At 46.8% G+C, this 72,089-nt stretch overlaps 3 protein-coding genes across 4 annotated transcripts; 1 reads left to right on the top strand and 2 right to left on the bottom strand.

The window, feature by feature from the left end:
- The first annotated feature begins 15,637 nt into the window (after positions 1–15,637).
- LOC123116134 (F-box/kelch-repeat protein At3g06240-like) lies at positions 15,638–17,172 on the top strand. The gene has a single exon (XM_044537136.1). The coding sequence runs from the start codon at positions 15,738–15,740 to the stop codon at positions 16,995–16,997; it is 1,260 nt and encodes a 419-aa protein (XP_044393071.1). The 5' UTR covers positions 15,638–15,737; the 3' UTR covers positions 16,998–17,172.
- Positions 17,173–18,229: 1,057 nt separating this feature from the next.
- On the bottom strand, positions 18,230–21,707 carry LOC123116135 (ankyrin repeat-containing protein At2g01680-like). 2 transcript variants are annotated; one of them, XR_006456956.1, is made up of 3 exons: positions 21,017–21,707; positions 20,064–20,683; positions 18,230–19,963 (listed from the first exon to the last, which is right to left on the bottom strand). XR_006456956.1 is itself a non-coding variant. In XM_044537137.1 (3 exons), the coding sequence occupies exons 1-3, from the start codon at positions 21,693–21,695 to the stop codon at positions 19,694–19,696; spliced, it is 1,245 nt and encodes a 414-aa protein (XP_044393072.1). In that variant the 5' UTR covers positions 21,696–21,707; the 3' UTR covers positions 18,230–19,693. The 2 variants fall into 2 exon arrangements, 1 of the variants encoding a protein (XP_044393072.1); XM_044537137.1 differs by having other exon boundaries at positions 20,064–20,359.
- Positions 21,708–34,686: 12,979 nt separating this feature from the next.
- On the bottom strand, positions 34,687–37,012 carry LOC123116137 (zinc finger BED domain-containing protein RICESLEEPER 3-like). Its single transcript, XM_044537138.1, has 2 exons — positions 36,853–37,012; positions 34,687–36,269 (listed from the first exon to the last, which is right to left on the bottom strand). The coding sequence occupies exon 2, from the start codon at positions 36,265–36,267 to the stop codon at positions 34,822–34,824; it is 1,446 nt and encodes a 481-aa protein (XP_044393073.1). The 5' UTR covers positions 36,268–36,269; positions 36,853–37,012; the 3' UTR covers positions 34,687–34,821.
- Positions 37,013–72,089: the final 35,077 nt, after the last annotated feature.

The following is a 72,089-nucleotide window of genomic DNA, read 5'->3' on the forward strand; positions in this document are numbered from 1 at the left end:
AGACAGATGGTCGTCGTCGCGCGTCGAGGCACGCCCCCGTGATATATAAATTGATCTTGTCTGACCTATTCTCTTTTCCAAATCGCGTCGCAGGTCATGTGTATATCCCCGAGCTGTTGTATTTCTGTTTGTTCGGCGAGGTAGTGCGGGCTGGTATTCGGCTTGAGGTGCCGCTTTGTCCTGGCCACGTGGTGGTCAGTCAGCCATATTGTACCTTGGTAGACGGGCTCCAGCACCTCGTCATCAAACTATGGTAACAGTGTAGATTTTGGTTGGGCGCTCAAGGCCATATTCCTCGGCTGCCAGGACATCAGTCCATCTTTCATTGAGCAGATCTTGATCAGCTTGAAGCTGTTGCTGCTTCTTTTTCAGGCTTCTTGCAGTGGCAATTAGCTGACGCTTAAAGTGTTCCTGTTCGGCGGGCTCTTTAGGCATGATGAAATCTTCGTCACCGAGGCTAACCTCATCCTCGGAGAGCGGAAGGTAGTTGCTATCCTCCGAGTCTTCGTTCATGGCCTATTCGCCAGGGCTGACTCGCCCATCATCCCGTTCCTCCTGTTCGGAGGTCGGCTCAACGGGGTCTTCATTGTTTTTAGCACCGTCCGGAGTGTTGTCCTCTTCTGTGATGGTATTGCTATTTTTACTACGGTGTGGCTTAGAGCAGCGCCACTGATGTCGGTGCTTCGGCTGTATCTCAGGAGGTTTATCCTCGACTGGATTTTCATCATCGCCATTATTTTCTTTGGGTGTATCCACCATGTATATGTTGTACGAGGAGGTGGCTGTCCAACACCTTGTAGGCAGTGGTTCCTGATCCTCTCCGGCATCGTCGTCCATACCGTCGATTTCTTTGGAGTCGTAGTCAAGCATGTATGTTAAGTCATCGGCAGTGGCTATAAAGTGGGTGGTGGGTGGGAAACAAAGTTCTTCGTCATCCGCTTCCCATTCGAACCGGACATAGTTCGGCTGAGAATCCCCTGTCAGGGAGAGGGATTTCAATGAATTGAACATGTCGCCAAAAGGCAAGTGCTGGAAGATGTCCACAGAGCTGAACTCTAAGACCGGCGTCCAATCGGGTTCGAGGGCCAGGGCGGTCATAGGCGCTATCTCCTGTGTGCGGCCAGTTGACAGATCTAGGTCATGTTCATCGTGGTGGCCGAGGACAACCGTCATGGGCTCGAATCCGTCGAAGATCAAGTCTCCGCGGATACCGGCCACAAAATTTAGGCTTCCAAATCTGACCTGATGGCCAGGGGCGTAGCTATCGATCTGCTCTAGATGGCCAAGCGAGTTGGCCCGTAGTGCGAAGCCGCCGAATACGAAGATCTGTCCGGGGAGGAAGATCTCCCCTGGACTGCATTGTTTAGACGATTGATGAAGCCATCAAGCCTATCTTCGACGACATAGTGGAACTCTCAATGAAAGCACCAATGTCGGTGTCAAAACCGGCGGATCTCGGGTAGGGGGTCCCGAACTATGCGTCTAAGGATAATGGTAACAGGAGGCGGGCGACACAATGTTTACCCAGGTTTGGGCCCTCTCTATGGAGGTAATACCCTACTTCCTGCTTGATTGATCTTGATGAATATGAGTATTACAAGAGTTGATCTACCACGAGATCGTGATGGCTAAACCCTAGAAGTCTAGCCTATGAAGTTATGATTGTTGTGGCTAAACCCCAGAAGTCTAAACCCTCCGGTTTACATAGACATCGGGAGGGGCTAGGGTTGTACAAAGTCAGTTACAGAGAAAGGAATCTACATATCTGAATCGCTAAGCTTGCCTTGCACGCAAAGGAGAGTCCCATCCGAACACGGGACGGAGTCTTCTATCTTGTATCTTCATAGTCCAATAGTCTGGCCAAAGGATATAGTTTGGCTGTCCGAGGACCCCTTAGTCCAGGACTCCCTCATTGATCTCCAAGAGGAGCTTCTCAAAGAGGAGGTCTAGATCTCCAAGAGGAGAGGATAGAAGGAGCAAAGCTCTCTAGTGTCTATCAAAATCTTTTCTAACCTCTCAAATGAGCTAGGGAAAGAGTATATAAAGCCTAGGGATGAAATCGAAGAGGGGAGAGGGATACAAGGGTAAAAACCCCAATTGCATGCAGGCATTCTCGGACGGGTCCAGGCACCCGGTGTAAAGTGGCTCGGGCACCTAGAGGTGGTGCGGCTGTAGGTGGTCGGGCACCCGGGGCCGAAGGGTCGGGCACTCGGGCTGGTCAGGCCGGCTGTAGGTGGCCCGGGCACCCGGGGGTTCCAAGCCCGGGCACCCAGGGGTGCGCCAGGCGGCTGGAGGCATGAGGCCAGGCACCCAAGGTGCCAAGGCCCGGGCACCCGGGGCGGGGCTGGTGGCTCCAGGTAGGTGGGCCGGGCACTCGGGGCTCCAAGGTCATGCACCCGGGGTCGGCTGGGCAGCTCCTAGGGAGTGTCCGAGCACCTGGGCCCCCCCTTGGCCGGGCAGCCGGGGTGGGCAGGGGCCATGCCCAAGTTAAGGCCGGGCACCTGGGGCGAGCAGGGGCCGCGCCCAAGTTAAGGCTGGGCACCCGGGGCCAAAGTGGTCAGGCACACGGAGTGTCCAGGCCTTCCCCTTCTTCATCCTTCTCGCTCTGTTCTTCCTCCTCCTTCTCCCTAGCTGCTTGAACCTCCATCCTTGCCTCTTCATAGACTTTTTCTTGATACCTGAGCATACATAACACTTCCGTTTGAGGTAGGACCCAACTCTCGTGTGAATTCGAGCAGAGCTTGAAGAGGAAGGAGTTAACCTCGTTCTTGATGGTGTGTGCGCGAGCTCTTGTCATTGGTCCTCTTGGTGCTTGTGGTGGTGATGGAGTGTCCGTGTGGATGGACGAGGGATGCTCCGCATCATCTCCCCACCCCCCTGGGAGAGATCCATCCACGGATACTGATCTTCATCACCATGGTACTTGGCCAAGTCTTTGACATTGAAGATGTCACTTATATTGTACTTGTCACGTCGAATGTCGATCTTGTAGGCGTTGTCGTTGTAGCGTGCGAGCACCTTGAATGGTCCATCGGCTCTCGGAAGTAGCTTGGACTTGCGCTCCTTGGGGAAGCGGTCCTCTTGCGGAGATGTATCCATACTAGATCGTACGGTTGGAACACCATTGCTGACTTGTTGATGTTGAGCTTGGAGGCGAGGCGGTGTACTTGACGCTCGATCGTGGACCTTGTTTCTTCATGCATCTTCTTGAGGTAGGTGTCTTGCGCTAGCGTCCATGTTCGCTCGTTCTTGTAGCAGTAGAGGAAGGATGTCCAATGCCAACAAAGGGTTGAAGCCGCAGACAACCTCGAAGGGGGACTTGCCAGTGATAGAGTGTCTTGCACGGTTTTAGGCGTACTCGGCGACGGGTAAGCACTCCTCCCACTCCTTGATGTTCTTCTTGATCAACACACATAGGAGAATGGCGAACGTCCAGTTGGTGACTTCCATTTGGCCATCGGTTTGAGGATGATACGCCATGGAGAAGAGTAGCTTGATTCCGAGCTTAGCGCATAACGTCATCCAAACGTAGCTCAAGAACTTGACGTCTCGGTCCGACACAATTGTCTTTGGCACTCCATGTAACCGCAAGATTTCCCTACAAAAAAGATTTGCAACATGTGAAGCATCGTCTATCTTATTGCATGGGATAAAATGAGCCATTTTAGAGAATCGTTCCACAACAACAAATACGGAGTCCTTGCTATTTTGAGTCCTAGGTAATCCAAGCACAAAATCCATGATAATATCTTCTCAAGATTGATGTGGAATAGGTAGCGCCATATGTACACCATGGGATTGAGATTGTGACTTAGCTTTGCGACATGTAGAGCACCGGTTGGTGAAGCGTGAGACATCGCGGAACATCTTGGGCCAAAAGTAGTTCTTAGAGAGCGTGGCAAAAGTCTTGTCACGTACAAAGTGTTCCATGAGTCCGCCTCCATGAGCCTCTTGCAAAAGTAACAAATAAAGAGAAGACTCGGGAATGCATAGTTTGTTAGCTCTCATTAGATAACCATCTTTGATATAATATCGTTCACAAGAGGTATGCGTCACACACTTAGCAATGGAGTAGCAAAAGTCACATCATGCTCATATAAATCTTTGATATGGTCAAATCCAACAACATTCAATTCAACTTGAGTAATTAACATGCATTTGCGGGAAAGAGCGTCCGCCACAACATTCTCTTTGCCCTTAATGTACTTAATCACATAGGGGAAAGACTCAATAAATTCACTCCATTTAGCATGTCGTTTATTCAACTTGGTTTGGCCTTTAAGATACTTAAGTGTTTCATGGTCGGTATGTAAGACAAACCCATGTCGGAGATGATAATGCTCCCAAACATGCAACACACGCACTAAGGCATACAATTCTTTGTCATAGATGGGATAGTTAAGTTGAGCACCGGAGAGTCACTAAAATATGCAATGGCTCGCTTTTCTTGCATCAAAACTCCACCAATTCTATTACCACTAGCATCACAATGAACCTCAAAAGTTCTGTCAAAGTTAGGCAAAGCAAGAATCAGAGCATGAGTAAGCAAAGATTTGAGCTCATCAAATGCGGTAGATTGCAAAGGTCCCCATACAAAGGGTGCATTTTTCTTACTCAAGGCATGCAAAGGTGCGGCAATAGTGCTAAAGTCTTTCACAAAGCGACAGTAGAAACCTGCAAGGCCAAGAAAACTACGCACTTGTTGCAAATTTGTGGGTTGTGGCCAAGTTTTAATTGCTTCAATTTTAGACTCATCAACATGGACACCTCCTTTGAGGAAACAACAAAACCCAAGAAAACAAGCTTGTCAACACCAGAAGTGCATTTTTTCATGTTGGCATGAAGACGTTGCTTGCAAAGAGTTTGCAAAAACAGCCCTAACATGATCTACATGATCTTTGACGGATTTGCTAAAAACAAGTATGTCGTCGCAGTAGACCACAACAAATACTCCAATGTATGGACGAAGCACGAAATGCATAAGACGCGTGAGAGTACCGGGAGCTTCCGATAAACCCATAGGCATAACTAACCACTCGTACAAGCCAAATTTAGTTTAAAAAGCGGTTTTCCATTCATCACCTTCTTGAATGCGTATTTGGTAATAGCCACTTTTAACATCACTTTTTGAGAAAATGGTGGCACCGCTAAGCTCATCTAGCATATCGTCAAGGCAAGGAATGGGATGCCTATAACAAACGGTGATAGCATTGATGGGTCTATAATCAGAGCACATGCGAAAACTATCGTCTTTCTTAGGCACAAGGATAACCGGAACGACACAAGGACTTAAGCTTTCACGTACATGGACATTGTCGATGAGTTGTTGTACTTGTCGTTGGATCTCCTTAGTTTCTTTGGGGTTGACGCGGTATGGAGCCTTGTTAGGAAGAGGAGCTATGAGGATGAGGTCGATCCGATGTTCAATGCCACGTAGAGAGGGAGACCAGGAGGTAGCTCATCGGGAAAGACATCCTTGAATTCATGCAACAAGTTAGAAAACACTAGAGGAAGCAGATTAGGAGTGTTAGTTTTTGCCACCTCATCTTTGCATAGGAGGACATAGTGGATGACACTCGATGGGTTCTCACACACTTCTCTCATCTCTCTTTTTGTGGCTAGGAGGACTAAGTTTTTCTCTCTTGGCGAAGAGTCTCTCAATTTGGGCTTGTGGCGCTCACTTTCTTTGTGGTGGTTCACTCTCTCACTAGTATCTCCGTGATGGGTGGAAGCTTGCTTGTCGGCGATCACTTGGCTCAGTGACATTGGTCGTAGAACGTACTCCTTGCCCTTCATCTTGAAGCTATAGTGGTTAGTTCTTCCGTTGTGGATGACGGCGCGGTCGAATTGCCAAGGTCTTCTCAAAAAAAGATGGCGCACGGACATAGGAACCACGTCACACTCCAAGGTGTCCTTGTAAGCGCCGATCTTGAATGAAACTTGCACCGTATGCTCCACTTGAATAGTGCTGGAGCCGCTTAGCCATTGCACCTTGTAGGGACGAGGGTGCTTCTTCTTGAACAAGTGCAGCTTGGAACATAACTCTTCACTTGCCAAGTTGTGGCAACTTCCTCCGTCGATGATGACATTCACGGAGCGCCCGTTGATGCCGGCCTTGGTGTGGAAGATGTGGCATCGTTGGTCTTCTTCTTGGTGGTGTTGGAGCGTCAAGACCTTCGAGACCAAGAGAGAGGGACTTGAATCATTGTCACAAAACACTTGATCATCTTCATCTTCGTTCATGCGCTGGTGCATGGCCACGTGCTCAAGGGCTTCCACTTCTTCTTCACTCATCAAGTCATATGTGCCATCATCGTTGAGATCATGGTTCACTTGTTGGTGCATTCGAAGGACTTGTGCCCTCGGCCACCACATGTGAAGCACTTGAAAGAACTTGTCTTGACGGGGTCATTAGGTGGTGCCGAAGATGAGGTAGTCTTGGATTTGTAGGTGCTTGCCAGAGGACGAGTCGAGGAAGGCGTAGCTTGCTTGGAACTTGACTTATCGCTGGAACTTGGTGATGCTTAGTTGAGATAGGAGGTGTCGAAGTCGCGAGAGCTTGAGAGTAGGAGCCATAAGTCTTGTACGAGTACTTAGCATATTTGAAGTCATCTTGCACTTGTCGCTCGGCCTTGGTCGCTTGATGAACTAGCTCAAGAAGGTTGGAGTATGGTTGGAAGTCGGCAATTCTCGCTTGATTGGGTGGTTGAGGCTGTTCAAGAAGCGTGCCATAGTTTTCTCGTCATCTTCCTTGGCATTCGCTCTTATCATGGCAATCTCCATTTCTTGGTAGTATTCTTCTACCGTCTTCGTGCCTTTCTTGAGGAGTTGCACCTTCTTGAAAAGATCACGGGTGTAGTGTGTAGGCACGAAGCGAGCTCTCATGACATCCTTCATTTCCGTCCAAGTTGTGATTGGTGGCTCGCCTCTTGTTTGTTGTTGGTCGATCACTTGTTCCCACCATATGAGGACATAGTCTTGGAACTCGAGGGAGGCCATGGCGATCTTATTTTCGTCATCGTAGTTTTGAAGCCGGAATATCTTGTCCACCCTCAAGGCCCATGAGAGATATTCTTTGGGATCATTGCTTCCGGAGAACTTGGGCGTGGTGAACTTGATCTTGTCGTAGCGGAGTTCTTCATCGTAGTGGCGGTTTTGATGTTGCTCTTGACGAGGATGAAGGTCCTCAAATGCTCGTTCCTTGTGATGTCGCTCTTGTCATGGAGGAGGACGCATCATGTGCGCTCGGTTTCTTCTTTCTTGTTGCTCTTCAAGTCGAGCACCTTCTTCTTGTCATGATTGATGAAGTGCTTCTTCTTGTTCACGGACTTGGCAGTTGTGCTCTTCGACAGCTCTAGTGGCCTTGTTGAGTGTGCGTTGAGCTTCCAGTGCTTGAGCTTCATGTTCAAGGGCTTATGGTTCACGACGCTCTTGTGCTTGTCGAATTGTCGCACCGTCTTGAGGTGGTTGACGTTGCACTTGTGGAGGTATTTGCTCTTGCTCCATTGCTTCTTGCGCTTGTTAACGCGCCCTTTCACGTGCTGGAACTTGGTCTTGTAAGCCATTGCCTTGGAATGGAATTTCTTGAGCTTGGCGATCTTGGGGATCATCACGTCGAGGAAAGCGAGCTCGTGGAGGACTTGCATCGTAAGAGGAGTAGTCTGAAGATTGCCGACTTGAGCGGCGGCTGGAGTGGCGACGTCATGATGAAGAGGTTGAGGAAGATGGGCATCGCATGATCATGTTGCGGAGTTCTTCCATTTGTGTGGTGAACTTGGTATCGATGTAGTCGCGGTTCCTTGCTTCCGATTGACGAAGGTCGTGGCAAGTTGCTCAAGTAGTTCACCCAAGGCTTCACTTTCTTGATGGAGAGCGCGTTGTGTGACGAAGAAGTGGCTCTTGGTGACATAGTCGCGATCATCACCTTGCTCCTCGAAAATTGGGTTCACCAAAGAACTTGGCCTATCCATCATAACCAAGTGGGGTGAGTAGGAAAATGAGAGAACAATACCAAAGTTACCGTTTTCCGAGGATTGTGGATGTATCAAGTATCGCTCAATGTAATGCCACAATAGGGGAATTGGTACTGGGTTTGTTTCTCACACCTAGATAAGTAAAGCTTATGGAGTAGCTCGGTTAGGACGGTGGCAAAAAATTCAAGCAAATGTTAGTCAAGATATCGACAAGGTTTACAAAATTGCAAGTAAAGCAAATACATCAAACCCAAGAATATCACTAGGAACACACACACGGACGATAGATGGGATCCTCATAACCAAGGGGTGAGCTCAAAAATGTGAAACCACGGAAAATACTCTTGTTGTGCGAATGCTAGAGAGACGCTAGCTCGATTGCTCAAATGGGCAAGATAGGCTTGTGCACCAACCTATGAGAGAAACGTGCCATCTTCAATCCCAACTATGCTATGTATGGTGACCAAGATGATATATCGATGCAAAATGCCTCAATGCTATTGCTTACAAGCTCTTTGTTTCTCCTCTTTTGCTTAAAACCTTTTCTTTCTCTCTCTCTCTCTCTTTTCCACTATGCTTGATGCTCGAGCCAAATATGATATGAGACAAGTATGTGAGATATGCACGGGAGAGACTTAAGGCACAAAGTTGATAGCAAGATCACTACGGTGCACAATAGCGTGGCTCGGCAATTCTCAACTTGCTAGTCTCGATGGGTAAGTGACGCAAAATGGCTCGGGTTATCAAAGCAAAAGCAAGGGTAAGAAGTAAGTGTCGTCGAGGTTACCATCCTTTCTTACGGTTAGTGGTGACAACGGTGAAGATTGTTGGTGATGATGACTCCGAGGCGATGATGAATGGCGGTGATGTCGATGTCACACGTTCCTAAGTAGCCGAAACACCTTAGAAAACAGAAACCACAACTCAAAATCAATCAAATGTGGAAGGTGGGTGCTTTTATGATGAATTTTTTGATGGAAGCTAATGGTGGTGGTAATGATATATGTGGATGGGGGATGTCAAGAGCTTCCAAACGGGCTAAAGAACACGAAAAACAGACTTGGGAGTTGGAAGTTATGACAAAAACAGAGATGGAGTTGGGCTGATTCGGGGGGTGCGGGCACCCGGGGTGGGAGGTGCGGGTGCCCGGGGTGGTCCGGGGCGAACAGCCCGGTGGTTCGGGTGCCCGGGGTTCGAGGTGCGGGCACTCGGGTGGGTCGAATTTGGGCGAAATTTTTTGGGAGATGGCAAAATTTCGTGGATTTCGTGGTGTGAAGGGTGGGGATTGATGGGGAGGGGCTAGATCGACTTGCCAAACAACAAATCCATGGACCAAAACAACCAAATCTCACAAGATCCAACAAATTGTAAGAAATTTTTTTGGGGCTATTTTTGTGGGGATTTTCAAATTAGGATGAAAAACAACAAAATCAAGCTAGCAAATAGGGCAATGGGACTCCAAGATGTGAATTAACCTTGCTCATGATACCAAGATGTTGTAGGGTGAAACCCTAGAGGGGATCTTTTCACGCTTGGAGGGGGGAAAGAGCAAGAACACACAAGAACACAAGGAGGAAAATCACTCTAACAAACCACGATCACACATCCCCTAGAGTAGCATACAAGAGATCCACAAGAATACATGAACAATTCAAGGAAAATAGCACTAGGGTAAAAGTTCTTCCAACTAGGTGAGGTCTTGCATCCACAAGATGGATATTCTCCAAGAGGAGGGCTTGATCTCCAAGATGAGCTTCTCCAAGTGGAGGTCTAGATCTCCAAGAGGAGGGGATACAAGGAGCAAAGCTCTCTAGTGTCTATCAAAATCTTCTCTAACCTCTCAAATGAGCTAGGGAAAGAGTATATAAAGCCTAGGGACGAAATGGAAGGGGGGAGAGGGATACAAGGGTAAAAACCCCAATTGCACGTAGGCATTCTCGGACGGGTCCGGGCACCCGGGGTAAAGTGGCCCGGGCACCCGGAGGTGGTGCGGCTGTAGGTAGCCGGGCACCCGGGGCCGAAGGGCCAGGCACCCGGGTTGGTCAGGGCCAGCTGTAGGTGGCCCGGGCACCTGGGGGTTCCAAGCCCGGGCACCCGGGGGTTCGCCAGGCGGCTGGAGGCATGAGGCCGGACACCCGGGGCGGGGCTGGCAGCTCCATGCAGGTGGGTCAGGCACCCGGGGCTCCAAGGCCGGGCACCCGGGTCAGCTGGGGCAGCTCCAAGGGGGTGGCCGGGCACCCGCCCCCCCCCCTCTTGGCCGGGCACCCGGGGCAGGCAGGGGCCGCGCCTAGGTTGAGGCCGGGCACCCGGAGTGTCCAAGCCTTCCCCTTCTTCGTCCTTCTCGCACCGTTCTTCCTCCTCCTTCTCCATAGCTGCTTGAACCTCCGTCCTTGCCTCTTCACGGACTTCTTCTTGATACCTGAGCGTGCATAACACTTCCATTTGAGGTAGGTTCCAACTCTTGTGTGAATTCAAACGGAGCTCGAAGAGGAAGGAGTTAACCTCGTTCTCGATGGTGCATGCACGAGCTCTTGTCATTGGTCCTCTCGGTGCTTGTGGTGGTGATGGAGTGTCCGTGTGGATGGACGAGAGGGATGCTCCGCATCAACATGACTATGGTTAGGAAACTTAACCATCTTTGATTAACGAGCTAGTCTAGTAGAGGCTTACTAGGGACACAGTGTTTTGTCGATGTATCCACACATGTATCAAGTTTCCGGTTTAATACAATTCTAGCATGAATAATAAACATTTATCATGAATAAAGAAATATAAAATAACAACCTTATTATTGCCTCTAGGGCATATTTCCTTCACACGTGTCGAACCCATCCAGAGTGCGCTGCCGGACTCGTGTGTGCGGACTCACGCTAACGCCTTCTCCCTTCTTGTTGCTGCCCCACCGCCGGCTTCCACCATGACGGTCAAGGAGTAGGAGGGGCTGGTGCGGGCCATCATGGAGTACTCCGAGAGGGGGTACAAACGGAGCAAGAAGACGCAATGGGTGGGTCTTGAGGAGATGCTGGCGCTCTCGGCCGCCGGTGATGTCTATGTGCCGGAGCTGGACGTTAAGGAGGTGAAGGAGGAGGTGATGGAGGAGGCCATGGAGGACCGGCCGCCCACCCCGGTGTGGAACGAGGCGCTGTACGGGCAGTTATGGTCGTGGATGACCACAGTGCCATGCAGCCCACCGTCATCGCCGCCACTGCGGGCGGTGTGGACGTCGTGGTCACCACCACCGCCGTCGCAACCTGCCTAGGACGTTGGGCCCTTTTTGGGGCCGCCACCCCACCTCTGGACATCGGCTCCGTACATCGACCTGAACAAGGACGACGACGGCGGCTGAAGACAACGGTGACATTGGCGGCGCGGCAGGCGGCAGGTCTACTGTTTTTATTTTATTTTTTAAATTTGAACCTAAGTACTATGTGTGAGCTGTGACGAAGACGTGGATTGTTTAATTAAGTTTTATGTTTTAAGCTATTTGCAATGCCTATTTTGTTTTTCTTTCAGATGCAGTGCCTTTTTTGGGAGTTTTTTTGTCGAACACGGACGATGTTTAGGATGTGACCACGTGTTCGGTACGGGCGGCCCAAACCGGACATGGGCGTCCCTTTTACTCACCCAAACGGATGAAATCCAAATGAAACAGATGTTTGTTTGAGATCGTGCGTCGGAGATGGCCTGAGCAACGTCATCAGCGGCGGCGGAGGTCGGACAGAGAGCATTGGATGCGGCACTGCTCGACGGTGCCGAGAGGTCGCCATGTTGGTGTAAGCTACTCCCACCATTCCCCTTACTATGCCCCAATCATAGGTTTCCCTACAATTTTAATTATTTTTTTTGATTTAAGGGGTTGCCTTGTAGAAAAGCACTTTTACCATGCACGAGAGATGAGGATGCATGCAAAATAGCCAATAGTATTTGCGAAAAGTCACAGGAGCGGACGAGCTCGCACGCTCTCGGAATCGCTGGCCACTCGTTCACATCGAGATATGGCTGCGTTAGGAATTGTTGGCCTTATTATATTTGAGCCGCATGGGTTGATGGGAGCTAGGTGCATAATGGACGGACGTTTGCTGGAAGTGGAGACGAGGTCCAGGACCGATCTGTGCCATTGTTATGCTTCACACCCCATACCCCATACTCTACGTAACGGACAGACATGTGCACGTCGGCAGATGGGGGGCTCGGCCACACCGTAATCACTCATTTTATTGAGATATTTTAAGATGATCCCGCTGGCAAGAGGAAGAATCAATTAAATTAATTGCTAGAGGTCTCCTTGTTTACATATGTGATTTACTAGCTGTTTTTTTTTGCCATGATTAAATTCTTTTGATTCTACTTGGTAGATTATATATGCCACCACTTCCCCACCCTGTAGTTATTGAACATGTGGCAAATTTCCCTTCGGTAGCATGGCAAATTTATTAATTTGCCATGTTTTTGAGAAAAAAAATCATACTTTTATCATGTGCCCATTAAAATTCCTAAATTTGCCATCTTTTCAAAAGAACAAAAATCCTAAAATTGCTACGCGTATTAAACCCCCCCTGCCCTTAAGTTGCCATAATTTAGGGAATGATTTTTCCTAAGTTTTCCATGATCTATGGAACATTTTCTCTTAAAAAGGACAATTGTAAGTCACGTGTTTCTCGTACAACACCATGGCGATTTTGATGCTTTAAATTCTTTTTGTATTTTTTACCACAGCAAATTCATTGTTATATCACGGCAAAATTATTGACCTTGTCTTTTGGCAACAAAACAAATTGTGTGTAGCATGGAAAAAATCTTCCTGTCAAATTTTGGACGCATAAAAAGGAAACAAAACACATCGCAAATTTTTTTACCATGGGAAATATCATGTTGGACCATGGCAAATTTATGGTCGCAGCCATGGGGATTTACCTTTTCTGGTCTGTGCGAAGATTTACACCAATTTGCAAAGTCAACTTCGAGACATGACAAATTGCAGTGTTGGACCATGGCTAGTTTCGGAGTATGGCAACAAAATTCTTGTCAAAGTTTAGACGCACAAGAAACCTAACATAGAATTTTTAGCATGGCAACACTTTTAACATAAGAAATCGCATTGCTAGACCATTGCGAGAGAAAAAATCAGATCTGCGGCAAATTTATTTTTAAAGCCATGGAAATTTACCTTTTTCTTGACCATAATAAGTTTACCTCCATTTCACGAATTCAAACTTTTGAGCGATGGCAAATTGTGTTGCTGGTCCATGGCTAGTTTTACATCAATGGCAAAAAAAATCAAAATGTAAGAAAACATATTTTACCATGACAAATTGCATCGCTAGACCATGGAAATTTATTTTCAGAGCTATGGCAATTTATATCTTCCTGGACCACGACAAGTATTGCATCCATTTGCAAATTCAAACTTTCGATCCATGGCAATTGCAATGCCGGACCATGCTACTTTTACATGCACGGTTTTTTTAGACATGTCAAATCGTTGCTTCATATGGCAACATACGTGAATATTTTGAAAAACATTCGTCATGTATTTCAGAAAAAAGATGTCACTCATAAAAAATATTCATCGTATATTTAAAATGTTCATCACGTAATTTAAAAATTCATTGTGCATTAACACTTTTTACATTTACATGAACATTTTTTAAATTGCGTCAACACTTTTTAAAAGGTGTTCGTCACACATTAGACAACCGTTTATCGTGTATTTAGAAAATGTTGATTGTGCGTTTAAAATGTGTTCATCACAAATTAGACAACCATTCATCATGTATTTAGAAAAATATTTATAGTGCGTTTGAAAGTGTTCATAGTGTAATTCAAAAACATTTACCATTCACTGAAAAGTTTTCATTGTGTAAGATGAAGGCAACAAAAATGAATGAAATCTAGCATGTCTAATCCCCTGTTCTCCCTCTCAAACCTCCGCTACGGCACGGGCTGAAGGGCACCAGTGGCCAGTCCACTGGACAGGAATACCCTCAAATCGCCGAAATCACTAGTTAAGGAGTACTCGTTGCGAAGTTCATTCCAATTCCCCAGGTTGCGACAAGCGGCGCATACAGGTTGCGACGAGTGGCGCGTTGCATGTGCGCCGCTTGTCGCAACCTATGAGTTTTCCCTTTTTTTGATATCCGTTTATTGAAAACATTTTATCTCTTAAACCGTGCGTCCAAATCTCGAACCACTTTCGCCGTTGGATTCCTCGCGTCGAGATCTTCAAAATTAGATCCCATGTTGATAGTTTTGACGAAATTTTTTCACGAAAAAAACCAGATGAAAAAACCGAACCGGAATCACGGATTTTTCCCTTTCCGGAAGAGGCACGCCCGTGCCTCTGACGAAATCACAACCGTGCCTCTCGCGGAAGCAACACCGTGACTCCCGCGAAAAAAAGAAAAACAGAAAACACGTTTTTTTTCATTTCGGAGGAGGCACGGTCGTGACTCTCGCGAAAGCACAACCGTGCCTCTCGCGGAAGCAAAACCATGACTCTCACGAAAGAAAAAAAATAGAAAACATGTTTTTTTTCGTTTCCAAGAGGCACGGCCGTGACTCTCGCGAAAGCATAACCGTGCCTCTCGCGGAAGCAAAACCGTGACTCTCGCGAAAGAACAAAAACAAAAAACGTGTTTTTTTTGTTTTCAAGAGGCACGGCCGTGCCTCTCGCTAAAGCACAACCGTGCCTCTCGCGGAAACAAAGCCGTGACTCTCGCGAAAGGAAAAAAATAATAAAAAAACACATTCTTTTGCGCAAATTTTTTTCCCTGATTTTTTTTTTGTCGAAAAGTTAGGAAAGACCGATGGAAAACCTAAACGTCGAAAACCCCCAAAAAACCGTTTAAAAAGGCAAAAATGCATACGGAAAAATAAAAAAATAAAATCCGAAGGGAGCATCCAGAACGCGACATGTGGCGAATGATTGGGAGCACACAAAATGATGCTGATCGTTGCGAGGCTCCCAAAGAAGCGCTTGTTAATTAGTTGCTCTCTCAAATCGGTCCCACTTTTTTTCTCACCCCAACGGCGTTTGCGCACCACGGTTCAGGAAGGTCGGCATCCTGTTCCTACTGAACATGGACACTTTGCTATCATTCATTAGTTTTGCTATATGGGGCCAACACTGTATAGCTGTATGTGGACTATTTTAGTCCGCTATCAATTAATGCCACGTCCGGCAACGAGCAGGAGCACGCGAGCTCGTCCGCGCTTTGGCCGTTCTCGTACTATTTGTTATTCCCTAAATAATGTAGTACTGTATTCTGTCAATCCATCAATCAACTTTCGGAACTACTGAGCAGCCGACACCCATGGCCGAACATTCGATGCTTTGATCCAGCGGCCGGCCTCCACTTTGTGCCATGCATGTACGGTCAGATCAGTAGCATCGTCCAAACATCGGCTGCACACCGTCGTGTGTATAGCAATTTCTCTACATGGTTTCGCTACATCTCTCAGCAATTTCTCTGTGAGATCTGTCTCGCTACATCTCCTAGGAATTTCTGTGTGAGATCTGTCTCGTTGCATCTCCTAGCAATTTCACTGTAAGATCTAAATCCATTTTGACCTCGGATTTCGAATTTCACCCATTAAAAAGACTCATTTTTTCTTCTTCTTTCCGACTGAGACGGCTACTAATTCCAGCCTGCACTGGGTTCGATCCGATTCCTAGTCTCAGTCACCGTGCTTACATATTCGCGACCGCTACTCGTTCAAGTTCTAATCAGTGTTTTCCTTGCTAAGGATCTGAAGGGCACAAACATGGCAGTGCGCAACAAGAGCAGCGAGAAGATCAACACTGATAGGGCGCTCAGTAAGACGGGGTTCAGGTCAGACAAGAGGTTGTGCAGGCCAGCCCTCCCTGAGATGCCAGATGAGCTTGTTTTGGAGATCCTCCTCCGTCTCCCAGTGAAATCACTCCTGAAGTTCAAGTGTGTATGCAAGGACTGGCACGCCATCATCTCAGGCCCATCCTTCATCCGGATGCACCTTGAGCGCTCCGTGTCCAACCAGCAGCGGCAATCCTGCTACCTCATCACCCCGCATTTGCTGGATTATGCCAGTGATGATTTATGGCCAGATACATTCTCAAACAACATCCGCTTCTACAGATGGCAGCACGGGAGTTGTCAATCCAGCGCCAGTCTAGTGTATGCAAGGAACTTTCAAAGGGAGTTTGGATCAGTCTACAGGTTTGCACATTGCGACGGCCTTGTGCTGCTGCCCACGGACAACAAGATGTATGTTCTCAACCCCGCCACAAGGGACCTGCTTGCTTTGCCCGACAGCCCCCGGCGTATGCTCGAGCCATCCTCCTTCTACCGCGGGAATGTTGGTTTCGGACGCGACCCTCGCACGAACAAGTACAAGGTGGTTCAGTGCTTCCGCCATTCCACGGACAATGGCCTGGGGGGCTACAGCACTGGAATGGAGGTTTTCACAATAGGAAGCAGCGGTTCTGCGGCATGGAGGGCCGCCGTGCCGCCGTACCCCGTTGGTAATTGGAGAAACGCGACTTTCTTCAAGGGGTCTCTGTTCTGGATCCTCCGCAAGCTCCGTCAGAGGGAGCCCCCGGAGACCCGTCTGCTTCGGTTCTGCCTGCAGGCTGAAACGTTTAGCTTCACCCCGCACCCTCCCTGCCCTGCACTTGACCACCAAAACTTTGCCATGAGTGAACTAGGTGGTGAACTGTGCCTTGCTCAATATGAATCTTCAGATCAGATTGTGATCTGGATGGCAAGCGATGGTGAGGATCCGAAATGGAACCGGCGATACGTCGTTGATGTGGAGCCATGCGTCACAATAGCTATTTCGCAGTCTGGACTTCTTTTGAAGAGAGTGAACCGTATGATCTCACGGTACAACTTCCAGAATCAGAGCGTGGAGGATGTGGCTGGGTTGGAAGCTCTGAGGTACCATGGACCCGGGGCGCGTACTGTGGAGTACAAGGGAGCAAACTTGTTCTTCTTCGATATGATTCCGTACACAGAAAGTCTCATTCCCCTACACCATGCAAGATGAAGTGCGACACTGAATTTATCTTGTGTATTATCCTCTCTTTTTTTTCAAACATGTATGAATGGAAGTATTATCCTCTCTTTTTTTTCAAACATGTATGAATGGAAGTATTATCCTCTCTTTTTTTTCAAACATGTATGAATGGAAGTTGTATTTGAGCCACTGCGCACTAGTGGCAAATCCCTGGCTGAATAAATGTTTGAGCGGCATATTACTTCTATTTACCTATGCTCATATTGATGTCCATTTAGAGTGGCAAAAAGCAAAATGGACAAAAACCAGTGTGGCCAGAACAACAAATTTCCCATCACAAGTCACCTTGTAGTTACTACAGGAGGTTATTATTAGCTCTGGGAGCATCGTATAAGATTGAAAAAGAAAACAAGAAAGACGTTATGGGGAAACCACAAATAATAAAATTAGTAGAACCAACCTCAACACAAGGAGTCCAGAAAACAAGCGATAATCTTGCTTATTAATATATAATATCATATTTGAGTAAAAAAAAATACATAGCCTCCTCTTCTTACAATCCAGTGCCCAGCTGGGCTTTGAATGCGCTGCAACTTCTTAAAAGTAGAAATCATGCCCACAAGACCCCTTGTGGATTGAGCATGCTTCAAGCTTAAGTGACCAGTGACCAGTTTCTCTGCTACAGGTACATGTGTCGCCATGCGTATTCTTGCCATCCAAAAATTACCATGAGTGGCCAAATTGTAAGCAACATTACCTTCGGCATCTCCGATCTTAGCATTACTGACAATATTCCTAGTCTACCACATACCACCATCATGAATTTAACAAGCTTCTCAACTAATGATGGCATGTAGAGGAGTTCTAAGGAAGAAAACACCACCATGGCCATAGTAGCAGTTCCAGAAATAACTGGGGTGATCATGATGTATATAGCCAATACGAAAGCCGTCCCCAAAGATAAGGCTCCATTGAAAGATAACCATAGGAACTGAATCCTCTCAACATAATCATCCATCCACCCGTTCCCCTCCCGAGTCGCCCCGCGCGCGACCGGGAGGAAACCCTAGCCGCGGCCGGCCGGGTCCCCCTCCCTCTTCCCCTCTCCCCTCGTCGCCGCAAGAGGGCGCGGCCAGGCGAAGCCTGGTCGTCGCCGGCGGCGGCGGGGAGTTCCTGTCCCCTCTCGCGTCGAGCTCGGGGCGGGCCGAGGCCGGCGGGTCGGGGTGCACCGCTTGACGGCGGGCGCGGCAGCGCGGCGGCGCGTCGGTGCGGTAGCGGCGGCGTGGCGGCGGCTTGACGGGCGTCGTGTGGGGGGGGCGTACTTGGGGGCGGGATGCGGTGGTCGACCGGATCTGGCCCTCCGGGCGGCGCGGGCCGTGGGCGGCGCGGCTGCGGGCGGCCCCCTCTGCCTTGGCCGTCCTGGCTGGGGGAGGTGGCGGCGCAGGTGTGGTGGTGTGTGCGGCGCCGCAGGTGGTGGGACCGGTGCGCTGGCCGATCTGGTGGCTGCATGCCCGGCGGATTCAGTCCTGGAGTCCGGCGGGCGGCGCGGGATGGGCAGTGGCCTCGTGTGGCTGCTGCTCCGGCCGTGGAGAGTTCCATAGTAGCTTGGCAAGTCGGCTGCGACGGCGGCTGGCATGTTTCGGCGTCGGTTCGTCCGTAGGCGGCATGCGACGGCCTTCGATTCCTCTCCCCGTTGCCCGCGCTCCACTTCCGTCGATGGATTGGGCTTTTCCCAGCCGTGGTCCATCGCCCGTATCGCGCCCGACAGCAGGACCGCGCTCGTCTCGCGCCCGGCAGCAGGACCGCTCCCGTCTCGCGCCCGGAAGCACGACCGCGCCCGTCTCGCGCCCAGCAGCAGGACCGCGGCCGTCTCGTGCCCGGCAGCAGGACCGCGCTAGTCTCGCGCCCGGCAGCAGGACCGCGCTAGTCTCGCGCCCGGCAGCAGGACGGGCCGATGGCGGCTGGTTGGGGGCAGCTCAGGGGTGCAAAAGGTGGGGCCTTTCCACCCGTCTCTATAGGTGGCGTGGCGCTGGGTAACTGGTGAGGTGGCGTCGAGGTCTTGGATGCCGGGGCGGCGGCCTTGGTGGTGGTGTCACGGTGCTCATGGGCAAAGCCTGTGCCTGGGTGCTGCCCTGTGACCATGGTCGTGTGGGCGGCATGGTCACCGGGGTGTGGCGTTCGGTGGCGGTGAGTATTAGCCGGGGTGAAAACCTGTTCTATCTTCGGACGGACCGGCGGCGGCGAAGCTCGTTCCCTTCCTGAAGGCGTCGTCGCGGCCATCATTGCCCGTCGTGTTGCTCCAGGGGAAACTCTGACTCTCGGGTCGGGCGGTGGCGGCGCTCCGGTGTCGTATCCTTCCTGAAGGCACCGCCTTGGAGCCCACGGTTCGTCACATGCGGCTTCATCTCTTCACGGTGGCGTGTTCACGGTCAAGGACCCGGCTGCTCTTGTAGTGCTTGGGGTGGTGTTGCTGCGCTCAGCGCTTATGTATCTTGCCTCGGGTGTGTGTGTGTGTTGTGATGGCGTGCGTTTGTACCGGATTGTTGTTGGTCGATGCTTTATATATAAAGCGGGGCGAAAGCCTTTTTGGGTAAAAATAACTATATGGATATATTGTAGTGCATGTAGCGCATGGGTATTTCAACTGTAGGTGTTCCTGCAAACACAAGGCTTAGGACGGCTAAAGACGAGCATATAAATGCCAGTGCATTCGCCATCAAGAATCCTTAGAATACTTTTTCGGTAGATAGAGTTGGTGTTCCTTCCTTAAGGTGGTCATCTGCTCTGTAACCCCCAGGTAAGGCGAAAGCAGCACCAAAAGCCATTGTTGTAATTAATGCTAAGCCAAGGCCGAGAAATTGCGTTGAGTTTGATATTACCGCATCAATCTTAGCGTCAGATTGGCTACTAGGTCCCTTTTTCATGATATTTCGCCGACAGATATGAAGTGTAGCGTCGGCAGATATGAGAGCTTGTTGTATCAAAATCCATGAGTGCTGCAGATCAGAAAAAAAAGCAATATCATGTTATCAACTTTCTATTTCTCTCTGAATCTAGGAAATAAGGTACTGAACGAAAGGAATGTACGTGGTTTACCGACAGGCAGTACAACCCGGTTGGAGTACTGCTAACTGAAATTTCTCGCGGGGTATGTTGCTTGTTGTTTGGTAGATTAAAATCTACTTCTTTGTTTGCGAAGAGACAAGTGAAACTCCACCAGTCCCCAACCTCCACAGCTAGATGTAGTGCAGTGTTTCCTTCATTATCTTGCTTGTTCATAATTGACGAAAACATGGGTGTCTGGCACGCATACCGAATTATATCATATCTTTTCTTCGTGACGGCAACATGGAGAAAAGTTCTCCCACGGGCGTCACGTAAGCTGGCGCAACCTGGGCACTTTAAAAGTAAGATGATGACAGATGAAAGTCTTCCCGCTAAAGCAGCGACATGTATGGGGAATGACCCTTTTTGTCTGGTTGATATGCTGAATATGCATCCGCCTCCAATATTAGCATGGTAAGGTCCATTGGTGTTTCAACTACGTTCAGAAAACTTGTAATACTAGTTCCATTTACCACTGGCACGGCATATTGGGGAAGCATACCACGTGTGCCCGTTTCTAATGATACGGCAAAGTGTAGAGGCGTGTTTCCAAGTTGGTCTCGCTTTTTTAGTAAGCTCCTTGTTCCAGTTCAGTAGTAATTCTGTCATATCTGCAATTTGATCCTCTCTGTGTCAAACAGCGCTATATGCAAAAATGCATGTGTAAAGGTACATTTGGAAATGTTTGATCATTGAGTAGAACTCTTTATTGTTATATGTAGAAGAATGACTTTGATAAATAAATCTTTACCCTAGGTGTGAATAATTGCTATGCACTCAAGAGGGAATCTGAAATTAATGCGTGTGTGAAAGAAAATCGCACACCCCTAAACTTGATCATTTTTTATGATCACAGCAGTGGCATAGAACAAACATGGCTATGCTTGATCATTTCGGTACAACGGAGGAAACTAATGCGCCAAGTTGGGAAGTAATTAAGGTACCTCTGCTTCGAAGAACTGCAGCATGAAGAGCATTCTGCCCATCAGGCCCGGAGTATGACAGCTTCTTGTCTCTCTCGTGGAGCTCCCGCGCGATTTCCTCATGTCGCAGGGAGACGGCGAGGAACAACGGCGCGGTTCCGTCGTCCGGGACGCGAGCGAGGAAGGGGTCCGCTGCCATCAGCTCAGCCATCGTGGGCATCTGAGCAGCGCGGGTCGCCTCGTGCAGGGCTGTCTCCTCGAGCCCGTTCTGCATCCTCACCAGCGTCTCCACCCTCCCATCTTCACCAGCGACTTGTTCCCCTCTCGCCAGCTCAACGAGGAGAGCGGCCATCGCGGCGTGGCCGGCCCTGGCGGCGCGGTGCAACGGCGTGCTGCCGCCGCCGTTGTGCGCGCCCAAGAGGCGCGGCGCCTTGTCGTAGACTGCCCTGGCTTTTTTCTTCAGGTACCCGTAGGCTGCTACGATGTGGAGTGCGGAGTCCCCGTCTGGGGTGACCCCTTCCAGGAGCAAGGACGACGCTGGTGGGCGCGCGGGGTGGTCGACGTCGACGACGACCTCAATAGGCACGTCAGCCGCTCCTCCGTTCAGAAGGTTCGTCAGTTCCCTGCAGCTGCCATGGCATGCCATTGCCGCCTCCAGCAGCTCGGGATGCATGCTAGATGCGTTTGCCACAGCAGCCATGCTGCCGGTTTGCTCTCTATGTGTGTGTCACTGTCAGTCTGTCACCACAGTGACGACTCTAGGTAAGGAATTGCACAAAAGCAGTCTAAAGCAGGAGAGCATTCCTTTATGCTTGACTTGGCTTGCAAGGCCTTATTTGCATCCGGCAACACGCAATGAATGGGCAGCAAAAAAGTGGTTTATGCAGTCACTCAAAGTATCAGTCTGGCTCTGGTATGGTCATTCTGATTAATGAAAGAGCTTTGCTACACCTACGTAAAGATAACTTATGACTGAGCTGGCCTGGCCTGATTGAATTGGTAGAAAAAAAGGCCCAGAAAAATGAGAAAATGGTATCTGATCCAGTAACAATGCATACAGCTTTCTTTGCATGCTGTCTACGTAACAATGGATGCTCTTTTGAGGTTTTATTTTATACTCCTAGTTTGTATGTGATCTGTTTAACTCGAGCTGCAATTTGGAAGACAGTTGCGTCGAGCAGGAATTTCTTCTTTGCTTGATCATAATGTGAACGCTCTTGACATTATTGGAATGATAAGGTCGATTCATCAAATCCGTCAGTCAAAGGCAGATATACTATACTAACTCCATTAATTAATTAGTACTCCCTCTGTAAACTAATATAGTGATTTAAACGCTCTTATATTAGTTTCCGGAGAGATACTAGCACTGAACTATTCTTAGCTTCAGCAATCTCTTTCACTATCTAGCTAGCTCTATGGTAGAAGTGCCATTGAGCGGTGGCAGAACAAGATCAGGCATCTCCGAAGCTTCCTTCGTGGGTGGGCTAAACATCTAGGTGGAGTGTATAAGGTCGAGAAGGAACGACTCCTTTCACTTATACAAACCTTAGATGTAAAAGCAGAAACTACGGTTCTGTTACCCACTGAGCTTCATATTAAGCATGAGGCTGAGATGAGGCTGAAGGATTTGCTCCGTGAGGAAGAATTAAAGTGGGCATTGCGGGCAAAGGTGAGAAAAGTTGTCCAGGGGGATGCGAACACTCAGTTCTTCCACATGATTGCCAATGGCAAGCACAGGAAGAAGAGGATCTTTCAGCTGGAGCAAGATGAGGGTACAATAGTCGGCCAGGACAACCTGAAAACATACATTACTGAATATTACAAAAGGTTGTTTGGACCACCAGAGGAGAGCTGTGTATCCCTGGATGAGTCTAGGGTTAGCGATATCCCTCAACTTTCTTCTGTGGAGAATGATGTGTTAACTGCCCCTTTCTCGGAAAAGGAAGTTTTCGAGGCTATTGCCAAGATGAAATGCAATAAGGCTCCGGGGCCGGATGGTTTCCCGGCTGAGTTTTACAAGAAGTGTTGGCATATTATCAAAGGGGACCTGATGCCGATGTTCCATGATTTGTTCTCGGGACACTTGTAGCTGTTCCAACTTAACTTTGGAACGATAACGTTGTTGCCTAAGAAAACAGATGCCGTGAGAATCGAACAATTTCGGCCTATCTGCCTACTCAACGTCAGTTTTAAAATATTTACCAAGGTTGGCACGATCAGGCTTACTCAGATAGCGCACGCTGTAGTTCAACCTTCTCAAACGGCTTTCATGCCGGATAGGAACATCCTCGAGTGGGTTGTGGTCCTACATGAAACGCTTCATGAAATTCATACGAAAAAACTAGATGGGGTTATTTTCAAAGTGGATTTCGAGAAGGCCTATGATAAAGTCAAATGGCCGTTCCTCCAGCAAGCTCTTCGAATGAAGGGATTTGATGAGCGCTGGAGACATCAAGTGGAAACGTACACGCAAAAAGGCAGTGTTGGCATTAAAGTTAATGATGACATAGGCCACTATTTCCGAACGCACAAGGGTCTGAGACAGGGTGATCCTATGTCGCCTATTCTGTTCAATATTGTGGTTGATATGTTAGCGATCCTGATTGGGAGGGCCAAAGAGGCCGGTCAGGTGGAGGGAGTGGTGCCTCATCTGGTTGATGGTGGTTTGTCCATCCTGCAATACGCTGATGATACAATCATTTTTATGGAACATGATTTGGCCAAAGCGAGGAACATGAAGCTAGTTTTATGCCTTTTTGAACAATTGTCTGGGCTGAAGATTAATTTCCATAAAAGCGAGTTGTTCTGTTTTGGTAGAGCCAAAGACGAACAGGAAGCTTATACACAATTGTTCGGGTGTGAGAGTGGGTCTCTTCCTTTCACTTATCTTGGTATTCCAATACACCATCGTAAGTTAACGAATGCTGAGTGGAAGTGCATCGAGGATAGATTTGAGAAGAAACTAAGCTGTTGGAAAGGAAAACTCATGTCTTATGGAGGCCGGTTGATTCTGATTAACTCGGTGCTCACGAGTTTACCTATGTTTCTGCTATCTTTCTTCGAAGTACCAGTTGGGGTGAGGAAAAGACTAGATTTTTATCGTTCTCGCTTCTTCTGGCAGAGTGATGAGTCTAAGAGGAAGTACAGATTGGCAAAATGGGATATTATTTGCAGACCAAAGGACCAAGGAGGACTTGGTATTGAAAATCTTGAAGTCAAAAATAAATGCCTCCTGAGTAAGTGGCTGTTTAAGTTGTCTTCTGAGACAGAGGCAACTTGGGCGCAGATTTTACGTAGTAAATATCTGTACTCAAAGACTTTATCCCAAGTCACTATGAGACCTACAGATTCGCCGTTCTGGAAAGGGCTCATGAGGGTTAAAGCCGCTTTCTTCAACAGAACGAAATGTTTTGTTGGTAATGGAGATGACACGCGATTCTGGGAGGATACGTGGCTGGGTGACACGCCTTTGGCTTCACAATATCCAACACTATATCGTATTGTTCAGCGTAGGGATACTCTTGTTGCCACAGTAATGCAGTCTATTCCCCTCAACATACAGTTTAGGAGAGTGCTTGTTGGACCTAGATGGGAAGCATGACTTCACTTGGTCCGTAGGCTGATGGAGGTGCAGCTAAATCCTCAGCCCGACCAGTTGTATTGGAAACTAACTAAAACTGGGGTGTTCACGGTCAAGTCGATGTATATTGATATTATTAATTCATCCGTGATACCTACGTCCAAGGAAGTCTGGAACGTTAAGGTTCCTTTGAAGATTAAAGTGTTTATGTGGTTTATGCATAAACAAGTTATTCTTACAAAGGACAATCTAGTTAAGCGCAACTGGACAGGATCTACTAGGTGTAGCTTCTGTGATCGGGATGAGACTATCAAGCATTTATTTTTGGATTGCCCGTTGGCACAAGGGTTGTGGCGCACCGTGCAAATTGCCTTTAATATTACTCCACCGAGATCGGTAAACACGTTATTTGGGGCGTGGCTGCTTGGGATGGAGCCCGAAATAGCCAGACACATTCGTGTAGGAGTATGTGCGTTATTATGGGCAATTTGGAATTGCAGGAACGATTTGGTTTTTAACAGGACAACAAATACTCATTTTTTGCAGGTGTTGTTCCGGGCTACGGCGCTGATCCGTACTTGGTCCTTACTCACTCCGACGGAGGCCAGGGAGCGTTTGGTTACTGGATCTGTCCGGTGGGAGACGGTAGCGCGGGATATCTTCAACCGGTTTGGATGGCGATCATGTAATAGGATAGGCATCTAGTTTACCTACCTGATATTATGCCAAGCCGGTTTGTGGCTTATCTCATTTCTGCCTTACAGTCGATGCTCTATGTGAGCTATAGGCTGCCTTTTTTTTCCTTTGTTTGTAAGACTCCTGTTCAGAACCCTTTTTATTTGGTTAATAAGAGAGGCCGTATGCATCGATCTGATGCAGAGGCCGGGGAATACCCCCTTTTCAAAAAAAAAAATCTAGCTAGCTCTATCGATCAGGCCCCTAAAGCCTAAAATTATTCAGCGTTGTCCTCTTGGTTTATGCTGCAAAGATACGAGGGCCCCTTAATTGTCATTTCTGCATGCTACTACAAGATAACGCATGCGAAGTAGTCCAGATTAGCGAGCAACCCACTATGTGTTTGTATACTTGGATGAACCCTGTGTCTTTTATTTTCTGTTCAGAACATTTGACCGAACCATTTGTATGCATGTGCTTCCACAATCCACATCTCTACGTTTTTGATAGCACTATATATATATGTGCCTATCTGATGTTCCAGCAAAGCTGCGATGCGGATTTCGCCTTGGTTACTTATGGTGTATAAATATATATACATCAGTTGTTAATTTGCAAGCAATGTACTAGTAGTACTAGTATAGGTGCCCTTTTCTATTGTTGGATCAAGTATGTTTTCTTCTTCTGTATTGTTTAGCTGGGCCACTCACATGTATGTCCTTCAACATGGCACTGCAGCTAGCATGGGCAAGAAAATTTCGTCGACAGGGACGCTGATCGTGCGTGCCTCCAACTCCGGTGCCGCTTCTTTTCCAAACAATACAGTCAAGCACACTGCATTTGCCTTGCTGTTTGATCCGTCCTTCTTCTCCAACAAGATGAAACCGACATTATGTCCACTCATGTTTACACCAATTCAAGAACCATTGAGTTTGTAGGGCACACCCTGCATTTCGCTCTGATGAACCATTCTTTATTATGCACTGATGATGCCTGGTTGACTTGCTCTCCAGCATTGTTCGTTACACTCCTTTATTTGTAACAGCTTTATTTCGGACTCGGTGTTTATTCCAGACTCGTAAACTATAATGTCAGAGATCAGTTTGTACTATGGTCTGAAGTTCATCTTCCATTTGTTGATTCACTATATGTAATTTTTTAGTGTTCGTATAGTTCTTTGAGTTCTCTTGGTCATTTGCACTTGGATGCCTTTTACTAATAGTATCCTTAGAACATGTATCTTATTGATTGATTTGTGAACTAACTCTCAAAAACATTTATGTAGGTACCTCATTATCATTGATGACATATGGGATACAAAGGTGTGGCAAATAATCAACTGCGCCTTCTTCAACAAAAGTATCGGAAGTCAACTGATTACAACAACTCGTATTGTCAATGTGTCAGAAGCATGTTGTTGTTCCACTGATGATATTTACAGAATGAGAGCTCTTTCTAATGATGTATCGAGAATACTCTTCTATAAAAGAGTGTTTTCTCATGAAAAAGGTTGTCCGCAAGAATTCGTGCAAGTGTCGGAAGATATCTTAAAGAAATGTGGTTGGATACCATTAGCCATTATTACTATAGCAAGTCTTCTAGCTAGTAGTGGTCAAATAAAAAAGTTTTTGCATCAGCTACTTCAAGCCGATACATTTAAAGACGAGAAGGTAAAAGCTGCAGGTGATGAAATCAAGCATTCAAGTAAAGAGATTGTCCAAGTGCACAACGAATATATTCTTGAGGGCGGTAATTTCATCAAAGCTACAATGAAGACGCCAACCACCGGGGGACGGAAGCAAATGAAAGATCAATGCAAGCAAACCAAAAGAAAACAAAGGCCAAAATAAGCACAAAGAAAAGAAATAAAAAATTACTTTTGTAGAGTTACTAGCTAAATATCAAAAATAGAGTAAAAGCAAAAAGTGATTATCGGCCAAGTAGTGCAAACATCACGATCACCCCCTAGGCGCAAATCTGAGGACCGGTATTGGCAAAGTGAGAATTTTAATGCAGCATATTCATATCCTTATTTTGGGGCGCCAATATCAATGTCATAGATACACCCATATGCTAATTTTTCTCCTTATCCATCATGGTACATGTATAATTCATGAGCGCATCCTCCATCTTATTTTAGACAATCTCCTCAAAATTATGCAGCTACGAGAAAACCAGCATTTGATGAACAATCACATGTCAAAGTCCGTTTCAATTGAAAAGAATTGTTTCAAAGCTCTAAAAAGGAGATGGTCAAGCAAGTTAATCACGTTAAGAAAGATGATCACAAGAGTGCTAATTCAAATTTGGTCTTAAAAGATAAAGAGCCAAATTAAAGAGTTAACATTGGTTACAAAAGGCAAAGAAGTGAAGCAATTGATTGTTGAACATCAAGATGCCAAAACAGAAGAAAATAAGTTGAGAGTGCACAGTGTCGGAAAGGAATTGTCATTGCTTGAAAAAGAATCACAGCCGAGGTGCCCACTCGGCTTATCAAATTGATGACATTAGTGGATGACGTGGCTTCACCAAAACGCAGGAAAACCATGTAGTGGGGGCTCCTATTTAGATATAGAAGATGTCTATTCAAAGAGAAGATTCATATGATAAAACACATTATACATCAATACTAACAAATATGCAATAGTAGGCTTAAAAAAAAGCAATGCACAGAGAAACAAGCAGTCGAAAATACGCAGTAAAAAAACATTTATGACATTCAATAGTTACTTAGTAAACCATGCAATAGACGACGACATGTGGTACAACATGCAATATTAACATAATGAGACATACAGCAGACATATACCAGAAACACCGGACATGATATAAACCAGAGAGCAGCGTGAGCAGGCACGGTGGTGAATCATAGTTTCAGAAGAAGTCTGACCTCACTCGACGAACAAGTCAAACTGGCGCACAAACCACCAAATAGTATTCTAGTCAAAGTAAACTAATATAGGGCTGGAGGAAATGGAGTGAATGCAGTGCGCTTGAAGAGGATACGAGTAAGCATCCAAACAAAACAGCCAAGAATAATCAGATGAAATGTATACAAGGAATAGTGCTCTAACTTTTGCGCCAAAATAAATCTCAGATGGCGTACAAAGGCCTGACCACTTCCATTTGTAACTAGAACTACTAATATATGAACTTAGCATGCTCCAAAGATTCCAAGTTATCGGATGAACTTATCACACTGCCGCAAAATTGTCTGAAGTCTAGACAAAAGTCATGTGAGAGGATTCCATTGCCGTTCTTGAATACTGCAGTGGAAAGGCAACACTGAGCCATTGCTAGTAGCACATGTTACATACGTAAATTAGGAAGAAGAGAAGGATATCAGCTTACATGGAACATTCGGAAGGTCGGAGTATTCACTCAAAAAGAGCACCGTTTGGCATTTCGTTCAAAGAACCTATGATAACATAAAGGTTGAGGTTAGTGCAGGTCTGTAATCGGATAACAATCGGAAAAGCAAGTGTATGTCGTACCATAAGATGTGAGCCAATCCTGAGTACAGACAGTCTCCTCAACCCAGTGTTTACTAGACTGACAAATTGTTCGTCTTGCAGTCCTTATTGCTACACTGCATTCAGTACTGGCTGGTATTGCCAATATATCACGTGCCATCCGAGCAATTGTGGGGTAGGTCAGGCTATGTTCCTTCCACCATTGTAGAACGGTTTGCTCGCCTGTGCAGGGACGTGGCTCTTGCAAGTACTGATCAAGTTCTGCCATCGGACGCTTGCTAAATGGATAGGTAATATGATGATAATATTGCATCAGCGTATCATCCCCCTTCACAAGAATGTTCCGGCCATTTTTAGGTCCAGATGTGCAGCTAGTGTCTCCCACCTGATCAGAATATTCATAGAAGAGGTTGATCAACATGTCATGCACTTCCTGAAAATATTCTTTTATATCCTTGTCCAATTCGCGCCTCAAACAATAATTGTACAACTTAGGACGAAGACAAGACTTGATGCATTCCAGACGGTGTGAAGGATCCATGATTACAGGTAGACAGATATTTAAGCAATAGAGATTCCAGTATTCGGTTGTTATGACCGGACAGGTCTATACCAGGAAGAGGCCCACCGGGCATTAGTATTAGAGGCTTGTCCCGCAAGTTATCTTAGGCAAATTATCTTAGGCTAAAGTTATAAATACTAGTTGTAAGACACTGTTTGAGATCAAGCAATAAAGATATTATAATCTTCTGTTGCCCGGCTCCCCAAGGAGCCGGAACCCTAGCCGCCTCTCCCAACCCTAGCCGCGACGGCGCCCGACCGCCGGCGCGCCCGCTCCAGCCTCCGTCCCCCTCCTCCCTGTCCATACAACCTACGCCGGAGGCCTGGTAGGAACCCTAGTCCTACCAATTTGGTATCCAGAGACACCAGGCCGATCATGTCGCTTCCTCCATCACCGCCGCCGCTGCCATCTACCTCTGCCCCACCACTGCTGCCGCCGGCCACCTCCGCGCCGATGACGGCGATCACGTCCGGGACCGTCACCACTACCGCGCCGGCGCCGGTCACCACCACGGCGGATCCGCCCCCGCTCCTCACGCCTGAGGAGATGTCGGGCACCCTGCGGGAGCTCGTCCACGCCGTCCGAGGCATCAGCCTCTACCTCGCCGGGCACCAGTCCCCGCCACCGAACGCCGCCACCACCGCCTATGGGCCGCCGCCGCTACAGTGGCCCGCCCCGGCCTTCCAGGCGCCCTACGGAGGGGCGCCCCCGCCGCCGCTCCTGCTGCCGCACTACCCGGCCGCGGGAACGCCTTGGCCAGCGTGGCCGACCACCACCGCAGCGCTGGGAGGCCCGCCTCAGCAGTCCCTCCCGGCGCCACCGCCGGCCCCCACGACGCAGGCGCCGGTGCAACCGCACCACCAGGCACCGCCGCCATCGCCAGCACCACCACCTGCGTCCCGGCCTACTGGTCGGCCCCTGCACCAGGTGCAGTTTTCGTCCTTGCCTTCGCCGATTCCCGCGTGGGCGACCGGCTCGTCTCCGGACCCGGTGTATACTACGGCGCCGGAACACCAGATGCCCTCTCTCCGATTTGATCGTCCCTCCAGCTCGGCGAACTACGCCCCAGAGATACCCGACCCAGCACATGCACTGTCGTTTACTGCAGCCCCCGGGCACGGTGGTCCGACACCCCCTCGCTTCGCCAAACTGGATTTCGCCACTTACGACGGCACGGAGGACCCCCTCAACCAGTGCGAACAGTTTTTTCGAGGGCAGCAGACGCTCGCTTCGGATCGCACCTAGCTCGCGTCCTATCATCTCCGAGGCGCGGCGCAGACTTGGTACTACGCCCTCGAGCAGGACGAGGGCGGCATGCCACCATGGGAGCGCTTCCGGGAGCTTTATCTCCTCCGGTTCGGGCCTCCTATCCGCGGGAGCCGATTGGCGGCCCTCGGTCGTTTGCCTTTCACATCCACGGTGCAGGACTACGCCGACCGCTTCCAGGCCCTGGCGTGCCATGCGCCGGGCGTCTCCGCGACTCAGCGCGCCGAGTTATTTGTGGGCGGATTACCAGACCATATCCGCGTGGACGTCAAGCTCCGGGATCCCCCCGACCTCCAGACGGCCATGTACTACGCCCGGGCCTTCGAGCAGCGGGCTCAGGCGCTACAGCAACCGGCCGGCCGGGGCGGCCGCCTTCCCAGTCGACCCGCACCATCACCTGGCCGGCCCCCTCCAGCCTCGGCGACCACCTCTTCGGCCACCATCCGGACCTTCCGTCGGTTGTCCCCGGCCGAGCAGCAGGAGCGTCGCCGTCAGGGCCTCTGCTTCAACTGCGATGAGCCCTACTCGCCGACCCATGTCTGCCCCCGCCTATTTTACTTGGAGACGGTCGACTACAACGAGGCGGACGACTCGACCGACGAGCCACCACCCGCGGCGCCCGCGGACGCGCCCGCGGATTCTACGGCAACGGCGTGCGTCGTCTCCCTCCACGCTCTTGCCGGCATCCGTGGCGAGCGGACCATGCTGTTACCGGTGACGATCCATGGCGAGCGGCTGGTGGCTCTGCTGGATACTGGCTCAACCCATAATTTCCTACCCGCGGCGACCATGCATCGACTAGCACTGCCGACCACGAGCGGGGAGCGCCTGCGGATCACGGTGGCAAACGGTGATCGCCTCCAGTGTCATGGGCTCGCCCGCGACGTTCCCATCTCCATCTGTGGCGAGCACTTCTCCATTACCTGTGCAGGGATCGACCTCGGCTGCTTCGACTTCATCCTCGGGGTGGACTTCCTCCGGACCCTCGGGCCCATCCTGTGGGACTTCGACGTGCTCACGATGATGTTCTGGCAGCTAGGCCGCCGCATCCGGTGGGACGGCCTTGGGGGCGCCGCGCCGGCCGTGCCACACCTCCAGCTGGCCGCCGCGTCCCAGGAGGCCGAGCACCCCCTGTTGGATCCCCTTCTGCAGCAGCACAGCGATCTCTTCGACGAGCCTCGGGGTCTTCCGCCCGCCCGGGTGTACGACCACCATATTCACCTTGTACCGGGTTCCACCCCCGTGGCGGTTCGGCCCAACCGCTACCCGCAGCTGCAGAAGGATGAGTTGGAGCGACAGTGTGCCCTTATGCTCGCGGCAGGCATCATCCGGATCTCCACGTCACCCTTCTCCGCACCGGTGCTTCTCGTCCACAAGACGGACGGCACGTGGCGTTTCTGCATCGACTACCGCGCCCTGAACGCGCTCACGCTCAAGGACAAGTTCCCTATACTGGTGGTCGACGAGCTCTTGGATGAGCTCCATGGGGCGCGCTTCTTCACCAAGCTCGATCTCCGCTCGGGCTATCATCAGGTGCGCATGCATCCAGACGACATCGCCAAGACGGCGTTTCGCACCCACCATGGCCACTTCGAGTTCTTGGTGATGCCCTTCGGCCTCGCCAACGCCTCGGCAACTTTCCAGGCCCTGATGAACGACGTCCTTCGACCCTACTTACGGCGTTTGTGCTTGTTTTTTTTGATGACATTATTATCTACAGCGCCACCTGGGCCGAGCACCTCCAGCACGTCGCCATTGTCTTCAACGAGCTTCGAGCGCACCACCTCCACCTTAAGCGCTCGAAGTGCTCGTTCGGGACACCTACCGTCGCCTACCTCGACCATGTCATCTCGGCCGACCGGGTGGCTATGGACGCCGACAAGGTGGCGGCCGTCTCTGCATGGCCGACGCCTCACTCGCCGCGGGCTCTCCGCGGGTTCCTCGGCCTCGCCGGCTACTACCGGAAATTTATCCGGGAGTTCGGGCTCATCGCGGCGCCCCTCACGCGGTTGCTTCGCCGCGACGCTTTCGCCTGGGACGACGAGGCGGTGACGGCGTTCGAGGCCCTCAAAGGGGCCCTCACGACAGGCCCCGTCCTCCAGATGCCCGACTTCGACCGCCCGTTTGTGGTGGACTGTGACGCCTCGGGCGCCGGGTTCGGCGCCGTGCTTCATCAAGGCGATGGGCCCCTCGCTTTCTTCAACCGGCCCTTCGCTCCGCGCCATCTTAAGCTGGCAGCATACGAGCGGGAGCTCATTGGCCTTACAGGCCGTTCGTCATTGGCGGCCGTACTTGTGGGGACGATCCTTCCACATTCGCACGGACCACTACAGCCTGAAGTTCTTGCTGGACCAACGGCTATCGACCGTGCCGCAGCACCAGTGGATCAGCAAGCTCTTCGGCTTCGACTTCTTCGTCGAGTATCATCCGGGCCGTCTTAACATCGTGGCCGACGCGCTGTCCCGTCGCGACTCCGACCTTGCTCCCTCCACCGACGAGTCCACCGGGGCGGCCCTGTGCATCCGCTCCGGGCCGACGTTCGGTCTCTTCGCCGACATTCGCCACGCCACTGCGACGGCCGACGATGCCGTCCTTCTTCAGTAGTAGCTCACGGCCGGCGACCTGGAGGAGCCTTGGCGCTTCTCTGACGGACTGCTTCTCCATGCGCGCCGGATCTTTGTTCCGGCGCATGATGATCTCCGTCACCAGGTGTTACAGCTCGCCCACTCGGCGGGTCATGAGGGTGTGCAGAAAACCCTCCATCGTCTTCGCGCCGACTTCTACATCCCTTGCGATCGCGCCCTGGTCCGCGACTGGGTTCGGTCTTGTCAGACTTGCCAGCGCAACAAGACGGAGACCTTGAGGCCGGCTGGTTTACTTCAGCCTTTGGAGGTGCCGTCTCAGGTTTGGACGGATATATCCATGGACTTCATCGAGGGCCTTCCCAAGGTGGGCAGCAAGTCGGTCATTCTCACAGTGGTCGACCGCTTCTCCAAGTACGCCCACTTCATCGCGCTCGGCCATCCATACACGGCGGCGTCAGTGGCCAGGGCCTTCTTCGACGGCATCGTCCGTCTCCACGGGTTCCCTACTTCGATCGTCAGTGATCGGGACCCAGTGTTCACGGGCCATGTCTGGCGCGACCTTTTCAGGATGACGGGTGTCCAGCTTCGCCTGAGTGCGGCGTTTCATCCTCAGACAGATGGTCAGTCTGAGGTGGTTAACAAGGTCATTGCCATGTATTTGCGTTGTGTGACAGGTGATCGGCCTCGCGCTTGGGTCGATTGGCTCTCTTGGGCGGAGTACTGCTACAACACCTCTTATCACTCCGCCCTGCGCGCGACGCCGTTTGAGGTGGTCTATGGTCGCCCACCCCCGCCTATACTTCCGGTGGACCCGGAGACGGCTCGGACGGAGGTTGCAAGTGACCTTATCCGCAGTCATGACAAGATGCTTGCTGAGGTTCGTCAGCGTCTCCTTCAGGCACAGCAGCTGGCCAAGCACTACTACGACGATCATCATCGCGAGGCGGAGTTTGCGGTGGGTGATTGGGTGTGGCTGCGTCTTCTCCACCGCTCTACGCAGTCACTCGATCCGCGTGCGAAGCGCAAGCTCGGCCCTCTCTACGCCGGGCCCTTCCCTATCTTGGAGCGCATTGGGAAGGTGGCTTATCGTCTTCAGCTTCCGGCCCGCGCTCGCATCCACGACGTCTTCCATGTTGGGCTGCTCAAGCCTTTTCGTGGCGAGCCACCGGCGGCTCCTCCGGCGCTTCCTCCAATCGCCGATGGTCGCATTCTTCCCGAGCCAGCAAAGGTGTTGCAGGCGCAGCTCCGTCGTGGCGTCTGGTTCGTCCTCATTCAGTGGGCGGGCCTTCCGGAGGAGGAGGCTACTTGGGAGCAGCATGACGAATTCCGCCAACACTATCCAGACTTTCAGCTTGAGGACGAGCTGTTTGCGCAGGCGGGAAGAGATGTTATGACCGGACAGGTCTATACCAGGAAGAGGCCCACCGGGCATTAGTATTAGGGGCTTGTCCCGCAAGTTATCTTAGGCAAGTTATCTTAGGCAAGTTATCTTAGGCTAAAGTTATAAATACTAGTTGTAAGACACCGTTTGAGATCAAGCAATAAAGATATTATAATCTTCTGTTGCCCGGCTCCCCAAGGAGCCGGAACCCTAGCCGCCTCTCCCAACCCTAGCCGCGATGGCGCCCGACCGCCGGCGCGCCCGCTCCAGCCTCCGTCCCCCTCCTCCCTGTCCATACAACCTACGCCGGAGGCCTGGTAGGAACCCTAGTCCTACCATCAGTAAACTTCTGCTGCATCTTCTTTAGCTCTTTCGAAACTGTTTTGTCCCCGTAAAAACTATCCTCTGGATGCAGAGCTCGTTTTGCACCCCATAACCGGTCAAGGAGGTCGGCTGGGCCATGAAAGGTGTTCATCTCATCCATGTATATATGCACCCTCTGCAATATCTTACAGATACGTTGCGCGTTGCTCCACTCTTCAGCTGAAGGTGCATATCCACAGTTCAGAAACCGTACTGCTGAAGGGATGTGGCCCTTTGTGTGCTTGGAACACTTTGTTGACTTCTCCATCACTTTGTGAAGTTCATCGATCCCCACATGTATGACCTGATTAACTAGATGAATTGGAGACCGTGCCACAAACAAGCTACGGTTTGCAGACATTGATGAGGTATGTTTTGCAGACATACACGAGCTCCGGTTTGCCGAGCGAAGGTTCCATTCTTGGAGACTGGCTTTGAGATCTGAAGCAACTGAATCATCTAGAAACACATCGTCCAGTGTAATGCTGAAAACCTTGTAACGAAGACCCCAATCTCCAATAGCACTCAGTATATCCTGGCTCAGTTGCTTTGCATTGCAGGAAGGATCCACAGAGTGAAACCTGATGATATGTTTCTGCTTCTCCCATTCATCATCAATGTAATGAACACTCAAGCATAGGAACGCTGAGGTCAGATCATAATGCCACAGATAAGCACTCAAGCAAACCCGACTGCTCAAAGCTGCCAACTTCTCCTTCAGCTTGGTTTTTTCTTTGTCGAACAGTTCCCTAGAGTACCTATACATGTCAGCTTTGGCCGGCATCTTCACCATAGGATTCAAGCTAGAAACAAACTTACTGAATCCATCATGGATCTGTATCGGTGGCGGGTACCCGTGCACAGAAAATATCCTGACAAGTTCCTCATGGGGCTCAATCTGACCAACCTTCAGATTCCTCTGATTCATGTCAGTGGGAATGTCCTGGTCAGGCACTGCAAGTTCCTCATGCGACTGATTCTTCCGATCTTTGTCAGTGTGAGTGTCACATGAAGCAAGATTCTTCTGCTCATGTGTCCCAAGCTCCCCGTGAGACAAATTCTGATCAACCTTCGCTGTGTCTGAGGATTTGTTTTGGCCGGTCAACAAGAACGGGGGCTTGTGTTGCATTGCCCTCTTCTGGGCTCTGGGGCAGCACTTGGCCTGGTGCTTTCGCAGGTTGCCGGTTCCGCTGCTGAAGACCTGGTGGCAGTGCATGCACTCGGCCCTCGCGAGCTTCCCATCGATGTAGATGGGGGTGAAGTCATCCCACACCTTCGACCGGAGCCTCTTCGGCTTTCGACCCGAGAACACTGGGCCAGGGGCGCTGCCTGTGCTCTCCTCTTGGTCAACCATGGCATTGGAATTGTGAGGCTCGTCTTCCATGCCTGTGCATCAAAAAAGGCAGAACACATGAGTAATGGAACTTGTCCTAATTTACTTGGACAGTAATGTTGCAAAGAGAATGCGACTGAACAGACACATCACATGTCTAGCGAAAGCATGGAACAAGGCATCAAACCAAATGCGGCGCAAGATTATTTTTCCACGAGCGGCGCAACACATCAACACGTCAGATTCATGAGGGAAGTAGACAGCTAACAGCAGAACCGCAGGGCGACAGACACTAATTACAATCTTACAGAGCACAGTAGCTACCAACACCATTCAAGGAGACGGAAATAAACATATTTGGAGAACGCATGCTACAAGAACATGATATCCGCTTTGCTTCAGCCCATATTTCTCCTCTTCCTTGCCGGCGCGGCCGGGACCAGGACCATCACACCCCTGATCCACACCAAGCGAAATCAAACGGATCATCGCAGATTGTCCGGTCGCATCGCATTCGACAGGAACGATCAAACGGAGAAACCAGAAGTACGATCCGACGAAGGGGGGGAAGTATGAAGTAGCGACGCATTATCTAGCGAGAAAAGGAAAACTAAGAAGAGCTCGAGAAGAGCGTACCGATGATCGCAATCCCAGGGCACGGGAGGGACTCGCGCCGATCGGATGCGACGCGACGGTGCCGCTCCGCCGCCGTTTGCTTCTCCCTGGACCTCCCAATCTTAAACGAGACGACGAGGGGGGAGAGGGGAATCGATTTTACTCCTACTTGTTTTGTTTTTGAATCGATCGATTTGGGTGTGCGGTGGCGGAAGAAACGAGAGGGAAACTGAGGGAGTGGCGAAACAACATTCGCGCGGCCGCTTTTCCTCCCCGGCGGGCGAGTGAACACATTCTGGGCTCAAATTCCTCGCGAGCCCATACCTCCAACCTTGAAGAAGAAAGAAGCCCATTAGTTCAGTTCGGGCCAGACCGGCTGGGCCTTATCGTAAGTACACAAATCACAAAAGGAATATTTTTTATTTTTTATATTACTACTCTCTATTTTCCCCAAGCGTGGGAACAAATGCACGAGTTTTTTTTTTGCGGGGAAACAAATGCACGAGTTAGGTAGCGCGGTGGGCTGTGGAGGACTAGCACGTAGGGACTGCGATGCACTCTAGCCGGTCAAGATTACACTTACACACTACCACCTGGCGACACCGTCTGTCGCGCTTTCCTGGGGCAGCTCACGCTGGCAGCTGCCATGCCATTGCCTATGCCACATCCATCCACTCGTAGCAGTCGGCAAGCTACAGGCCGAGGCTACAGCGCACGCATCTTTCATCTCGTTGCAGCAACAAAGCAGATGCGGCACCGCGGAGTACTGCACGGGGCTCTGAGTCAGTCTGTCTGTCCGACGCGCGAATTCCACCTCACGTCTCATCTCCTAGTGCGCGCCCGGCCAAGATTTTCCTGGCTTTCCTGCGTACGGGCCGGCCCATCGGCCAGCTGACTAATTAGCGTGCGCTGCATGCCATTATGATGACCTGCATCACGGATCGGTCGACGGATTATCTTGGTGCCGTGCGGTGCCGGGGATCCCCCACGGGAATCAGAGCGTCTCCCCGCTTTAATCTCTCGTGGCGGCCAAAGGAGCGGAAAGGAAAGGAGAAAGGGGGGAAACGAAAGCGGGGTGGCGTCGTGGTCGTGGGGTTCCGGGGCGGCGCTGCTGCTGCTGCCTCGCCGTGCGTCTCCGAGTGATGCCCTGATGATTGAGACGGAGACGCTTGTACACCACGTCGTGTGTAGTATCGTGTTGTGTATCTCCACTCCACTCATCTTTCTAGGTGGTTTCCATGATTGGTTCTGATGATGGGGATACGGGGGCACGTACTGCTACGTATTGGACCGCATGCGCGACGGTACCGGTGCTCCTGTCTCTACGCCAGGGTGGAAACGTGACCGTTCCTCCCGGCGTTTTGTAGTAGCCGTGGTGCGCTTAGATGGCGATTTAAAACCAGCAACACCAAAATTTTGGTGACGGTGAGAATTTCTCCTCTTGTTTGGATGGTTGTCGATATTTTGACGTTGATTTTGAGTAAATAGCATAAAACTACTAGTAGTTTACAGGTTAGGATTTCAAAAAACTATCACTTTTTAATTTTTCTTAAAAAACTATCAAACGTGAGGTCGGCTGTTTCAAAAAACCCAAAGCGGCCGCGACTAGCAATTTTACCGTTTTCCTAACGTGCTGGACCCACCGGTCAGGCCACGTGGCCACGCGCGCTGACGGCGCAGCCGTTGACGGCCGTTAGCCCCCGACCGGTCCGGTGGGAACCAAAGCAAGTGGTCGGGCCGCGCTCCTCTCGGTCTACCCCTCCTCTCCCCCGCATTGACCTAGGTTGGCGATGGCGGCGGCGCAGCCAAATGCCGTCGACGGCGAGCTTCCCGTCGAAGAGGGTGGTGGACATTCAGAGGTGGAGAAATGGCTAGGCAGCTCGAGCTTCCCGGTGCAGCGGTCGCCGCATCCATCACCGCCTGACGCTCAGGTGGATCCGGCGAGCTCAGATCCGGCAGTCCGCGCGGCTCGGGCAGTGGCGAAGTGCATCCACACAGATCCAGATGGCGGCCACAGGTGGGCGTCGTCCTTTGGTGGAGTGAGGTAAGAAAAAAAATTGGCCATTCATACCTTTAGTTCAAATTTGAAAATTATGGTTAGAAGATGATATTTTTTGTTAGGAAACAAGTAGTTGAACTAGGGTTAGTAGTTGTTTGTGGTTGTCATGCTACTGCTTTGGATTGGTTATGTCACTGTAGAAGATAGTGCATTAGGTCAGTGCATTTGGTCAGTGCATTCACTGTAATTAGAAGATAGTGCAGTAATGTTCAGTGCATTTATTTATTGTTTTAAGTTTCAGTTACTTGAAAAATAATTGTTTGTCAATTTAATCTCCTACATCTTAGATGATGAGATTTGGGACCTGAGGCTACATTTTCAAGGAACAGATAATATGGAGAGAAAGTATCCAGTTTCTTCAGATATCAGTTATCTGACCATATTAGCATTGGTTGAGTTGGAGGGGTATAGAATGGATGCTTTTCTGACTTGTGTAAAGGAAGAGGGAAAGGGGTAGGAGGGGGTGAAGGTCCTGGACAGGGAGGAGGCATTAGAGGAAATGCTTGACTTATTTGTTGCTAAGAAGCTACTGAACATCACTGTCAGCAAAGCTACTGATCCAAGCCCATCAGATGATAATACGGATCATATTATGCTTGAGTAACTGATCCCCGTTAGTCAAGTTGGTGAGCCTGTTGTTTACTCAGTCTCACAAGAAGGTGTTCTGTACCCTGCCTCTAATGCTAGTTTGCCAGCTGTAACCCCTTGTGAGCCCTACCTGAACACACAACAAAGATGCAATTTGAACAAGGGGAAAACAGTTGTGGAAGAAGATGTAGAAGAAGAAGCAGATGAAGATGTACCAGAAGAAGAAGATTATATGGACAAATCCTCTTCGGATTTTGAGTTCTATAGGGGTGATTACAGAGGGCGGACAATTTCTTACAAAGCTTGGTGTAGGAGTGAAGCTGAGGTTGGCACAGATACTGCAGAGCACATTTGTGGAGCAAACTCAGAACCTTCTGAGTTTTGGCAGGAAGAACAAATTGTTTCTAAAGATGAAGAAGCAAAGGATCCTGGTGCTCTAACTACAAAATGAGCAAAAAAACTTAAGCCAGTTAGAAAACCTGGCCCAACTAGCAAGTCTCACAGTGAGCCTGAGCACATCAAGTTTGAAGATTATGTCCCTGAAGCTGATGAGTACTATTTTCCAGGTGATTTTGTCCTAAGTGATGAAGAAGATGTTCCAAGGCTGCCATCTGGAAGGAAGAGTAGGAAGAAGCCGAAGAAGGAGAGGAGATGGTATGATCTATCTAGGCCTGATGCACATGAGCAGTTTTCAATGCATTTATGCTTTGAAAATGTAGTTGAGTTCAGAGAAGCACTTAGAAATTTTCATGTGAGGACTCTTAGGAATTTTGAGTATCACAGAAATGAACCAACTAGGGTTATTGCTTGGTGCTCTGAGAGAAAACATGGTTGTCAGTTTTACATAGTTGCCTCTAGGATAGCTCATGAGGCAACTTTCAGTATCAAGAAGATAAACCTGGATCACACTTGTGGAGCTAGTGGAGAGAACACAAAGGTGAAAGTCAGTTGGGTTGCTAAGGTTTGTGAGGATACAGTCAGATCCAACCCTGAAGCTGGTGTTGACACAATTATGTCATACACTAAGAAGAAGTTTGGTGTCCATGTGCCTAAAAGCTTGGCATATGGGGCAAGGAAACAAGCAGTAGAGGTAGTGCAAGGAGATAACAAACACCAGTATCACATAATAAGGGACTGCCTACAGTGTGTGCTAGATACTAACCCTGGCAGTAGGTGCATAGTAACAACACATGAGGACCCACTAAACCCAGCTCCTACCCCAAGGTTTCACTATATATTTTACTGCTTGTTTGCATGCAAGAGGGTTTCCTGAATGGATGCATGCCATTTATAGGTAAGTATTCATGCACATAGATGTATATGATCATTTGCATTGATGTAATTAGGCACTAATGTGATCATGTTAGCAGGTCTGGATGGTTGCTTCATCAAGCTAAGCACTGGCCAACAGATATTGGCAGCTACAGAGAGGGATGGCGACAACAACATCTTCCCAATAGCTTTTGGTGTTGTTGATAAGGAAGAGACAGACAGCTGGACATGGTTTCTCACGCAGTTGAGAACAGTCATTGGAACTGATAATAAGTTTGGCAAATACACAATTATGTCTGATAGGCAGAAGGTATTATTCTCTACCTACTCTTTACATTTGCCATGAGTAAAATCTTATTCAGTAGTAACACTTAAGATTAAACTGCATTGAACAGGGATTGTTGAATGCAATAGATGATGTATTCCCTAACTCTCCACAAAGGTTCTGTCTTAGACATATTTATGCCAATTTCCAATCTGCTGGTTTCAGAGGAGAGGAACTCAAGAAACATTTAGATCAGGCTGCTTATTCCTTTACTAAACATGGTCATGATTTAGGCATGGGAAATTTGAAGAAAAAAAGTTTAGAAGCTTGGCAGTGGTTGTCACAAATACCAGAGCATACATGGGCTAGGTATAAAATGGACACTGTTTGCAAAACAGACCTGGTAGTAAACAACCTTAGTGAGGTTTTTAATAGAATGATATTGGATGTTAGGAACAAGCCAATTAGGACTATGTTAGAGGGCATAAGAACAAAGTTGATGATTAAGTTTCAGAAGACCAGAGAGAAGACAGAGTCAAGCAGATCGGAGATCACACCTACTTATTCAGAGATTTTAGAAGAGGGGAAGAAGTGGGCTAAGTAGTGTGAAGCATACATGGCAGGTCCAGGCATATGGCAAGTGACAAGTAGCTCTGGAAACACATATTGTGTTAATTTGAACAATGAGACCTGTGACTATAGGAGGTGGGACATGACTGCTGTGCCCTGCAGTCATGCCATTGCTGCAATGCAGAAAGTGAAGGTACATCCAGAAAACTATGTCAATGATTTCTTCAAGAAACCCATGTATTGTGAAACATATAAGCACATAATATTCCCTGTGCCAGGTCCTGACCATTGGCCTCATACACCTGGAGATGATATATCTCCACCTGTTTTCAGAGAAAAGAAAGGTAAAAAACAAGCTGCCAGGAGGAAGGGCATATTTGAGGTGCCAGCTAAAAAGGATACTTCTAGGATTGGTACAATGACATACAACAACTGCAAGAAGCAAGGGCATAGGTTCAACAATTGTGGTGACCCCTTGAAACCTAAGTTCCAGATGAGGATGATCAAGCACCAGGTAACTCCTTTAGTTCCATTCCTTGCATTGTTACATTCACTTCATGTGTAGGAGAATAGAGTTAATTACTATTCTTGTGTAGGAAAATAGAGCTAATTACTCCTAGGTTGGTTCTTCAATGGCTGCAACTGCACAAAGGCCACCAAGGGTACCTACTGCCTCTGCACCAGCAGGTCCTGCAACAACAAATGAGTCAACACATACTGCTTGTAGGTCAAAGAAGAGGGTTGCTTCCACATCAGTTTCAACACCAGGTGGAGGAGCAAAAGCATCAGCCTCCAAGAAAAGGAGCACCAACATTGAGGCTACACCAGCAACACCACCTCTCAAGAAGAGCAGGACCAACACCTCTTCAGCAACATCAGTACCACCTCCCAATAAGAGGAGCACTACCATTTATTCTCCAGCAAAGAACACCAGGTCATCAAGGTCTTCTCCAGCAAAGAACACCAGGTCAACTTCTGCCAATAGAGCTGGCAATGGCTCTTTCATTGCTCCTAGACAAACTGCTGGAAGTGCTTTGCAGGATGGATCAAAGAGGGTCAGGAAGCCATCTAGGAGGTTGAAGGATTACTTTTATGCAAGTGGTAACTAGCTGAAGTGAACTGTTGGTTTTGGTTGGTTTGTATCCAGTACTTGCTCTGTTTTCCTTGGTTCTGTATTCTAGTGAACTGTTGGATTTGGTTGGTTTGTATTCAATACTTGCTTCTGTATTCAGTGCCTATGTGGATTCAGTCACTATGTGTTTTGTGGATTTGGATTTGGTTTGTAGTATGATACTGTTAGTTCTCCTCTTCACTGGAATACACTCTGTGGATTCAGTCACTATGTGCTTCTGCATCTCAACTTTATCTGCATCTTAACCTATACCACTTGATGGTGCTGATTCAAAGATATACATAATCATTCATAGTAGCATACATTGAATCTCATCCATATCTTACATTGATTCAGAGATATTGAGAGTAGCATACATTGATTTAGAGATATCAAAATCTTACAAATAATACCACAACTCTCTCTCTCTCTCGGCTAGACTTGCAGATAGAAAGATACAAAGATAGATAGATACACATATTCTCCTACACATCAGTCATAACACTCGAAGAAACGAGCCCACTTGGCCGTAATAGCTGGATGGGGAGCCATGACTGCCCTCATCCTTGCCCAACTAATGATCTGCATGAATGGCCTTCCTCTGCCACCAGGAAAACTAGCTTGTGTTCTTAAGCATTGCATTTCTCGAGTACCTTGTCGGAGAGGCGGCGGTTGTACTCCTGTTGCCACTCATCTTGGGCCGCCTCCAGTGCCCTGTGCCTGCGCCTCCTCCTCCTCTCTACTGCTGCTGCTGTCCAACCTCCACAGCCTCCCCCTCCTCATCTGTGATATCTCCCATGTCAGGATCCATATCTAGGATTTGGTTTGGGTGGCTACTGGTGGACTGACGGGATAGGGTGGGGTCGGGAGGGGTTTATATTGACAGAGGGGGTTGGGTTTTAGTGGGCCTAGGGTTGTATTTGGTCAGAGACTAGTGGGCCACTAAGCCCAACTACCTACAACTTATAAAAACAATTACAACATATCACTTAATAGCTCATAGCTTAGAAAAACAATTAAAAAAACACTTAAAAGCTCTGGAGATCCATTAGAACACTTAATAGCATAGGAGATCCATTACAACATACTTAAGAACATAGAAAATAAGGTTCTTACATAAGAAACTAAAGTTCAAATGCATGGCCAAACACTAGGTTAACTTCACATTCCCCCAAAATGTACACCCATATAATCACTTCAGACAGTTAGGCCACATCCTTATATATAGGCCTTGGATATACTTACTTCACCAACATATCACAACAACTTCATGACTCAAGGATGGCCTTGATTTTCTCTAACTTCTCCTTGCTGCCATACCCATCTTTCAGTAGCTCAACAATAGCTTGTTCAAGCTTTGCCTTCTCCTTCTTAAGAACATCTCTGTCAACTTCAACATTCTTCATAGCCTTCCTAGTGTTCTTGATGATATTAGCTTGGCTCTGGAAAATGCACATCTGCTCATTTGCAAGTTTAAGCTTTTCCATCTGCACCTCCAACCTAGCTTTCTCCTCTATCTCCTTCTTCTTCTTCTTCTTCTTCTCAAGTTCTTCCTCCTCCACTTGTTTCTAGTACACCTTCTTGTCCATCCTACCATCCTGCTAGTCAAACATCTTGGATACATCATCAACAAGCTTGGTGTACTAAATGCAAAGCTTGTCATTTTCCATCTTAAGCTTGGACAACTCCCTTTTATGTTCATTTTTAACACTGGCCAACTCTTCTCAAACTTATCGTTGTCAAGTACCCTTCCACATTTCTGCTCATGGAACATTTCCCATAGCTTGGACAAACATCTCTGAAGAACTGGAGGCCAAGGCCCATCAACCCACTCTACAACACCACAATTCACACCATTTGCCTGCATTTGAAAATGTGATAAGTTAGTGCAAGTGGAGTAGTAGCTAATTTCAATGCCATGATTAACTTGAAATTTTATAACAATGAATAACATAAATGACATATGATATGTTATTACAATGACATCATTAAGTTTGCAAAGTAACAAAAAAACATAAGTGACTGTCATATTATTAACAAACTGCTGGATCATGTGAGGCCAATGAACATCAATATGTAACAAACTTAATTGACATCTAACCTGGACCGGGCAGCCATAGAAACGCCTTCCTGTTACAATGCCTTCAAAAGCAACACACTTAACAGGCCTCAGTTCGTGCAGAATGCACTTGGGTTCAGCAAGTTCAAGCTGGCCACAGAAAAGGGGCTCCACAATGGTGTCTGGTTCCTCCTGCAACCAAAATAACCAAAAGAACACTCGTTTCAATCAGCAAAAAACCACAATCAACTTGCACTGTTCATTAACCCTAAACAGTGAAGATATCCCCAAATCAGCATGAACCCTAACACTATACAGAGATGAACCCTAGGTTAGCTCAATCCTACAAACAACCCCCACCCTCAGTAATCAAGAACCATATCACAGAGACAACAACAATACTAAACTAAGCAAGATCCATGGTTGTAGCCTAGGCCTACTAGAATTTAACCCTAACCCTAACCCTAGGTGGCAAAGAAAAACTTACCATAAGTCCCATGTCCATGCTGACGACCTCGTAGTCCTCGTCGGATCTCGTTTCCTCGTCATTCCAGGAAGGCATGGCGGCAAGGAGGTCGATGGCGATGCTACCTCTTGAGCACTGCGTTGGTTTTCCTTGAAGAGGAAAGGGTGATGCAGTAAAGTAGCGTAAGTATTTCCCTCAATTTTTTTGATAACCAAGGTATCAATCCATTAGGAGGCTCCTCAAGAGTCCCACACACCTACACAAACAAACAAGAACCTCGCAACCAACGCAATAAAGGGGTTGTCAATCCCTTCACGGTAATTTGTGAAAAGTGGGATCTGATAGAGATAATATGATAAGATAAATATTTTTGGTATTTTTATGATATAAATTGGAAAGTAAAAGATGCAAACAAAAGATAGATGGAAAACCTATATGATAAAAGATAGACCCGGGGGCCATAGGTTTCACTAGTGGCTTCTCTCAAGATAGCATAAGTATTACGGTGGGTGAACAAATTACTGTCGAGCAATTGATAGAAAAGAGCATAGTTATGAGATTATCTAGGCATGATCATGTATATAGGCATCACGTCCGCAACAAGTAGATCGAAACGATTCTGCATCTACTACTATTACTCCACACATCGACCGACTCCTGCCTGCATCTAGAGTATTAAGTTCATAAGAACAGAGTAACGCATTAAGAAAGATGACATGATGTAGAGGGATATACTCATGCAATATGATATAAACCCCATCTTTTTATCCTCGATGGCAACAATACAATACGTGCCTTGCTGCCCCTGCTGTCACTGGGAAAGGACAACGCAAGATTCAACCCAAAGCTAAGCACTTCTCCCATTGCAAGAAAGATCAATCTAGTAGGCCAAACCAAACTGATAATTCGAAGAGACTTACAAAGATAACAAATCATACATAAAAGAATTCAGAGGAGATTCAAATATTTATCATAGATAAACTTGACCATAAACCCACAATTCATCGGTTGTCGACAAACACACCGCAAAAAGAGTTACATCGAATAGATCTCCAAGAAGATCGAGGAGAACTTGGTATTGAGATTCAAAGAGAGAGAAGAACCCATCTAGCTAATAACTATGAACCCGAAGGTCTATGGTAAACTACTCACAACTCATAGGAGATGCCTTGGAGATGATGTAGGGGCCCTCTGTGGTCGATTCCCCCTCCAACGGAGCGCCGGCGAAGGCTCCAAGATGTGATCTCGCGGATATAGAAGGTTGCGGCGGTGGAATTAGGTTTTCATGGTGCTCCCCGATGATTTCAGGGTACGGGAGTATATATAGGAGAAAGAAGTAGGTCGGTTGACGCTCGAGGGGCCCACGAGGGGGGAGCGTGCCCACCCCTAGGGGGCACACCTGGCACCCTCGTGTCTGCCTCGTTTGTTGCTTGACGTCCACTCCAAGTCTCCAGATTTGAATTTGTTCCAAAAAGATCGCTCCCGAAGGTTTCATTCCGTTTGAACTCCGTTTGATCTTCCTTTTCTTCGAAACACTAAAATAGGCAAAAAAACAGCAATTCGGGCTGGGCCTCCGGTTAGTAGGTTAGTCCCAAAAGTGATATAAAAGTGTAAAGTAAAGCCCATAAACATGCAAAACGGGTAATATAATAGCATGGAACAATAAAAAATTATAGATACGTTGGAGACGTATCAAGCATCCCCAAGCTTAATTCCTGCTCGTCCTCAAGTAGGTAAATGATAAAAATAGAATTTTTGATGTGGAATGCTACCTAGCATAATTCTCAATGTAATTTTCTTTATTGTGGCATGAATGTTCAGATCCAAATGATTCAAAATAAAAGTTCATATTGACATAAGAAATAGTAATACTTCAAGCATACTAACAAAGCAATCATGTCTTCTCAAAATAGCATGGCTAAAGAAAGTTCATCCCTACAAAATCATATAGTTTGGTCATGCTCCATTTTCGTCACACAAAAATGCTCTCATCTTGCACACCCCCGATGACAAGCCAAGCAATTGTTTCATACTTAAGTAATCTCAAACTTTTTCAACTTTCACGCAATACATGAGCGTGAGCCATGGATATAGCACTATGGGTGGAATAGAATATGATGATGGAGGTTGTGTGGAGAAGACAAAAAAGAAGAAAGTCTCATGTTAACAAGGCTAATAAACAGGCTATGGAGATGCCCATCAATTAATGTCAACATGAGGAGTAGGGATTGCCAAGCAATGGACGCACTAGAGCTATAAATGTATGAAAGCTCAACAAATGAAACTAGTGGGTGTGCATGCAACTTTCTTGCTCATGAAGACCTAGGGCATTTTGAGGAAGCCCATCGTTGGAATATACAAGCCAAGTTATATAATAAAAATTCCCACTAGTATATGAAAGTGACAACAAATGAGACTCTCTATATGAAGAACATGGTGCTACTTTGAAGCACAAGTGTGGATAAAGATAGTAGCATTGTCCCCCTTTTCTTTTTCTTTTTTTGGGCCTTTTTTTATTTGGCCTTTCTCTTTTTTTGGCCTTTTTTTATTTGGCCTTTCTCTTTTTTTAAGGGACAATTGTCTAATAATGATGACCATCACACTTCTATTTATTTACAACTCATGAGTTACAACTCAAAACTAGAACAAGATATGACTCTATATGAATGCCTCCGGCGGTATACCGGGATGGGCAATGAATCAAGAGTGACATGTATGAAAAATTATGAGGGTGGCCTTGCCACAAATACGATGTCAACTACATGATCATGCAAGGCAATATGACAATGATGATGCGTGTCATGATGAACGGAACGGTGGAAAGTTGCATGGCAATATATCTCGGAATGGCTATGGAAATGCCATAATGGGTAGGTATGGTGGCTGTTTTGAGGAAGATATAAGTAGGTTTATGTGTGATAGAGCATATTATATCAGGGGTTTGGATGCACCGGCGAAGTTTGCACCAACTCTCAAGGTGAGAAAGGGCAATGCACGGTACCAAAGAGGCTAGCAATGATGGAAGGGTAAGAGTGCGTATAATCCATGAACTCACATTAGTCATAAAGAACTCATATACTTATTGCAAAAATCTACAAGTCATCAAAAACCCAGCACTACGCGCATGCTCCTAGGGGGATAGATTGGTAGGAAAATACAATCGCTCGTCCCCGACCGCCACCCATAAGGATGACAATCTAAGAACACCTCATGTTTCAAATTTGTTACACAACGGTTACCATACATGCATGCTACGGGACTTGGTAACTTCAACACAAGTATTCTTTAAATTCACAATTACCCAACTAGCATGACTCTAATATCACCACCTCCATGTCTCAAAACAATTATCAAGCATCAAATTGATCATAGCATCCAATTCACTTCCTATGATAGTTTTTATTATACCCAACTTGGATGCCCATCATTCTAGGACCAATTTTATAACCATAGAAAATACCATGCTGTTCTAAAAGACTCTCAAAATAATATAAGTCATGCATGAGAGATCATCAATTTCTACAAAATTAAACCACCGCCATGCTCTAAAAGATATAAGTGAAGTACTAGAGCAAAACTATCTAGCTCAAAAGATATAAGTGAAGCACATAGAGTATTCTAATAAATTCTAAATCATGTGGGTTTCTCCCAAAAGGTGTGTACAGAAAGGATGATTGTGGTAATCTAAAAAGAAAATACTAATATCATACAAGACGCTCCAAGAAAAACACATATCATGTGGTGAATAAAAATATAACTCCAAGTAAAGTTACCGATAGACGAAGACGAAAGAGGGGATGCCTTCTGGGGCATCCCCAAGCTTAGGATTTTGGTTATCCTTGAATATCTTGGGGTTCCATGGGCATCCCCAAGCTTAGGCTCTTGCCACTCCTTATTCCATAGTCCATCAAATCTTTACCCAAAACTTGAAAACTTCACAACACAAAACTCAACAGGAAATCTCATAAGCTCTATTAGTGCAAGAAAGAAAAACCAACACATAATTTACTGTAATGAACTCATTATTTATTTATATTGGTGTTAAACCTAATGTATTCCAACTTCTCTATGGTTCATACCCCTCGATACTAGCCATAGATGCATCAAAATAAGCAAACAACACACGAAAAACAGAATTTGTCAAAAATAGAACAGTTTGTACCAATCTATAACTTTCGAATACTTATGAAACTCTAAAACTCCTACCAAAATATTAAGTCCTGGGCAACTTGTCTATTGATCTACAGAAAAAATAATCAATGCAAAAGCACGTTTCTGTGATTTACTAAAATTATTTTCGTGCGCGCAAAAATTTCGGTTTTTCAGCAGAATCAAATTAACTATCACCGTGGGTTATCCTATAGGTTCTACTTGGCACAAACACTAATTAAAACATGAAAACACATCTAAACAGAAGCTGGATGAAATATTTATTACTAAACAGAAGCAAAAAGCAAGAAACAAAAATAAATTTGGGTTGCCTCCCAACTAGCGCTATTGTTTGATGCCCCTAGCTAGGCATAAAAGCGAGGATAGATCTAAGTAGTGCCGTTTTTGGCATTCAATTCATAATTAGCTCGCATGATAGATTCATAAGGTAATTTAACTTTCTTTCTTGTAAAGTGTTCCATGCCTTTCCTTAATGGAAATTGGAATCTAATATTCCCTTCCTTCATATCAATAATTGCACCAATCGTTCTAAGGAAAGGTCTACCAAGAATAATAGGACATGAAAGATTGCAATCTATATCAAGAGCGATAAAATCTACGGGCACATAATTCATATTTGCCACAATAAGAACATCATTGATCCTTCCCATAGGTTTCTTAATGGTGGAATCCGCAAGGTGCAAGTTTAAAGAGCAATCATCAAAATCATGGAAACCTAGAATATCACATAAAGTTTTCAGAATCGTGGAAACACTAGCACCCAAATCACAAAAAACATAGCACTCATGATCTTTAATTTTAATCTTTATAGTAGGTTCCCACTCATCATAAAGTTTTCTATGTATAGAAACTTTCAAATTAAGTTTTCCCTCATAAGATTGCATCAAGGCATCAACAATATGTTTGGTAAAAGCTTTATTTTGACTATAAGCATAATGAGAATTCAACAAGGATTGCAACAAGGAAATACAATCTATTAAAGAACAATTATCATAATTAAATTCCTTGAAATACATAATAGTGGGTTCAATGCTATGTAAAGTCTTGACCTCTCCAATCCCACTTTTACCAAATTTAGCATCAAGATCTAAAAACTCCGAATTATTGGGACGCCCTTTAACTAAAGTTGCTCATCTCCAGTCCCATCATTATCAAGATTCATATTACAAAACAAAGATTTAATAGGGGATACATCAATAACTTTTAGATCTTCATCATTATTTTCATGGAGACTAGAAGAACACACTTTTACAAAGCAATCTTTCTTAGCACGCAACCTAGCGGTTCTTTCTTTGCACTCATCAATGGAAATTCTCATGGCTTTGAGAGACTCATTGATATCATGCTTAGGTGGCATAGATCTAAGTTTCAAAGAATCAACATCAAGCGAAAGTCTATCAACGTTCCTAGCCAAATCATCAACTTTAAGTAATTTTTCTTCAAGCAAAGCATTAAAATTATTTTGAGAGATCATAAATTCTTCAACACTATTATCAAAATCAGAGGGCATCTTATTAAAATTTCCATAAGAGTTGTTGTAGGAATTACCATAATTATTAGAGGAATTACTAGCAAACAGTCTAGGATTAAAGTTTCCTCTATAAGCATTGTTACCAAAATTATTCCTACCAACAAAATTCACATCCATAGATTCATTACTATTCTCAATCAAAGTAGATAGAGGAATATCATTGGGATCAATAGGAGCACTCTTAGTAGCAAAAAATTTCATAAGTTCATCCATCTTTCCACTCAAAACATTAATTTCTTCTATAGCATGCACTTTTTTACTAGTAGATCTTTCGGTGTGCCATTGAGAATAATTAGCCATAATGTTATCAAGGAGTTTGGTAGCTTCTCCTAAAGTGATTTCCATAAAAGTGCCTCCCACGGACGAATCTAAAAGATTTCTAGAAGCAAAATTCAATCCGGCATAAATTTTTTGTATGATCATCCATAAATTCAAACCATGAGTAGGGCAATTGCGAATCATTAATTTCATTCTTTCCCAAGATTGGGCAACATGCTCATGATCAAGTTGTTTAAAATTCATAATATCGTTTCTAAGAGAGATGAACTTAGCGGGAGGAAAATACTTAGAGATAAAAGCATCTTTGCACTTATTCCATGAATCAATACTATTCTTAGGCAAAGATGAAAACCAAGTTTTAGCACGATCTCTAAGTGAAAATGGAAATAACTTCTATTTAACAATATCATTATCTGTATCTTTCTTCTTTTGCATATCACACAAATCAACAAAGTTGTTTAGATGAGTAGCGGCATCTTCACTAGGAAGGCCGGAGAATTGATCTTTCATAACAGGATTCAACAAAGCAGCATTGATTTCACAAGATTCAACATCATTAAGAGGAGCAATCGGAGTGCTAAAGAAATCATTATTAATGTTATTGGAAAAGTCCCACAATTTGGTATTATCTTGCGCCATCGTGACAAACAATCCAACACACAAGCAAACAAAAAGGCAAGCGAAAGAGAGAGGAGATTGGGAAAGAGAGGGCGAATAAAACGGCAAGGGTGAAGTGGGGGAGAGGAAAATGAGAGGCAAATGGCAAATGATGTAATGCGAGGGAGATGAGTTTGTGATGGGTACTTGGTATGTCTTGACTTGAGCGAAGACCTCCCCGGCAACGGCGCCAGAAATCCTTCTTGCTACCTCTTGAGCACTGCGTTGGTTTTCCTTGAAGAGGAAAGGGTGATGCAGTAAAGTAGCGTAAGTATTTCCCTTAGTTTTTGAGAACCAAGGTATCAATCCAGTAGGAGGCTCCTCAAAAGTTCCATGCACCTGCACAAACAAACAAGAACCTCGCAACCAACACAATAAAGGGGTTGTCAATCCCTTCACGGTAATTTGCGAAAAGTGAGATCTGATTGTGATAATATGATAAGATAAATATTTTTGGTATTTTTATGATATAGATTGGAAAGTAAAAGATGCAAACAAAAGATAGATGGAAAACTTATAAGATAAAAGATAGACGCGGGGCCATAGGTTTCACTAGTGGCTTCTCTCAAGATAGCATAAGTATGGTGGGTGAACAAATTACTGTCAAGCAATTGATAGAAAAGCGCATAGTTATGAGATTATCTAGGCATGATCATGTATATAGGCATCATGTCTGCAACAAGTAGATCGAAACAATTCTGCATCTACTACTATTACTCCACACATCGACCGACTCCTGCCTGCATCTAGAATATTAAGTTCATAAGAACAAAGTAACGCATTGAGAAAGAGGACATGATGTAGAGGGATAAACTGATGCAATATGATATAAACCCCATATTTTTATCCTCGATGGCAACAATATAATACATGCCTTGCTGCCCCTGCTGTCATTGGGAAAGGACACCGCAAGATTGAACCCAAAGCTAAGCACTTCTCCCATTGCAAGAAAGATTAATCTAGTAGGCCAAACCAAACTGATAATTCGAAGAGACTTGCAAAGATAACAAATCATACATAAAAGAATTCAGAGGAGATTCAAAATTTTCTCATAGATAAACTTGATCATAAACCCACAATTCATCGGATCTCGAGAAACACACCGCAAAAAGAGTTACATCGAATAGATCTCCAAGAAGATCGAGGAGAACTTGGTATTGAGATTCAAAGAGAGAGAAGAAGCCATCTAGCTAATAACTGTGGACCCGAAGGTCTGTTGTAAACTACTCACAACTCATAGGAGAGGCCTTGGAGATGATGTAGAGGCCCTCCATGGTCGATGCCCCCTCTGGCGGAGCACCGACAAAGGCTCCAAGATGGGATCTCGCGGATACAGAAGGTTGCGGCGGTGGAATTAGGTTTTCGTGGTGCTCCCCGATGGTTTCAGGGTACGGGAGTATATATAGGAGGAAGAAGTAGGTCGGTTGACGGTCGAGGGGCCCACGAGGGTGGGGGCGTGCCCACCCCTAGGGGTGCGCCGGGCACCCTCGTGGCCGCCTCGTTTGTTGCTTGACGTCCACTCCAAGTATCCAGGTTTGCATTTGTTCCAAAAAGATCGCTCCCGAAGGTTTCATTCCATTTGGACTCCGTTTGATATTCCTTTTCTTCGAAACATTGAAATAGGCAAAAAAAAATAGCAATTCGGGCTGGGCCTCCGGTAGTAGGTTAGACCCAAAAATGATATAGAAGTGCAAAGTAAAGCCCATAAACATCCAAAACGGGTAATATAATAGCATGGAACAATCAAAAATTATAGATACGTTGGAGACGTATCAGGCGACCGGCCTCGAAGACAACGAGCTCGTACTGGAGCAGGGGAGTGAGCGAGCAGGAGAGTGAGCAGGGGAGAGCGAGCAGGGTGGGGTATTTACCCTGGTTCCGATCGAACCGTCTGGGGGCTAACGGACGTCAACGGCTGTGTCGTCGGTGCGCGTGGCCATGTGGCCTGACCGGTGGGTCCAACACGTCAAGAACATGGTTAAATCGCTAGTCGCTGCCGCTTTGGTTTTTTTTGAAACAACCAACCTCACGTTTGGTAGTTTTCTAAGAAAAATTAAAAAGTGGTAGTTTTTTGGAACCCTAACTTGTAAACTAGTAGTTTTATGCTATTTACTCGTTGATTTTCAAAGCACACACTTTGGTGCCATAGGTATCCCGTTCTTCCTTGGAGGTGTCATCAAAGTTATATGTGCATCCTCTTCTCTCGAACCAAGTTCTTCGAAAGAAAGTCAATATCCTGATTGGATTAGGTGGCGATGGCGTCTTCAATGTCGTATTCCGTCTTTGGAACACCGTCTTGGAGTTCTTGGTCCCATTTGTGCATCCTGCAGAGTGGACACGCACATCATCATGGTCGGTGTTGGGAAACGTAGCATCCAATTTCAAAAAAAATTCTACACTCATGCAAGATTTATCTAGGAGATGCATAGCAACGAGAGGGGGAGAGTGTGTCTACATACCCTCGTAGACCGAAAGCGGAAGCGTTTGACAACGCGGTTGATGTAGTCAAACTTCTTCTAGCTCCGACCGATCAAGCACCGAACATACGGCACCTCAAAGTTCTGCACACATTCAACTCGATGACGTCCCTCGAACTCTTGATCCAGCAGAGTGCCGAGGAAGTAGATGAGTTCCGTCAGCACGACGGCATGGTGACGGTGATGGTGAAGTGATCCGCGCAGGGCTTCGCCTAAGCACCACGAGAATATGACCGGGGGCGTAAACTGTGGAGGGGGGGGGGGGGCGCCGCACACGGCTAACAATAGTTGATCTGTGTGTTCTAGGTGCCCCCTCCCCACATATATATAAGTGGGAGGGGAGGAGAGGCAGCCAAGGGGCGCCCCAAGAAGTATCCGAATCCTACTTGGGGTTTCCCAAGTGGCGCCCCCACCTTGTATAAACAAGGGGGAAGGAAAGAGGAGGGAGAGGGAAGGAAGGGGGAGTCCTACTCCACACTTTCCTTGCCCTCCCCTCTTTCCTTAACCTCCACATAGGGCTGGACTCTATAGGGGCACACCAGCCCCTTGTCGGCTGGTGTGTTCCCTCTCTTGGCCCATAAGGCCCATATCTTTGCTGGGGTTGCCCCAAACTCCTTTCTAGTGACCCGATAAGTACCCGGTACCCTCCGGAACACTTTCGGTGTCCGAAAATCATCGTCCTATGTATTGATTTTTTTACCTCTCAACCATTTCAAGACTCCTCATTATGTCCGTGATCTCATCCGGGACTTCGAACAACATTCGGTCACCAAATCACATAATAATACAATATCACCATCAAACGTTAAGCGTGCGGACCCTACGGGTTCGAGAACTATGTAGACATGACCGAGACACCTCTCTGGTCAATAACCGATAGTGGAACATGGATGCTCATATTGTCTCCCACATATTCTATGAAGATCTTCATCAGTCGAACCGTTATGACAACATACGTTATTCCCTTTGTCATACGCATGTTACTTGCCCGAGATTCGATCGTCGGTATATTCATACCTAGTTCAATCTCGTTACCGGCAAGTCTCTTTACTCATTCCATATTACATCATCCTGCAACTAACTCATTAGTCACTTTGCTTGCAAGGCTTCTTTTGACCGATGTCCAGTGATCTACTCCTGGATCACTATTGTACCCCCTTGCCAAACTCATGGCAAGGTACACAACAGGTTTGGTACATAGCATGGCATACTTTATAGAACCTATGGCTGAGGCATAGGGAATGACTTTCATTCTCCCTCTATCTTCTGTCGTGGTCGGGCTTTGAGTCTTACTGTAAATGCATCTAGTGCCACCCCTAGTTGGTTTTGGAGTATTGATGACAAACATGGTTGAGGGACTAATGTGTTTGTGAGAATTGTAGGATAACACAGGAAGTGTCCCTCATTAATTCGGTTTACCTACCAGAGATGACCCCTAAAAATGTGTGAAGACATTGAAGAAAATGGTGGTTCGTGAAGACATTCACGAGGAAGATTATGATGCGTGAAGCTATTCACTTGAAGACTATGGAGTGCGAAGACATAGTTGTTTCGTAGTTTCCTTTTCTGCTTATTGAGTCATAGGAACCACTGTACTGTTAAGTGGGGTCCAAGTGAACAAAGTCGGAGTGACTGAGGTGATGCTCAACCAAATCCTATGTCTTCGAGCGAAGACAATGAGAGCAAATCTTATCTAGAGCTGGATGAGTCGGCTTTGCTTGTAGCCCAAGACAAGCTGCCGCGTGTGTTTGAAATCTGACCGTTGGACACGTGTCAGTTCCTTAGTGACCCAAGGTCATTTTGGACAAATTAGGTCGAGTTGCCTCCTGGCTATAAATAGGCCACCCCTATACCATAAATTGGTGGCTTCTCAGAGTTAGTGCACGGCTTTTGTCGTTTGAGAGCAACCCACCTCCGAAGCATTTGAGAGAGAAATCCTTGCAAGGACAAAGCCCAAAACACCCAGAGCCAAAGAGTGTTAGGCATCATTGAAGTATGTCTGTCCGCGTGACTTGAAGACTTGTTACACTTGAGGACTGTGAATCCTCCAGCCGGTTAGGCGTCACATTCTGAGCATCCAAGATTCATTGTGGATTGCCGGTGAACGAAGTCTGTGAAGGTTTGGAAGTCTACCTCGAAGACTTACCAGAGTGATTGGCGAGGACTGGGTGTCCTTAGCTCAAGGGGAATAAGGTGAAGACATAGTCTTCTGAGTTAAATCTCAGCCTCCCTAATCAGACGTACAATTGTGACAGCAACTAGAACTGGTCTGCCAAATCCTTGTCTTCGTCAAGCTACTGGTTCTATCCTCTACTCTCCTTACTTTACAGTTGTCTTCGTGAAGTCATTGCTTACTTGTCTAATCTGTTTGACTTCACATTGTGAAAACTATTATCTGTTTAGCCTCATACTATCTACCTTTCTGATCCTGTCTACCTAGTTGCAATTGGTCTTCATGCTTTCGTTATGTTGTATGTTAGACTTATGCTTACCTAGTGTAGTTTTCATTCCACTGCTTACTATTTAGGCTTAGTTACTTGTTTGTCTTCAAAGCCATCGTGTTTTGAAGACTTCCATAAAAATCGCCTATTCACCCCCCTCTAGTCGATAACTAGCACTTTCAATTGGTATCAGAGTAAAGTAATCCCTTATTCTATGTGATTCGGTTTAACCACCTGGGGTTTTAGCTATGTCGACTGCAGGGATCATCAAGGTCTCCACTGCGTGCCCTATCTTCGATGGCACTAACTACCCCTACTGGAAGAACAAGATGTGCATGCATCTTGAAGCCATTGATGTTGATATGTGGTAAGTCGTCAAGACTGGCGTTCCCAAAGTCAGTGAAGGCGTCACAGCTGCTGATGTCAAGAGATTTTCTCAATTGGACTCAACCGCCAAGAACATCATCTGTGGTCATCTGGCCAAAGGCAATATGGCCGTGTGAGTGCACTGGAAACTGCAAAGCAGGTCTGGGACTGGTTGTCCAAGGTCAATAAAGGCGTCTCAACCCAGAGAGACTCAAGAATTGATGTTCTTCGCAATCTTTTCAACAGCTTCAAGACAAACGACAATGAAAATGTCCAGCTCACGTTCGATCTCTTGACTGACATCACCAATGAGTTGCGTGCTCTCGGCGCCACTGAGATCACCAAGCATGAGATCGTGAAGAAGCTTCTGAGATCACTTGACAGCTTGTTTGACACCTTAGCCCTAATGATTCAAGAACGTCCTAACTTCAAAGATCTCGATCCGCCTGACATACTCGAGAGGCTCAACACACATGAGTTCCAGCTATCTGAGAAGCGTGATATCTATGGTCCCAACTATGGCCGAACCTGTGCTCTGAAGGGAAAGGCTGTTTCCTCATCTGAAGAAGAATCTGACTGTAGCTCTGATGATCCTAAAGAGCTTTGCAAAGAGCTTGCAATGCTGGTGAGAAAGTTCCAGAAGTTCTCCAAGAAGAATCGATTCAGGAAGTCTTCAAGATCTAGCTCCAAGAACGACGAGGCTTCATCACGTGACTAAAGAGAACTTGCCATAAATGCAAGAAGACTGGCCACTACATCTTTGAGTGTCCTCAGTGGGATAAGGAATTGAAGCAGAAGAAGAGCAAGGAATATGATTCTGATGATAAGAAGAAGAAGAAATCTAAAATCTTCCTCAAAGTCTTCGTCAAAGTCTTCATCTCACAAGAAGACCTCATCAAGCAAGGCTCGTGCATTTATTGGCTAGGAAATGGATTCAGAGGAGTCTGCTTCTGAGGAGGCAGAGGTGGAGTCTCAGGAGGAGTCTGATTCAGGCGTGGCAAGCCTGGCTCTGGCAACAACGTTCGTTGCAAAGTCTATCTTCAACACTGAAGACAATGTTCACAGCGTTGAAGCCAAAGCCGATGATGATGACGAGAGGACTCTGCTCCTACCTACTGCTTCATGTCATGTGGTGCCAAGGTAACTTCACGCGATGCCTACTTCCAAACCTCTAGTGAAGATGACTCTGAATGTGGATCCAAACCTAGCTATAAGGCACTTGCTAAAATTGCAACTGAGCAACAAACTGCTATGGAACATATTCAAAAGATGCTAGACAAAAGCGATGACCTGTTGGACGCGAAAATGAATCGAACTCAGTCCTTAATCAAAGACATTAAAAGTCTTCGCGTTAAGTACGAAGATCTTGAAAGTTGTCATGAAACTCTCTCATCCTCTCATGAGAAGCTTTCCTACGATTATGTTCAAAGGAAGCAGGATCTAGAGAAACTGAGAGTGTCTCATGAAGATCTTCAAAAGGAGAACGATTCACTACTCGCCCAATAGATTAGTACCGCTCAAGTAGAATTTGTTCCACCATGCTTGAAGTGTCTTGAGCGCGATAATGTTGTCTCTGTTGCTGAATGTTCTACTGCCTCTGATGTTGCAATATCTTCAACTGCTGATGTGGTAACTAAACCCTCTACTGAGGATGCCACTACTATTGCTAATGAGAATGCTAGTTGAAGACATTGCTTGAGACTGGCTTGTACAAAAGCCTCAAAGGGCATCAAACTCTGTGCGATGTCCTCAAGAAACAGATTCTGAACCGAAACCCTAGGAAAGAGGGTGTTGGGTTAGAGAGGAAAATGAACGTCGATGGTTCATATTGGACGCCTGAGCAGTACCCCAAAACCACCTGGGTTGCTGCTAAGGATCCTTTAGTGGACCCATCTACTTTATATGGCTTCACTTGTGCTAATCCAATTGTTGTTGATGAATCCTTTGATGCAAACTATAAACTATTTAAGAATCAGAATGGTGAAGTGTTTGCTAGGTACATTGGTACTAACTGCAGGAATGGGTCACCCCGAAAGAAGATATGGGTGCCCAAAAGCTGTCTTGAGAAGCTTCCTGTGAATATCATCATGACACCACCTAGGAAGAAGACAAACCCTCGACCAAAGGCGTCATATGGTCCAAACTATTCATACAGACAGAGGACCACTTATGGTCACCCTAACGTCAATGTTTTGTCGGAGAATCGCTATGAGACTCATGAATATGAGCGTGTTTCATCCAACCTCTATGTTCACAAAACTAAGAACTTTTCTGCATATTCCTATGAGTATTATTCTACTCCTGTGAAGCTATTTACTAGGGCTCCCAAACCAAAGTTCTCAGATGCTGCACTTAGACTCATTGCTTCTAAGCCACCCCTGAAGATGTGGGTGGTTAAGAAGAATTAACTTCTTTTGCAAGGAAAGGTCCCCAGCCGGAAAGCAAAATCTTGTGACGACAATGCTGGAGTGTTGGAAATATGCCCTAGAGGCGATAATAAAATGATTATTATTATATTACCTTGTTCATGATAATTGTCTATTGTTCATGCTATAATTGTATTTACCGGAAACAGTGATACATGTGTGAATACATTGACCACAACATGTCCCTAGTGAGCCTCTAGTTGACTAGATCATTGATCAACAGATAGTCATGGTTTCGTGACTATGGACATTGGATGTCATTGATAACGGGATCACATCATCAGGAGAATGATGTGATGGACAAGACCCAATCCTAAGCATAGCACAAGATCGTGTAGTTCATTTGCTAAAGCTTTTCTAATGTCAAGTATCAGTTTCTTAGACCATGAGATTGTGTAACTCCCGGATACCGTAGGAGTGCTTTGGGTGTACCAAACGTCACAACGTAACTGGGTGACTATAAAGGTACACTACAGGTATCTCGGAAAGTGTCTGTTGGGTTAACACGAATCGAGACTAGGATTTGTCACTCCGTATGACGGAGAGGTATCTCTGGGCCCACTCGGTAATGCATCATCATAATGATCTCAATGTGACCAAGTGGTTGGTCATGGGATCATGCATTACGTAACGAGTAAAGTGACTTGCCGGTAACAAGATTGAATGAGGTATTGGGATACCGACGATCAAATCTCGGGCAAGTAACGTACCGATTGACAAAGGGAATTGTATACAGGATTACTTGAATCCTCGACATCGTGGTTCATCCGATGAGATCATCGTGGAACATGTGGGAGCCAACATGGGTATCCAGATCCCACTGTTGGTTATTGACCGGAGAGCTATCTTGGTCATGTCTGCGTGATTCCCGAACCCGTAGGGTCTATACACTTAAGGTTCGGTGACGCTAGGGTTATTAGGAAGACTTGTATGTGATTACCTAATGTTGTTCGGAGTCCTGGATGAGATCCCGGACGTAACGAGGAGTTTCGAAATGGTCCGGAGGTGAAGATTTTTATATGGGAAGTTGTAATACGGTCACCGGAAAGTTTTGGGGGCATACCGGTATTGTACCGGGGCCACCGGAAGGGTTCCAGGGGTCCACCGGGAGGGGCCACCTCTCCCGAAGGGCCTCATGGGCCATGGAGGGAAGGGAAACAGCCCTTAGAGGGCTGGGCGCATCCACCCTTGGGCCCATGCGCCTAGGGTTGGGAGGAAACCCTAAGGGGGGCGCCCCCCCTTGCTTGGGGGGCAAGCCCCCCCCCCCCCTTGGCCGCCCCCCTCTAGATCTCATCTAGAGGGTGCCGGCCCCCTTCCTCCTCCCCCTATAAATAGAGGGGCGAGGGGGGGGGCTGCATGCACACCTCCAAGGTGCAGCCCCTCCCCTCCCCAACACCTCTCCTCCTCCGCAGAAGCTTGGTGAAGCCCTGCCGGAGTACTGCATCTCCATCACCACCACGCCGTCGTGCTGCTGCTGGAGCTTTCTTCCTCAACCTCTCCCTCCTCCTTGCTGGATCAAGGCGCGGGAAACGTCTCTGCTCCGTACGTGTGTTGAACGCGGAGGTGCCGTCCATTCGGCACTAGGATCGTCGGTGATTTGGATCACGACGAGTACGACTCCATCAACCCCGTTCTCTTGAACGCTTCTGCTCGCGATCTACAAGGGTATGTAGATGCACTCCTATCTCTCTCGTTGCTAGATGACTCCATAGATTGATCTTGGTGATGCGTAGAAATTTTTTATTTTCTGCAACGATCTCCAATAGTGGCATCATGAGCTAGGTCTATGCGTAGTTTCTATGCACGAGTAGAACACAATTTTGTTCTGGGCGTAGATTTTGTAAATTTACTTGCCACTACTAGTCTTATCTTGTTTCGACGGCATCGTGGGATGAAGCGGCCCGGACCGACCTTACACGTACGCTTACGTGAGACAGGTTCCACCGACTGACATGCACTAGTTGCATAAGGTGGCTAGCGGGTGTCTGTCTCTCCCACTTTAGTCGGATCGGATTCGATGAAAAGGGTCCTTATGAAGGGTAAATAGAAATTGGCATATCACGTTGTGGTTTTGGCGTAGGTAAGAAACGTTCTTGCTAGAACCCTATAGCAGCCACGTAAAAACTTGCAACAACAATTAGAGGACGTCTAACTTGTTTTTGCAGCATATGCCTTGTGATGTGATATGGCCAAAAGGATGTGATGAATGAAATATATGTGATGTATGAGATTGATCATGTTCTTGTAATAGGAATCACGACTTGCATGTCGATGAGTATGACAACCGGCAGGAGCCATAGGAGTTGTCTTTATTTATTGTATGACCTGCGTGTCACTGAATAACGCCATGTAATTACTTTACTTCTTTGCTAAACCGTTAGCCATAGTAGTAGAAGTAATAGTTGGCGAACAACTTCATGGAGACACGATGATGGAGATCATGATGATGGAGATCATGGTGTCATGCCGGTGACGATGATGATCATGGCGCCCCGAAGATGGAGATCAAAGGAGCAAAATGATATTGGCCATATCATGTCACTATTTGATTGCATGTGATGTTTATCATGTTTTTGCATCTTATTTGCTTAGAACGACGGTAGTAAATAAGATGATCCCTCATAACAATTTCAAGAAAGTGTTCCCCCTAACTGTGCGCCGTTGCGAAAGTTCGTTGTTTCGAAGCACCACGTGATGATCGGGTGTGATAGATCCTAACGTTCACATACAACGGGTGTAAGCCAGATTTACACATGCAAAACACTTAGGTTGACTTGACGAGCCTAGCATGTACAGACATGGCCTCGGAACACAAGAGACCGAAAGGTCGAACATGAGTCGTATAGAAGATACGATCAACATGGAGATGTTCACCGATGATGACTAGTCCGTCTCACGTGATGATCGGACACGGTCTAGTTGACTCGGATCATGTATCACTTAGATGACTAGAGGGATGTCTATCTGAGTGGGAGTTCATTAAATAATTTGATTAGATGAACTTAATTATCATGAACTTAGTCTAAAACCTTTGCAAAATGTCTTGTAGATCAAATGGCCCACGCTCATGTCAACCTCAACTTCAACGCGTTCCTAGAGAAAACCAAGCTGAAAGATGATGGCAGCAACTATACGGACTGGGTCCGGAACCTGAGGATCATCCTCATAGCTGCCAAGAAAGCATATGTCCTAGAAGCACCGCTAGGTGAAGCACCCGTCCCAGCGAACCAAGACGTTATGAACGCTTGGCAGTCGCGTGTTGATGATTACTCCCTCGTTCAGTGCGGCATGCTTTACAGCTTAGAACCGGGGCTCCAAAAGCGTTTTGAGCAGCACGGAGCATATGAGATGTTCCAAGAGCTGAAAATGGTTTTCCAAGCTCATGCCCGGGTCGAGAGATATGAAGTCTCCGACAAGTTCTACAGTTGTAAGATGGAGGAAAATAGTTCTGTCAGCGAGCACATACTCAAAATGTCTGGGTTGCACAACCGCTTGTCCCAGCTGGACATTAACCTCCCGGATGAGGCGGTCATTGACAGAATCCTTCAGTCGCTCCCACCTAGCTACAAGAGCTTTGTGATGAACTACAATATGCAGGGGATGGTGAAAACTATTCCTGAGGTATTTTCAATGCTGAAATCAGCAGAGGTAGAAATCAAAAAGGAACATCAAGTGTTGATGGTCAATAAAACCACTAGTTTCAAGAAAGGCAAGGGTAAGAAGAACTTCAAGAAGGACGGCAAGGGAGTTGCCGCGCCCGGTAAACCAGTTGCCGGGAAGAAGCCAAAGCACGGACCCAAACCTGAGACTGAGTGCTTTTATTGCAAAGGGAACGGTCACTGGAAGCGGAACTGCCCCAAGTACTTAGCGGATAAGAAGGCCGGCAACACCAAAGGTATATGTGATATACATGTTATTGATGTGTACCTTACCAGTACTCGTAGTAGCTCCTGGGTATTTGATACCGGTGCGGTTGCTCATATTTGTAACTCAAAACAGGAGCTGCGGAATAAGCGGAGACTGGCGAAGGACGAGGTGACGATGCGCGTCGGGAATGGTTCCAAGGTCGATGTGATCGTTGTCGGCATGCTACCTCTACATTTACCTACGGGATTAGTTTTAAACCTCAATAATTGTTATTTAGTGCCAGTTTTGAGCATGAACATTGTATCTGGATCTCGTTTAATGCGAGATGGCTACTCATTTAAATCCGAGAATAATGGTTGTTCTATTTATATGAGAGATATGTTTTATGGTCATGCCCCGCTGGTCAATGGTTTATTCTTAATGAATCTCGAACGTGATGTTACACATATTCATAGTGTGAATACCAAAAGATGTAAGATTGATAACGATAGTCCCACGTATCTGTGGCACTGCCGCCTTGGTCACATTGGTGTCAAACGCATGAAGAAGCTCCATACTGATGGACTTTTGGAGTCTCTTGATTTCGAATCATTTGACACGTGCGAACCATGCCTCATGGGAAAATGACCAAGACTCCGTTCTCCGGAACAATGGAGCGAGCAACCAACTTATTGGAAATTATACATACTGATGTGTGCGGTCCAATGAGCGTTGAGGCTCGCGGTGGCTATCGTTATGTTCTCACCCTCACTGATGACTTAAGTAGATATGGGTATGTCTACTTAATGAAACACAAGTCTGAGACCTTTGAAAAGTTCAAGGAATTTCAGAATGAGGTAGAGAATCAACATGACAGAAAAATAAAGTTCTTACGATCAGATCATGGGGGAGAATATTTAAGTCACGAGTTTGGTACGCACTTGAGGAAATGTGGAATTGTTTCACAACTCACGCCGCCTGGAACACCTCAGCGTAACGGTGTGTCCGAACATCGTAATCGCACTCTATTGGATATGGTGTGGTCTATGATGTCTCTTACCGATTTACCGCTATCATTTTGGGGATACGCTTTAGAGACAGCTACATTCACTTTAAATAGGGCACCGTTTAAATCCGTTGAGACGACACCGTATGAATTATGGTTTGGAAAGAAACCTAAGCTGTCGTTTCCAAAAGTTTGGGGATGTGATGCTTATGTCAAGAAACTTCAACCTGAAAAGCTCAAACCCAAGTCGGAAAAATGCGTCTTCATAGGATACCCTAAGGAAACCATTGGGTATACCTTCTACCTCAGATCCGAAGGCAAGATCTTTGTTGCCAAGAACGGGTCCTTTCTGGAGAAAGAGTTTCTCTCAAAAGAAGTAAGTGGGAGGAAAGTGGAACTTGATGAAGTACTACCTCTTGAACCGGTAAGTAGCACAACTCAGGAAGATGTTCCTGTGGTGCCTGCAACGACTAGAGAGGAAATTAATGATGATGATCAAGGTACTTCAGATCAAGTTACTACTGAACTTCGTAGGTCCACAAGGACACGTTCCACACCAGAGTGGTATGGCAACCCTGTCCTGGAAATCATGTTGTTAGACAACGGTGAACCTTCGAACTATGAAGAAGCGATGGCGGGCCCATATTCCAACAAATGGCTTGAAGCCATGAAATCCGAGATAGGATCCATGTATGAAAACAAAGTATGGACTTTGACAGACTTGCCCGATGATCGGCGAGCGATAGAAAATAAATGGATCTTTAAGAAGAAGACGGACGCGGATGGTAATGTTACCATCTATAAAGCTCGACTTGTCGCTAAGGGTTATCGGCAAGTTCAAGGGGTTGACTACGATGAGACTTTCTCTCCCGTAGCGAAGCTGAAGTCCGTCCGAATCATGTTAGCAATTGCCGCATACTATGATTATGAGATATGGCAAATGGACGTCAAAACGGCATTCCTTAACGGCTATCTTAAGGAAGAACTGTATATGATGCAGCCGGAAGGTTTTGTCGATCCTAAGAATGCTAACAAGGTATGCAAGCTCCAGCGATCCATTTATGGGCTGGTGCAAGCATCTCGGAGTTGGAACATTCGCTTTGATGAGATGATCAAAGCGTTTGGGTTTATGCAGACTTATGGAGAAGCCTGCGTTTACAAGAAAGTGAGTGGGAGCTCTGTAGCATTTCGCATATTATATGTGGATGCCATACTTTTGATGGGAAATGATATAGAACTTTTGGACAGCATAAAGGCCTACTTGAATAAGTGTTTTTCAATGAAGGACCTTGGAGAAGCTGCTTATATATTAGGCATCAAGATCTATAGAGATAGATCGAGACGCCTCATAGGTCTTCACAAGCACATACCTTGACAAGATATTGAAGAAGTTCAATATGGACCAGTCCAAGAAGGGGTTCTTGCCTGTGTTGCAAGGTGTGAAATTGAGCTCAGCTCAATCCCGACCACAGCAGAAGATAAAGAAAAGATGAGTGTCATCCCCTATGCCTCGGCCATAGGGTCTATTATGTATGCCATGCTGTGTACCAGACCTGATGTAAACCTTGCCGTAAGTTTGGTTGCAAGACACCAAAGTAATCCCAGGCATGGAACACTGGACAGCGGTCAAGAATATCCTGAAGTACCTGAAAAGGACTAAGGATATGTTTCTCGTTTATGGAGGTGACGAAGAGCTCGTCGTAAAGGGTTACGTCGATGCTAGCTTTGACACAGATCTGGAGGACTCTAAGTCACAAACCGGATACGCGTATATTTTGAATGGTGGGGCAGTAAGCTGGTGCAACAACAAGCAGAGCATCGTGGCAGGATCTACATGTGAAGCGGAGTACATGGCAGTCTCGGAGGCAGCGCATGAAGCAATCTGGATGAAGGAGTTCATCACCGACCTAGGAGTTATACCCAATGCATCCGGGCCGATCACTCTCTTCTGTGACAACACTGGAGCTATTGCCCTTGCCAAGGAGCCCAGGTTTCACAAGAAGACCAGGCACATCAAGCATCGCTTCAACTCCATTCATGAAAATGTTCAAGATGGAGACATAGATATTTGCAAAGTGCATATGGATCTGAATGTCGCAGATCCGTTGACTAAACCTCTTCCGCGAGCAAAACATGATCAACACCAAAACTCTATGGGTGTTCGATTCATCACAGTGTAACTAGATTATTGACTCTAGTGGAAGTGGCAGACTGTTGGAAATATGCCCTAGAGGCAATAATAAAATGATTATTATTATATGTCCTTGTTCATGATAATTGTCTATTGTTCATGCTATAATTGTATTTACCGGAAATAGTGATACATGTATGAATACATAGACAACAACATGTCCCTAGTGAGCCTCTAGTTGACTAGCTCGTTGATCAACAGATAGTCATGGTTTCCTGACTATGGACATTGGATGTCATTGATAACGGGATCACATCATTAGTATAATGATGTGATGGACAAGACCCAATCCTAAGCATAGCACAAGATCGTGTAGTTCGTTTGCTAAAGCTTTTCTAATGTCAAGTATCAGTTTCTTAGACCATGAGATTGTGTAACTCCAGGATACCGTAGGAGTGCTTTGGGTGTACCAAACGTCACAACGTAACTAGGAGACTATAAAGGTACACTATAGGTATCTCGGAAAGTGTCTGTTGGGTTGACACGGATCGAGACTGGGATTTGTCACTCCGTATGACGGAGAGGTATCTCTGGGCCCACTCGGTAATGCATCATCATAATGATCTCAATATGACCAAGTGGTTGGTCATGGGATCATGCATTACGTATAGAGTAAAGTGACTTGCCGGTAACAAGATTGAACGAGGTATTGTGATACCGACGATCGAATCTCGGGCAAGTAACGTACCGATTGACAAAGGGAATTGTATACGGGATTACTTGAATCCTCGACATCGTGGTTCATCCGACGAAATCATCGTGGAACATGTGGGAGCCAACATGGGTATCCAGATCCCGCTGTTGGTTATTGACCGGAGAGCTGTCTCGGTCATGTCTGCGTGATTCCCGAACCCGTAGGGTCTACACGCTTAAGGTCCGGTGACGCTAGGGTTATTAGGAAGACTTGTATGTGATTACCGAATGTTGTTCGGAATCCCGGATGAGATCCCGGATGTCATGAGGAGTTCCAGAATGATCCGGAGGTGAAGATTTGTATATGGGAAGTTGTAATACGGTCACCGGAAAGTTTCGGGGGCATACCGGTATTGTACCGGGGCCACCGGAAGGGTTCCGAGGGTCCACCAGGAGGGGCCACCTCTCCTGGAGGGCCTCATGGGCCGTGGAAGGAAGGGAACCAGCCCTTAGAGGGCTGGGCGCATCCCCCCTTGGGCCCATGCGCCTAGGGTTGGGAGGAAACCCTAAGGGGGGCGCCCCCCTTGCTTGGGGGGGGGGGGGGCAAGCCCCCCCTTGGCCGCCCCCCCCCCTCTAGATCTCATCTAGAGGGGGCCGTCCCCCTTCCTCCTGCCCCTATAAATAGAGGGGCGAGGGGAGGGATGCACACACACCTCCAAGGCGCAGCCCCTCCCCTCCCCAACACCTCTCCTCCTTTGTAGAAGCTTGGCGAAGCCCTGCCGGAGTACTGCATCTCCATCACCACCACGCCGTCGTGCTGCTGCTGGAGCTTTCTTCCTCAACCTCTCGCTCCTCCTTGCTGGATCAAGGCACGGGAAACGTCTCCGCTCCGTACGTGTGTTGAACGCGGAGGTGCCTTCCGTTCGGCACTAGGATCTTCTGTGATTTGGATCACGACGAGTACGACTCCATCAACCCCGTTCTCTTGAACACTTCTGCTCGCGATCTACAAGGGTATGTAGATGCACTCCTATCTCTCTCGTTTCTAGAAGACTCCATAGATTGATCTTGGTGATGCGTAGAAATTTTTTATTTTCTGCAACGATCTCCAACATGGAGACCTAAAACATCTTGTGGGACGCAAGATAAAATGCTCAAATGGTCTTATCATGTATTTCGTCCTAGGGTTCCATGACGAGCATCCTATCATGCCTAACCAGGATTTAAACTTTGATAATATGCTTGTTCGCTACATGTTTCTGCTTCACAATACTCTTGGTGAAGTCTATCCCGCTAACTGCACTGTATGGTACAACTCCAAAAGCCACTAAATGGATCATGGATAGCGGCTGCACCAACCACATGACTGGTGATCGAAGTCTTCTTATGGATTCAACCCTACGTCCTTCTAATAAGAGCCACATCACATTCGCTGACACTGGTAAAAGTAAGTTATTGGGTCTTGGTAGAGTTGCTATCTCAAAGGATCAGCACATGGATAAAGTGATGCTTGTTGAATCCCTTGGTTACAACTTAATGTCTGTGTCAATGCTCTGTGATCTGAACATGATTGTGATATTTGGAAAATATTGTTGTCTTGTGCTAATGGAATTTGACAAACCTCTAGTCTTCGAAGGCTATCAAAGAGGTGATCTGTATATGCTAGATTTCTTAGCAGGACCACAGCTTGCCGTATGTCTTCTAGCAAAGGCTTCAGAATGCTGGCTATGGCATCGACGGCTGGGACATGCGGGTATGAGGAACCTGTACACTCGAAGAAGAAGCACATCATTGGCATCGAGGGCGCCAAGTTCAAGAAGGATCATCTATGTGGATCCTGTGAAGCTGGAAAGATGACTAGAGCCAAGCATCCCTCGAAGACAATCATGACTACCTCACGCCCCTTCGAGCTGCTTCACATGGATCTATTTGGCCCTACTCACTACTCTACTCTCACTACTACTGCACATCTCTATGGCTTTGTTATTGTTGATGATTACTCAAGATACACCTGGGTGCACATAATTGTCTATAAGACTGAAGTGCAGGATGTCTTCAGACGCTTCGCAAACCGGGCCATGACGAATTATGGCATCAAGATCAAGCACATCCGGAGTGACAATGGCACTAAGTTCAAGAATGCTGGCCTCGACATTTATCTTGATACTTTGGGCATCGCACACGAGTTCTCTGCTCCTTACACACCTCAGCAGAATGGCATCATGGAGTGGAAGAACAGAACACTCATTGAGATGGCACGAACAATGCTCGATGAGTACAAGACTCCAAGAAAATTCTGGCCTGAAGCTATTGATATTGCATGCCACATCATCAACAGAGTATATCTTCACAAGTTCTTTGAGAAGACATCTTATGAACTTCTGACTGGTAAGAAGCCAAATGTCAGTTACTTCAAAGTCTTTTGGTGCTAGGTGCTGGATCAAGGATCCACATCACATGTCTAAATTTGCACCGAAAGCACATGAAGGTTTTATGCTTGGTTACAGAAAGGACTCGCACACCTACAGAGTCTTCAACCTCTTTCACTATAAAGTGGTTGAAACTGTGGATGTGCGGTTCGATGAGACTAACAGCTCGCAAAGAGAGTACCTGCCAAATGTGCTAGATGAAGCTACACCAGGTGAAGCTATCAAGTTAATGGGTCTAGAGAAATCATACCCACAGAGGAACTGACTGAGGATGAGATTATCATTTCTGCACCTAATCAACCTAAAGACAATACTCAGTCCAAAGCCAATGCTGAAGACGAAAACAACAGTCAGTCAAATCAAAATCTTCGTCCAGCTCACCCTCGGGTTGCAAATGAAGTCCAAATTGAGAAGATCATTGATAGCATCAACGCTCCTGGCCCTCTCACTCGATCAAGAGCTACACACTAGCAAACTTCTGTGGTCACTTTGCTTTTGTCTCTATTTCTGAACCCAAGAAAGTCGAAGAAGACTTCATGGAACCTGAATGGATTCAAGCCATGCAAGAAGAGATTCAATAGTTTGAGCTGAATAGTGTCTGGGAGCTTGTCAAATGTCCTTATCCTCGCAAGCACAATGTCATTGTTACGAAATGGATCTATCACAACAAGCAAGATGAACTTGAACAAGTTGTCAGAAACAAAGCTCGCCTCGTTGCTCAAGGTTACACACAAGTGGAAGGAATAGACTTCAATGAAACCTTTGCTCCTGTGGCTCGACTTGAAGCCATCCGCATACTGTTGGCTTATGCCAACCATCATAACATTCTTCTGTACCAAATGGATGTAAAGAGTGCCTTTCTCAATGGCAAAATCTAGGAAGAAGTGTATGTCGCTCAACCGCCTGGTTTTGAAGATCCTAAGCATCCTGATATGGTGTAGAAGCTCAACAAGGCACTATATGGCCTCAAACAAGCACCTCGCGCCACACTAAAGGAATTTCTGAAGAGCAAAGGTTTCAAACCTGGTTCACTAGATCCCACTCTCTTCACGAAGACATATGATGGGTAACTATTTGTGTGTCAAATATACGTAGATGACATTATCTTCGGATGCACTGATAAGAGATACAATGACGAATTTGGATACATGATGCAAGAGCAATATCAGATGTCCATGATGGGGGATCTGAAATTCTTCCTTGGTCTTCAAATCCGTCAACAATGCAATGGCATCTTCATATCACAAGAAAAATACCTCAAAGATTGCCTGAAAAAGTTTGGAATGCAAGATTGGTTCTTTGCTCTATTTATGTGCACCTAGGCCTGATATTATGCTTAGCGTTTGCATGTGTGCCCGATTCCAAGCGGCACCAAAGGAGTCGCATCACCTAGCGGTGAAGCGAATACTTAGATATTTGGCTCACACCCCAACACTAGGATTATGGTATCCAAAGGGCTCAACATTTGATCTGGTTGGATATTCTGAAGCTGATTATGCTGGTGACAAGGTTGATCGCAAGTCAACTTCAGGAACATGTCACTTTCTTGGACGATATCTTGTCTATTGGTCTTCAAAGAAGCAGAACTGTGTATCACTCTCCACTGCTGAATCTGAATACATCGCTGCTGGATCAAGATGTGCTCAGCTTCTCTCGATGAAGCAAACTCTCAATGACTATGGCATCAACACAAAGAATGTGCCACTCTTCTGCGACAATGAAAGCGCCATCAAGATTTCCAAGAATCCTGTTCAGCACTAGAAGACAAAGCACATCAAGATTTGTCATCACTTTCTCAGAGATCATGTCAACGAGGAAGACATTGATATCATTCACATCAACAATGAAGAGCAACTGGCCGATATCTTCACTAAGCCCTTGGATAAGAAGAGGTTTTGCAAGTTGCCGTGTGAGCTAAATATCTTAGAATCCTCAAATGTCCAGTGAATGGACACACATCCTAAAGCTTATGCATGTTGATGACTTATATGTGCAACACACGAAGTAACACATTTCTTCAATCAATGAAGACTTACCCTCTTAGTGTGAATACATTAACATGGAATTTGACTTTGGAGTGCCTTGATAATTGTGCGTCGTGTCTGGGTCTAATACTTCCTATACGGTGGGTAAAGCATCCACCAACTTTTCGAAGATTTCCATTTGGTGTTATAACTACATTATCTTTGCATTTGGATTATCTTCAACATTGGTTTATCTTCAAATCTATATCTTTGCAATGTTGATTTGTCTTCAGTAATAATTATATCTGCATATGTGTTCTGTCCTCTACAACATTCACTTATAGCTATGTCTTCATGTTGCTATTTTTCTGACCTAAGTGAATGTGATTGGACCCCAATCCCTTCTGTGCTACTCCCTCAAACTCTTTCTGTCCAAAGTCATGTGCATTCTA

Source organism: Triticum aestivum, chromosome 5B, assembly GCF_018294505.1.
Source record: "Triticum aestivum cultivar Chinese Spring chromosome 5B, IWGSC CS RefSeq v2.1, whole genome shotgun sequence".
Lineage (NCBI taxonomy): Eukaryota > Viridiplantae > Streptophyta > Magnoliopsida > Poales > Poaceae > Triticum > Triticum aestivum.

Excerpts from the sequence above, each read along its gene's own strand:
- LOC123116134 (XM_044537136.1), top strand. The coding sequence starts at position 15,738 with ATGGCAGTGCGCAACAAGAGCAGCGAGAAGATCAACACTGATAGGGCG.
- LOC123116135 (XM_044537137.1), bottom strand. The coding sequence starts at position 21,695 with ATGGCTGCTGTGGCAAACGCATCTAGCATGCATCCCGAGCTGCTGGAG. Across the intron at positions 20,360-21,016 it reads TGCAGTTCTTCGAAGCAGAG|GTTGCGCCAGCTTACGTGAC; the intron begins GTACCTTAATTA and ends TAAAGTGCCCAG. Across the intron at positions 19,964-20,063 it reads CCGGGTTGTACTGCCTGTCG|CACTCATGGATTTTGATACA; the intron begins GTAAACCACGTA and ends TCTGATCTGCAG.
- LOC123116137 (XM_044537138.1), bottom strand. The coding sequence starts at position 36,267 with ATGGAAGACGAGCCTCACAATTCCAATGCCATGGTTGACCAAGAGGAG.